The 56424-nt window shown below is 42.8% G+C and overlaps 1 protein-coding gene across 1 annotated transcript; it reads left to right on the forward strand.

The window, feature by feature from the left end:
- Nucleotides 1-1893: 1893 nt before the first annotated feature.
- Nucleotides 1894-42636, forward strand: LOC125751969 (immunoglobulin superfamily DCC subclass member 3-like). The gene is made up of 14 exons (XM_049031444.1): nucleotides 1894-2257; nucleotides 7010-7315; nucleotides 27820-27964; nucleotides 28865-28995; nucleotides 29104-29241; nucleotides 30914-31072; nucleotides 31959-32124; nucleotides 35936-36183; nucleotides 37679-37843; nucleotides 37994-38182; nucleotides 38357-38461; nucleotides 38808-38943; nucleotides 39189-39429; nucleotides 39755-42636. Exons 1-14 carry the CDS (start codon nucleotides 2200-2202, stop codon nucleotides 39872-39874), a joined length of 2307 nt encoding a protein of 768 aa, XP_048887401.1. The 5' UTR covers nucleotides 1894-2199; the 3' UTR covers nucleotides 39875-42636.
- Nucleotides 42637-56424: the final 13788 nt, after the last annotated feature.

A 56424-nucleotide genomic window follows, 5' to 3' on the forward strand; every position in this document is an offset into this window, starting at 1 on the left:
TGTGGCATATAACTAAGAAGAATTTAAAAAATCACTGTATAAGTAAATTAAATTGCGATATGGCTGGTGTTCACTTTTAAGTTGGTCGTGTTTCATTCAGCCATCCAACAAAGTAGTTTTCAATGTGACACTTACATAGTATCCTGTGCTTTTCAAAGTAAGGATCTCCACCTCCAACGACGCTGCTAGGCTGCGTGAAAAGGATGCAGAGCTTGCAGGTGGTGTTAGCAGGTAGACCCTTTTTTGAGATGTTTTCTTCTTGCAGTAGGCAGGTTGTCAGGCTGAGACCACCCCCCCCCACACACACACACACACACGCACACACCTACATGCAATCTATACAAACTGCTCTGATGTAAACATCTCAATAAAGAGCCTGAAGGTACCTTTACGTAATCTGTCCATAAGTGTTTTGAAATGTTTTTTTGCATCTACTCCCATTTCCTGTCTAGAGGTGCACACACACAAATAATTAGCAGACTAATGCTTTTCATACACTGAAGCCACCGAAATGGACAGTATATCCTTTGCCATTGACTAGAGATACCTGCACTATATGTTTTGAGGCTGATGGGACTGGCATAGAGTTCTGGTCTGCAGCAATATCTCTCCGGGGGTCTTGCTTTGTAACATAGTGCAGTTGTCATCTCTCACTATAAATTATTTAAGTATATGCAGTATCAAAGTTCCCCCTGAAATTTCAGCTGAGGGTATATTCTTTCTGTCTCTGCTGGGGCAATCAGCGCTGGGGAGACGCCTGGATCTCTGAAGGAGAGGCAGTGTGGAGTGTGCAGTTAAGTGGTCACACCAAGCTGTTTTTCAGCGCTGATGCTTTTATTGATATTGTTTTTATGCAGTATCAGTCTAAATATAAATGAATTAACCAACAGCTGACAGTGTTATAAGGGTTAGTACAATTTAATGTAAGTTTAATGAGACAATATGGTACGTGTCTTGCATTTTTGGCAAATCGTTCGATTGGGTATTTCATTCAATTAGTTGTACTAATCACAGATTCTTTGTAAATGTGCTTAGGAACTGATAGTATTACACAATTTCATCGTTAATATATCTGTCAGGCACGTTATCTTTTAAAGAAAGTTACCGATATTTATGTGTGAATTTATGTCTAATACGCACATATTCGTCTAGATAATAAATGTTGAATAAATCTGTGATACGGAAAACCAGCTGGAGCTTTACTGCTGATTGCGTTAGACAGATTTTTTTTTCTTGTTGTTCTTGTGCTTGTATGAGTTGATTGGATCTCAAGTTTCCAGTTTTTTATAATTGCGTATGACATATTGTTCAGTACCGGACATTGTCAGTAGAGGTCACTGCTTATTTTCTGCTTTTTTGTTTTCTGATTTTGGGTCTTGCGTATTTCTCCTTATTTTCTCATGCAGTATAATAAGACTATATTACCGCGTTTTATGTTTAAACTGAATATAGATGTTTACAACTTGCGAAAATAATAATGAAAGCTACAGCCCATATATGTTAATATTACTTCAAATGTCATCAAATCAACATACATTTCATTATTTTCTCTCCTCATTGACAATGCAAATAGAAAAGAAACGTCATATATTTTACTCCTTTATAAATGTGCTACATTGGAATTAATAAGTCCTTAATAGTAAAGTCGAAGTCATGGGTTACCAGCCAAATTAAATAATACATGACACTTAAAAACAGTTTGTTCAGTAATTGTAATTAATCTAAATTATAATTGAATTATAGTTTGTGGCACTAGGACCAAAACAATGCAATTGCAATTAAAATGGAAACACTGATACTGTAAAACAATTAATATTAAAAATCCCGCCTCTGTTTAGTAAGTGGTGAAGTCTTTTCCCAAGTGGTGCTTCCAGAAAGAAACCACGAATGAGGCAGGGGGAGGAGAGGAGGTGCAGGAAGGCGGTAGGAGGGAGAGCCCATGCGATTACTGGGAGGTCAGCGTTTTATTGCAGGCGTCGGGGTCTACTGATGGAAAGAAAAGAGGGAATGAACGGGAGAGATGCTGGCAATTTCTTTATAGATGTGCAAAATGGCGCAAGCAGATACTACTCCCACTAGTCCCGAGCTCAGAATATGAAGACCTAACCAGATGATTTCATCTATTCTGTCTTATTTTATTTTATTTATTTTTGCGAGTTTCGGTTTTTGACGGATCGTATTGTTTTTTAAAGACAGTAAATGGCTCCCAAGCTCAGCTTCCCATGCTTTCTTGGAGTACTCATAAGAGCTCTAGTGGGTAAGTGTGTTATTGACATCGCTGATATCGTTTTTGGTACTTGGGTGACACCTTTTTGGAACTGTGCCGTCTTTTGTCTTCATGTGGTGTAACCAGTGCCGTGAACATGGTTGGCCATTACGCTTGGCGCTGAACACTCCCACTGACCATGAACTTGGCTGTATCAGCACGAGTTCTTGACATTTTCAAAGTGTTTTTATTTGCATTGTTTTCGCTGCCTTTGGGATTACCGCCTTATATTAATGTGTATTGCGTATATTTTGCGATGAAGCTCAATTAAACACCAGTTTTAAATCGCATATGACAATTCATATTGCAGTCAACAGTAAATTTAACGCACTTAATTTCTGGTGGGTGGCATGATTTACAGAACCGCACGCGCCTGAAGAAAATAAACTAAAACAATAACAAAATGTTAGCATATTGTAAACGAAGTATTTTGAGTTTAGTGGTTTTTTCTCCTTTATCAGAGACTGATTCAGCTCTAACATCCAATTGTTTGCTGGTGTCACTCTCAGCATTTGTATTTGGTGAAACGATATGCTGCCCAAGCGCACAACAGCTAACAGTCTTAACAGCTGTGGTGCAAATAAAAAGCCGATTGTACTACTTTTGTCTCGAGACTTCGTGAAATACATAATGTACCATGAACGTGTTTCAGTGTGTCTTGCACATGTAGGCTAATCCATTCAGACAGAAAGGACAATGTATTTTGAATACGTGTTGTCATTCTATCCTTGGATGATTATAGCCCATCTATTTGGTAACTGTTTTGGTAACCTGATGCTCTGAATTATCGGCTGTAAAGCAGTAGGTAAACTTCGACAGTTATCAATCCATATTATGTATATGCCGAGTTTTTGAACAAGACTTTTTGTTTATTTAACCATTGCAATAGACCGCTTTCGGCATAACAAAGGCTGCTTGTATTCTCACTCTGAACCGGCAATTTGACCGCACGCAAGACCGTGTAGTATTTCTGCTGTATGACGTAATATTTGTGTTGTTTTGAATAGTTCGGGTTTTTTCCCCTCATTTAACTGAGCCTTTCAGGTGGGTTGGTTACTACAATTAGATGTGATTGCTCCTCTTTATTTCAGAAGAAACACCATCAATAGTAAAAAACCCAATAAAAAGGGCATGTGGAAGTAATATATAGGCTATGTGTATTACAGCCTATTGATATATATATATATATATATATATATATATATATATATATATATATATATATATATATATATATATATGTGTGTGTGTGTGTGTGTGTGTGTGTGTGTGTGTGTGTGTGTGTATAATGAAATCTATATAAAATGCATTATATTTGTTTTCCTTTTCATATTCCTTCCCCACTCCCCTCCGTCATGCATGTTTTTTAATTTCCCCATGACTTCACCTCTCACCGGGTGCAGAGGAAGCCCACTGGCATTTTTGTGAGGCAAACAATAACACGGTGCCTTGTGTCGGTTTATCAATTTCATTTTATTCAAAATTAATTATGTAAGACATCTATTGAAATATATGCTTGAAGGACTGATTCGATTTTGTTTTCTTTCTTTTTCAATCTTAGAATAGTAATTATATTTTGGACAGTATAAATTAACAATCAGTTGCAGCTCCAGTTTGTTTTCACAAACAATATTTCAGCAACATTAAAACGGGAAGCATTCGAAAAGGACAAGTGAAGTTTGTCACTGACTTCTTTCTAAGTGCATAACATAAAATCAGGATGGTTTTCTTAAATTACTTTCGTTGAGGCGATGAATCGTGTGTTTTCATGCAAATTGCGTCACATACGTGTGTTTGGAGAAGATGCGTCTGCGGTCACTGACCGACGTCACTCGCAGCCAATGAAAATGGGGGGACTCTGGGGCCGAGCAACGCCGGTGCGATCCTGCCCCGCCCCCCGGCTCTGCCGCTCCTTCCGTAGAAAGAGTGGAGAGGTGTTTTATTTAAAGACAAATATTATTATGTTCAATGTAAACATTTTCGTTTTTTAAATCAGATGTATAGTGACGTCGAATGATTCATTTTGTATATAAATTATTTTAATGCATTAAACAATATTATTGAACCTTCTTTCTCCTTTGCTCACACACATACAGAAAGGAAACCGATGTGTGTGTGTGTTTGGTATAATACTGTCTTATATTACCTAAATGTAACCGTACAGATGGCAAAAAGGCAGGACCTCTATTAAAAGCACTAATTTCCAATTCTTTGGCGTTTCGCGAAGCTATTAAATGAACTCTGCCTCGCTTTGCTTTGGACAGAGGAGTCTCATAAATGATTACATTTAAATGTGATGCGAGTGCTTGCAGCTGAAATACACATGCAATCTTCCCCTTCGTGTAAAAGGCTTGATTACTCCAGATTACTGTGGTGCCCTAAGGACCTGTAAGTCATATTGCGTTAAACCAAAGAGAACCCAATTGTTCTTGGACTAAAGAGAGCAGGTTTTTGTAACAAGCCCTCTTTGTGGTGATGATGCTCACTGATTACAACACTGTACTTATCAGGAGGGAAAGTGTGAACTGCCAGTTATAGAAGGTAGCATAATGGTCTGTATTTTCAAGTGTGATTTAATGAAGATTCTATATGTGCTAGAATTTGTAACTGGCAGCTGACATGAATTTCTATATACATTTACCTGACAAACCTTTAATAAATAACAGGATTAGATACAAAACTGGAAGTCCGTAAAACGTAAGAGTTGTGAGTCATGTCACAGAGAAAATAATGCCTTTGTTGACCTAGTTTTCGAATAGGCAAAGAAAATATGGCGATGCGAGAAATTACTTATTTTATTGTGTTATATTATTGTATTTTTTAAGTATTATAGTTTTGAATGTGTTAACTATGTTTATGTTTTCTCTTACATGACATATTAATTTCTAGTGCTAATTGTATTGGTGCTGTTCCAGACCAGCACAAAAAAATGGTGTGATGCATTGGAAAGTGAAACCTTCATTGCTCCTCTTCAGACGTGCCCCATTGTCCTTCTGCTCTCCATTTTGATTGGTGCTTCTTTTTCAGTGTTTAAGATTTTTTTTTTTTTAGATTTGGTAACAAATTACCAACAAATCAGAGGTCTGTGACAGGTTTAGTCCAATCCACCACTGCAATTCCACAACCTGCATACTGTCTCTGTAAGTGATTACCCATTCATCCATCCATGCATCATCCATCCATCCATCAAACTTTTAACTGTTTGTCACACGCTGGGTTAAGTAGGGGGGGGCTAGATCTTATCCCAGGTAGTATTGGATATAGGGTTGGGGTACCTCCTGGAGGACAAGATGCCATTCTAGTAAGTTATTATCTTACCCAAGTTAACACATGTGCTCCCAGTTAAGGGACAAATCAGGCTCTTTCTATTTCTATATTGCAAATTGGTGTGTGTGAGTGTATGGTGTGTGCGAGTCTATGGTGTGTGCGAGTGTATGGTGTGTGCGAGTGTATGGTGTGCGAGTGTATGGTGTGTGCGAGTGTATGGTGTGTGTGAGTGTATCATGTGAGTGTATGGTGTGTGAGTGTATGGTGTGCGAGTGTATCGTGTGTGAGTGTATCGTGTGAGTGTATGGTGTGTGTGTGTGTATGGTGTGCGAGTGTATGGTGTGTGAGTGTATCGTGTGAGTGTATCGTGTGTGTGAGTATCGTGTGAGTGTATGGTGTGTGTGAGTGTATGGTGTGCGAGTGTATGGTGTGTGAGTGTATCGTGTGTGAGTGTATCATGTGAGTGTATGCTGCGTGTGAGTGTATCGTGTGAGTGTATGGTGTGTGTGAGTGTATCGTATGTGAGTGTATGGTGTGTGTGAGTGTATCGTGTGTGAGTGTATCGTTTGAGTGTATGGTGTGAGTGTATGGTGTGTGTGAGTGTATAGTGTGTGTGAGTGTATGGTGTGAGTGTATGGTGTGTGTGAGTGTATAGTGTGTGTGAGTGTATCGTGTGAGTGTATCGTGTGAGTGTATGGTGTGTGTGAGTGTATGGTGTGTGAGTGTATAGTGTGTGTGAGTGTATCGTGTGAGTGTATGGTGTGTGTGAGTGTATGGTGTGTGTGAGTGTATCGTGTGAGTGTATGGTGTGTGTGAGTGTATGGTGTGTCAGTGTGCCTTGCGATGGGTTGGTATAATAGTAAGTTCAGCACTAAAGGGTAGGCGTCGTGTTGGCTGTGAGGTTCAACCCCCCTTCCTACTCCATGTGAAACCAGCTTATTGAAAATACGAATATCTATAAACTCAATTTATCTCAATTTAACCTTTTGAAAGAAAAATGTTCCTTTTTCTTTCTTTCTTTCTTTTACATTTCGATATTTATCATGGTGTCTGTGTTTCATCTTTAACCTCTGATCTAAGGCCTTCTGGTGAATAGAAGTATTTGCTTGAATCGATTTAATACATTTTATTTATCACAAGATGATTCATTCGGGATGTGGTTGAGGTTGCAGTAGAATCTTTAAATGGGTTTGCATGTTTGCACAAAATGACAATGTAAGGTGTTCCTGCAACTGGACCATAAGGTGCCCAGTACTCTGTCTATCTGTTGCCTAGTTTACTGTCTCAGTGAAAAAGGTGGCCGTTGTTTAACAAAAAGAACGCTAACTGTGAAAAAGACATTTGTGCTGTGTATGTGTACACATGTCCTTTGGGCTTTTGTCTTGGGGATTTATGGTTTTTCATGTTCTAATGTATGCAGTTAATTTTTGCTTGTAAGCTCCACCTAATCACTCATGTGTGTCTGCGTTTCTCCAGGTGTAACTTCTGGACCAGAGCTCTCCTTCACTCTGGAGCCAAGTGACATAATCGCCGTGCAAGAGCAGCCCCTCATGCTGCCATGCCAGGTGGACGGCATCCCGCCAATCACCACTCTGTGGAGGCGGAACGGCCGCTGGCTCACCGAGGACCAGAACTATGCCATGTTCGCCAACGGCTCTCTGCTGATTGGCCACTTTCAGAAGACTAGGTCTGATGGCTCGTCGGATGAGGGAGATTACGAATGCGTGGCCCAGAACTCCTATGGGCTGGTTGTGAGCCGCAAGGCACGAGTACAGGCTGCCAGTAAGTAACCACCTTCTGACCAGAACATGCTCTTAAAAGAATGGCAGTTTCTGAATCTCATTGGTTGCCATTTAATCAGGGGTTCTCTTCTGCCACATGGGGGTTTTTACGTCTCTGTTAAGAGGAATTGTTTAATAGGTGTTAATGTTTAAATCGGGTGCACTGCTTCAAGCCAATTATGATTCAAGTCTTATTCTCGATCTTAACCTTGATTGTGTACGTTTTTTTTCCCAGTCTGTTGGCCCCCGGTCTATTAGAACCTAATAGCTCAGGTTCATGTGAAGAAGGTTGCCAGGCTTTAGTAGATAAAGGGGATTTTTCTATAGCCAGCTAATAAATTGAGCATTGCATTGAGTCAGGAAGGTGCCGATTTCAGGGAATGATTTTGAGAAGAAGAAAGTAGGAGTTAGCAAGAGTAGCAGTTTGAAGAAGTCTATGCACCTTTTCTGTCAGTTTACTGTAAGATCTTGTATACCATTAATTATTATTTAATAATTCTTTAATGGTGCTACAAGCTTAAAACGTAGCTATCTACCTGTGTCTTGGTCTTCAGTATAATCACCTTTTTTTCTCTGGTCATTCATTGAAATCATTCGCTACTATCTCAGGAAGGGTAGGAAATGTTTATTAAACGTTTTTTTTTTCAATTGCTTCTTTCTGTCTCCTTTTCTCCCCTTCTTTCTGTTTTTGTAAAAACAATCTATCCATCTACTCACTTATCTCACATCGGCTAATTCTGTTTTGCTATTTATGTTGATACCTTTTGAAAAATGGGTGGAAAATGACTGCACTGTACTAAATACGCCAGCTCTTAGTTAATGGTGTGTTTATGCTGACATATGCCCCACTGGAGCAGTGTTGATCTCAAGCTGGTAGCAGCATGATGATCTGGGTGTGGAGAATGCCAGAGGGGATACTCATTATTCCACGAATATTCCCAGTTCTTCAGAGCATGCGGCACATGACACAATAAAAGTAAATGCTGACAGAAACACGTCGTCTTGTTCCCAGCTCTGGTGGAGTGTATCACAGTTTGTTAGGGGAAAAAAACATTAACTGGGGGATTTCTGATAGAGATTTGAGGTTGTTAAGGATATCTGCTCATCAGTGTCCCAGACAGACAATGTCGTAAATCAGGGTTGCCCAGTTCCGGTCCTGGAGGGCCAAAATCCAACACAGATTGCCGATCTCCCTGCTCAAACACATCTTAATCAGCTAATTACCAGATTTATTGGGTGTGTCTGAGCAGGGAAATCTGCAGAATGTGTCGCAAACTGGCCCTGCAGGACCGGAATTGGGCAACCCTGTCTTAAATAAATCAAAAGCAGAATGGATGATGTAGCTTAAAAGGTAGCCCATATGGTGCCCATTTCAGTGTCATTCCCAGGCTTCAGGCTGGGACGCTGCAGCATGCTGGGCCCAATATTTCGAACCTTGTCATAGGAAAAGCTAGTCGAGGTTTAGGCTATTGACCAATCAACACAAAACAGACACATGCAGAAAAAACTCACACCAAATGTTGTTGTCTAACATTATGCAGTGTAGGCAAGTTATTGCCCCTTTTAGATGCACAGCCATGTGTTTGGGGGTTGTCACTGTCGGCAGTATTGAGTCCTCATTTTCCCATAAACCCCCCCACCCCCCCAGAGGAGAACATTCAGAAAAGGTCAGATTTAAGTGGCATTTCTAACATTATGCTAATTTTACAATAGGGAAAATATGTAATCTGCCTCCTGCATGAATTAAAGGGTAAAAATCCACACTATCACAAAATAGTTGAGAAAAAAAATTACATTTAAAATGATAAACAACAATAAATTGGATTATTATATGATCAGAACTGTTTACATCATGTTTGTCAGTGATTTCACATTACCTGTGATTGCACCGGTGATTGCAACATTTATGCTCTCTATTATTTTAAATTGATTAATAATAATAATAATAATAATAATAATATTTGCCTCTGATTATATCCTATTATGATGATGTGGATTCTATTGCCGTCAAACCCTTGGATTACTTTACTACCCCAGCAACACCAATGACTTTCAGTGCTTAAACACTGCTGATAGGCAGAAGGGTCAGATTCTGTGACTCACTGCCATCTAACTCTTATGCTGATGGCTGCCATTTTGACCTGAAGTAATGAACGCTGTGCCGCTTTCCGGAATGACGTGCAGCGTATCTATAGCATCCATGAATTACTGGCCGGCGGCCATATATAATTATATATGTACATATTTAGGGGGCGGAGCGATGTATGTTTACTTAGCTTGGCAATTGACACCCAAGGTGCGGACGGGTCAGTGAGCTACATCTGCAGATCCTTTTATAAGAACAACTTCTCCCCTGAAGGCAGAGTGAAACGTGATTAAATGCGCATGGGGGTCACCCCTGTCAGCCTGCTCACCACTGCTCCTGGATTTGATCACTCATCGCACCAGTGAGAGTGAGAGACACATGTGGGGCTCTGTGACAGAACGCACATCCATGCATATGCACACATATCCGTAGGCCAATGCTGAAACAGGCACTCAAACTCCCTGGCTTAGAGATACACACACACACACACGCCTAATAAATATTTTTCTGTCTTTAACTAAAATAATTTTGCAAATCAGTTATTTTTGATTGTCTGCTTCCTGTAATCTGATATAGGCATAAATGTGTTTTTGCTCAGTAATTTTAATGTCTGGTTTCCCTGAAGCTTGCAGTTTATATGTGTTTTTACATCAGCGCGGATCTCAGCATTTTACCATGATTTATAATCCAGGGTGTATTTTAATGTAATCCAAGTTAAGTAATTCTCCTCGAGGAACAACAGCGGGACTTAAACCAACAACCTGTTGTCCTGCTGCTGAGTAGGCAGTTTGAGGTGCCATATTTCAGTGTTGAGTGGCTCCTGTCCAGCACGATGCAGGTGGTTCTCCCCCCGGGTAGCAGCCTAATTAATGCCCACGAGTCACAGCCCTTTAGAGCATAAGAACAATCTCAAGGCGCTTTCGTCCCGATGGAGAGAGCGGCATTTTGGAATAGTGGGTCTTTTTCTCCCTTAAATGGGGCTGAAATGTAGATTCCCTTTTAGCCTGCTGAAGATCAAAGACTCTTTTTAGGGGGCTTTCTCTGTGTAGTGTATTTGTCAGTGTCAGCGCTCATGCTCAATTTGTACTTTAACGTAATTTGCAGTATTACAGGCAGCCGGGCTGTCGTGCAAAGGATGTGTGTGATTAGTGAAGGCTCCTAACAGCCCCCCTTGGATAAAGAAATCCCCCCCCCCCATCCATAAATCGCTGTTCTTATTTGCTTGTCAGCCGTTTGTGTGAGCTCGCGGTCGGGAGCTGGTGTGGTGTGGGTCTCCTGTCAGCATGCTCAATCGCCGGGCCTTTCCAGGAAACACTTATTTTTGTAAATGTTATCTCTTTGAAGGTTTCTCTCTCCCCTTTCTCTACTGCTCATTAGCTTGAGCTCAGGAAGCTTTTTATCATGCCCGTCAATGGCAGGAGCGAGGCGATCGGACCCAGAGCGGCCCGCTTGTCCACGCCGCATCCTCTCTCTCTATACAGCCCCGTCCTCAAGCAACCGATCATCAAAAGCTTCCTTCACAAAATAGCTTTTACCATGAATCGAAAGAAGGCGCCTTTGTTCCGTCCTTAAGGATTCATTGGAAAGAGTTAAAGCTTTGTTAAGTTATAATTTATTTTTTTTCTCCACGGCCTATTCATGGGGCGAGACTGTAATTGACCTGGGAGCCCGAGTGTAGCTTTGCAGAAGTGGGATGAAGTGTTGTTCAGTGCAAATAGAAGAGGAATGGAAAAGCACTGGGTGAAATGAGGAGCTGTATCAATAAATAAAAATAAATGTGTGAATGTGCTTCAATGATACCTTACAGGTGACTGGACAATAAGCACGGTGATTCAGGGTAGTGTAAACATGCTACTTTCCTCTATTCTGTATTGAATTTCTCTATTCTGTATTATATGAATGTGAATTTCCTTCGCTGCATATTTTTCCTGCTTAATAGAAGATTCGTAAAGAGCTGGTGTCATGTCAGAAATCAATAGATATCCAGTATCTAGTGGTGCATGTAAAGAACATGATATATAAACAAGAAGCCTGGTGTTTGGGGCTTGCTGCCTGTTTGTAATGCCACAAAGAGGGTTTGGTGACACATAATCATCACTTTCAGTGCCAGTTTGCAGGCTGCTGTGAGAATCGGGAGAGGGTTTGGAAACTTTCTTTTGACTATCTGGGGGAGGGGTGATCTCTGTGGGCCCCCCTTACCCCCACTCCAGCCCACCTTTGCCCATCCATCTCTTTGTTGGCCCAGTTCAACCCCCCCTGAACCTCCCACCAGCCGTACTAGCTTATTGTGGGTCTTTAAAGCTGTGTTTGACACTTACCACTGTCAGTGAGCTGAATAACAGAACCTCGCAGATCAAGGGGCTGTCATAAGGGCAAGGAAAGGCACTGGGGTCACTGTAAGCCTCTATAATCTTAATATCGCAGGAGTGCAGAGAGCTACCCTTAGATCGGTACACAAGTGGATATTCGATGAATTCTAGTATTTGTGTAAAACTATGGTGTGTTTTGTTTTATTGACATTTATAAATGTTGCATCTTATACATGGGTATGTTTTGTAATATAATCCTACTCAATGGTTTGTGCTGAATTTGTATAAATATTAAAGGTGATTTCCAGATTATACTGATTCTGAGTTCTTAGCTCAATAACCGGAATTAAATCTGGAACGCAAACATCGTATTCCAGTGAAATTTGAAAACAAGCTTTGAATCGTTCTTCACTCCCATGTTTTTCATGGCCAGCTAACTTGGCTAGCCGTTAGCGTGATGTTTGTGTTTGTGCACGCAGCAGGTAATCGTTCTCATTAAACACACTGTCGATCCCAGTAGTGCTTTGGGCGACCGGAAATGTCCAAAGTTCATAGAGCACGTGAGGATTATTGTTGCTTGCAGCTCATCTCTAGGTCACATGCTTTGAGGGGAGACGGCCTAGAATGCTGGTTACCAGGGCTGGGAGACCTTTTTTGTTTTGTTTTGTTTTGTTCGCGGACAAACGGACGTTGTTTCTGCCACAATCCGCGCTAGCACCTTGAAATTAGGCTTGCCGCAATTTCAAGTCAACTGAATTCATGAAAACCGAGCAACAATGAACTGGCTTGCAAGATACGCTGCATGCATTCTGCCCTGTCAACCACTATATTATTATGCTTTACATATCAAAATGATCAGCTCCACCTACGTCATAAACTGTCTGCCACTATGGATATTATAACAACTGTATTAGAATTACCAGAAAAGGTTTATTATTAGTAGTAGTATAGGTAAAACAATAGCTGTGTATATTTTCAGTCATATTTGCCCTGTTGGGTTATGATTTAATGAATGTTACTTAATTCAGGTCAAGTTGGCTGTATTGTCATACCATCCATATGCATTGAAAGAATGGCATGAAATAATGTTCCCCCGGGACTGTGGTGTGACATAGAGACAGCAAGTTATGGGGGGAGGGGTGTCATAATAGTTTAATGGGGGCTGGACTCAAGGGTGTATATACTTAGTGCATTCACATACGTAAACAATGGTAATAAATAATGTAGCAGCATATTCAGTTGTGTAAGTATAATGTCGATTGACTAAAAATAGGGAGGGCAAGTGACCAGTGCCAGTGGAGGGGCATGGATATATTTAGGCTCGGGTTGGGGGTTAAGGGGGGCAGCAGGGTATTGAGAGAACTGCCTTGGGGATGAGGCTGTTAAAACTGGCTCAGATCCTCCGGTACCTTCTGCCAGGCGGGAGCAGGACAAAGGGACATGAGAAGGGAGGGAGGGCTCCTCCACTCTACTCGAAGTGTAATGGAGTCGAGAGAGAGTCCCGATGGTCATATCCCAGCACATCCACTGGTAGATAAGATCTCTGGTTCTCTGAGAATGTGGCGGAGGGGCCTGGCCCACTGTCACTTGTGATTAGCCATTGTGGTGCTACGCTGTCTCTGATCAATTTATATCCTGAGTGACATAATAACAAACATCACGCGACCGCGGTCATAGTTGCTGAAAGGAATGTATTCCTGGAATACTTCATGAATTTATGTGGCCATGAGTGCGGTGGATAAAGACGTAAAAGTGTTTTTGATGAGCAGTCAGACTCCGCGTGCAGCTTCACTTCCTCTCCAGTCGCATTCTGACAGGGCCGCTATTAGAAAGCTCAGCTATCAGCCCGGCGCATTAAAACAACCGGGGTGTGTAAATCTCAGCATCTTCTTAATGGATCTGAAGTGGTAGCAGCTGCAGCACGCAGGGCGAGATGGCTGCTTGTTGGCCTGGGATCTTGTCTCTTGCTTCTCTACGCTGTGGCTCCACAGGGGTATTGAGGACAGATGTTGGGTGTTGGATGAAAGCCAGCATCCTATACTGGTACATTATTAAAGTTGTTCATATTTAATCAGATGTAAGCTTCTGGATGGCTGGGTAGCTCAGTAGGCAGCAATCACACTTCCAGTCCTGCCTCCCCTGTATGTGTGAGGGTGTGTATCTGTGTGGAGTTGTTATACTCACCACTTGGGCTTCCACCCAAAGACAGGCGGTGCATGTCAACAATGGAGGGTAGAAAGGTCCATCGTAGGGTCTTGCAGACAAAGACGTTGTAGCTCTAAAACCGGAGTGATGCAGCTGGTCAGGACACTCTCCATGGTGTGAGAATGGTGTTGAAAGTGGCATGAATGGGGCAAGGTAAACTGTCCCTCCTTAGTCGCAGTAGGAAGTCGAGATGCCGCTGCATCTTCGTGACTAAGGAGAACTTTGTGATGTCTGTCAGTCTGGTAACTTTTGGATCAGGCAACTTGTAGCCAGTATTGGTGCATGCTGTGATCCTGGACTAGGTGGTAGAACTGGAAAGCTTTTTGGTTGGGCGCCAGTTTTTTCAATTATTTCTGCCTCAGTCGGGATGTCTGAGGACCACCCCAGCCTCCCTCAAAGCGACTAATGAAAAAGGATCCACTAAGACCTCCCTTCCAGGTTAAAAACCTCACCGGGGGACTCTCAGAATAATAGAGGTCAGAGGCCAGATGGGCAGGGCAGTTTTAGAGGGTAAAGGTCACTTGAGCCAGACAGTGTTTCATTCCCCTGTGTGTGGAGCGAGTCAGGGTCTGCGTGTTAGTTAATGAGCATTTGCGTGCATTTTCTCCTGTTTGACCTCAAACCTCCATGTGACGTGACGATGCCATTTTACAGTTTTCACCTAAATGTGCTATAATGAAAGGAGACCCCCCCTCCCCCTCAGCTTTTGGCTTTTTGTGCCACACGATTTCCTCCAACTGCCCTACCCAAGTCCCGCCTACCTCCATATCCTCTTTGTACTTGACTACCGTTAATGGCATCTTTTATAGTCCAAGACCACAGTTAAAAACTTTCACTGAGGCATCTTCATCCATCGCTAAATATATACACTCTTACATTCTCTGTCTTTTTTTAAGCTCAGGTCCTCAGTGAAGTTTACAACATGACAATATGCTGAAGAGTGTCTGTAAGCACAAGGTTTTAGACCATGTGCTGTAGTAAATATTCTCTTTTTCTTATGTTTTGTTTTGTATTTTGATGTCGGAGGGAGAAGTTTCCACCTTATAAAGGCATCTAGGATCTGCTGTCCCTACCTAGAAAATAGTGGTGCACTCCTCTGGAATAGAAATAAAGTACAAAGTCATGGCTAAGTGATGGGTAGACAGCCAGAATCAGACGTAAGTTACAATCAGTGGACTCCTTTGTGAGGAGTGCCATGCTGTGCTGATGTGACCATTGAACTGAATTGTGTGGGTCCCTCTTGAGTAGCTGGGAACAGAGCAGACCAGGCTACTGGCAGGCTGGTCTTTGTGAAGATGGTCAGGAAGCCATTCTCTCCTAACTGACTCACTGACCGCCTGACTTGGTGTTTGGGGCCCCTTTTTTGTTAATTTTAATTCTATGCTTCTCTGTTTAGTTTTTTTTTGTTCCCCATGCCCCTCACTCTCTCTCTCTCTCTCTCTCTGTATTGACTCAAAGATGCTGGGGTCAGAGGTCGGAAGGGGGGGGGGGGGGGCTGGGCAGGGCAAATGGTAACTTGTGTGAGTGCACTGAGGCAGAATGCCTTTCCCTCTCCAACTGCTCACTGACAATCCTCCCTTCGTACCCCGCCTACTGCCCATCCCCCAGTCCTGCAGGTCCTGGGGAGACGGCTGTGACCTTGGCTTTGGCCCTGAACAAAGTCACCCCAGCCGGCCTCTGCTGTGACCCTTTCCTCAAACAGGAGTACTGCAGCCCTCATTGCCACTTTGTAAGAGACCACAGCAAAGCAAACTGCGTCACGCACTCGCAAAGACGTCTGATCTGCCATGCTGTCAGCAGAGGTCCTTCTCACAGTGTTAATTCTTCCCCATGCTCACTGAATGCTTATTCCCCCTGAATAGTTTTTGTTATTTACACACCAGCTTGTTGGTAATTCGTATTTTGATACTTTTTTGAAGACATGAATAACTTCTTTCACACACACACACACACACACACACACACACACACACATATATATGTGTTACCTGCTTTACCTGCTTAGGGTAAACAAAGGTAACAATATGCTGTAATTTAATTTCAAATATTGACAAAATGTCAGTCTCATTTTCTCTTTTCGGAATGAGAACTAAGATTTGTTCCAGTCTTTCCTTGCAATTAGGAACTTGTTTTGTTGAAGAATAAGTGGACAAGGCAGTAATCCACCGCACAGCTGTCAAAAATTCAAGGCCAAAAGAAATTCATTGTCACTGAAGCAAACAGACCTAAAATCTTTCCTTTTCACTGGATTCGATCCTGCATCCTTGGGCCTCATGTGCTCGGTGTGTTACTCGGTGAGCTGGGCAGTTGATTGCCACCTATGTCCATGAGGGTGCTTGAGAATAATGGGCAATGAACGATCACAGTGGATTTGAATGGACGTTTTTAAGTGGTTTTTATAGACAGAATTCTGCAAGTAGTAATGCAATTTCAGTTAAAGAGCAAAAGTATATTTCATGATAACTGAACCAGGTTCCACAGGATATTCATGATGTTGCAGTAAATGTCGGCAATTTTTTCATCCACCAGTTAAATAACTGGCATTACTTGTCAAAAACTAGTATGTCTAAGTTCTGGAGTTCTGGGAAGGTCAGAACACCCAACTTTGTCAGCATTGTTGCTCGTGCAGACTTGTGTCAGAACCTTCTGCTGGATGCTAACGATGCCTAGCACTGGTAGTAAGATGGTTAGCACAACTTGTAGATATCTGGAACTTTAAAATTGATTTCTCTTTTAAAATAATAAAGTAAAAATGCCAAAAGTATCGTATCACTATGGTTAAGGTTAGGGCTGGGTAGGAGTTAAGGTTGTGATGTTGGGATTAGAGTTTTCACCACAGACATGAATTGAGAGTCCCCACAAATATATAATTACAAAACTGTGTGTGTGTGTGTGTGTGTGTGTGAGAGAGAGAGAGAGAGAGAGAGAGAGTATGTCAATATATTCTGTGTATTTTCATAAAAGTTTTGGAAAGACAGAGGAAGAACGAGTCACGCTGAACACAGTAAGAGGAGTGTGTTTGGTAGGTGTTAAGCAGACCGCATGCTGAATGTGGCATTACTGAGCTAAAACAGCTCAGGCCATTGATGCTTGTGAGGAAACTTGGCCTACAAGTATTCCCCCTGGAAGGGACAGCAGTCTGTGGAGGAACACAGGAACATTGTTTGGAGGAAGAGCGACTGGTAATCCTAATTAACCCAGGTAATCCGGGGTCCATGTGAGATACAAAGAGATTAAAGTGCCCCCCATTTAGGCAGCATGTTCTCACAAACTGAGTGACAGCTGTTTGTGAAATGGGGGGGCCTGCTGCTTTACTTCGGCGTTTTCCTTCCAGGGACGCCTGTGCTTGGCCCCCATGGTAATGAGTGCTCAGCAGTAACTAAAATATCAGTCCTGTTGCTTCATGCTGCTGCTGCTAAATTTAGTTATATAACTGCTTCAGTTTTAGGTAAATCGGACCTATTGTCTTGTGCAATAGTAACCTGAAAAGGCAATAGCTATGTGAAATTCTGAGTGTAAGAATTAAGTGCAGCACTGAGCAGAAGTCTTAGGCAGTTACAGAACGTTGTTTAAATGATCTTCATGTTGATGTAAAAGTATGATGTTACGACTGTCGAAGTGTGTCAGCTTGGCCCTTTCAAAACCTTCTCCTAAAGTCACCGCAGGGTTTGCAGAAACCATTCAATACGCACATGTAGTGTGTGACTTGGCCACTGGCAAACCTCGCATGCTTAATCAATGTCTTATTGACTGTTTAAAACTACTGATGAATTAAGTGAGCTGGTGGTGAAATTTAACAAATACTTGAAATGGCTGAGGTGCCCCTGAGGAGAGGTTTGGGATCCACAGCGGTGTTCATCTAGCCGTCCAGCAATATATCAGAAACTTTCTGGAGAACAGAAGGAATTCCAGTTTTTATAGTTTTTAAACATTTTCTATGACTGTTTAAGACCTTTGCATGGCACCGTATATAAAACTGTGTGAGTTAATGATTTTCTGTAAGGTATTTGTGTTTTGGGTATTACTGTGAAAACTAAATCCTCAAATGTCAAAACAAAAAGGTCGTTTTGTGCTGAATATCTTCTACTTTAAGCCAAAAGACGCTGGGACAAATGTGTGTGTGAAAGAGGGAACGATTGTGTTTGTGTGTATATATGAAAAAAGGAGAGGGCTGTGTGTGTATGTGATGGAGGAGGACGAGCGCACAATGGGTGGGTGGGGCAATCAGGAGGGTGGGGGCGTCTATTAGCATTAATTAGCATGGATTAGCCAGGTTAGGGGCCGTGGGGAAGGGAGGCTGTGAGAGGGCTGATTTCTCTGGAGGCCAGCATCAGGCAGGTACCCAGGTTCCAGCTGTCCCTCCTGCTCTGGTGCTGGTCTCTGGGTCCGGCCCACAAGCCTGCCTCTCTGCTTCCTCAGCTCTCATTCTGCTATAGCCTCCCAAGGGCCCCCCGCACCAGTGCTTTCCTGTGGCATGGACTCCTCCTGCCCTTTCACGCCCTCTTTTCAAAATGCCCTGTTGTTCTTGTCATGTTTTTGATTAAAAGTGCATGCTGCGCACGATCGATGTAATTGTGCTTCTCTTTAAGAAGAGGAGGTCACAGATGCATCAGCGTGGACATTTGTGTCATATCCTCGTCTGTGTGCTGCTCCGGCTCCCCACTACATCTGCTGCACTCTCTTTCCGCCTCTTGTGTTCTCACCAACACTGCAGCCTCTCCGTCCGCATCTTTCCTTACCGTAGGTTTGTTGTAGATTGTGATTAATGGCTGCAATTCAGCCTGAAAAATTCCCTTGAGTGGGCGCCAGTTGGCTTACACTGACAAGAAACCCATTACTACTGACAGGGTGATGTGTGTGTGTGTGTGTGTGTGAGAGAGAGAGAGAGAGAGAGAGAGAGAGAGAGTGGCAGAAAATGAGACAGTAGACTGAAAAAGGCAGTAAATGGCATGCCGCTAGGAAGACTGTAACTTGTCTGAGCTCTAAACAAGTGCCGAATTTGAAGACTAACATGTGACCCTAGTCTTTGATCTTTGCAACTGCTTTCTTCCTCGAGTCGTCATGGCTGTCATAACGTTTTTATAAAACTCTCGGAGCTATTTGGCATGAATATGCTTAAATGGGAATGAAAAGGAAGAAATCACATTAGTAAACCTCAGGCTGAGATACAGAGAGAGGCATAAGAAGCAGGCCTTACTCCGGGCTGATGTGTTGGAAGACCGGCTTCTGCAGACACCTGACTCATAAAGGAGCATATGAGGGCCCCCCATTTGGAGGTGTGTCTAACAGAAGGCCACCTCCCCAAGTATGGGAGGTCCAGCAGGGGTAGATGCTCCTGCAGGGCCACACAGCGGTGGTAAATGGCATGGGGGGGGCTTGTAAAAAAGGGATTGACTATTCTCCAAATCTCTTTACCTACCACGCTGGTGTACTTGTCCGCCAATAGCATTTTGAACTACCATCAAGAAGTAAATCTCACATCTTACCGCATGTTACAGTGTAGTTGGGAAATTAAATGTAGCTCTCCGCTGTGCAGGAACCTTGCAGGAATTGTGTGTCATCGTTTTTGTTGCGGTAAGGAGAGCTGCAGATGGCGTGGAGGGCTGTGAGAAGCAGAGCGCTGCTGGAGAGCAGCACCTAACATGGGTCCATCCAGAAGTGCTAGTGTGGGTGTCTAATGAAAATACGGCCAATTGTGTGTGTGTTGTGTGTGTGTGTGTGTGTGTGTGTGTGTGTGTGTGTGTGTGTGTGTGTGTGTGTGTGTGTGCGTTTGCATAGATTACATATGGGGACCAAAATGTCCCCAAAGTGCAGTAAAAACTGAAACTTCCCTAGTTTTTGGGGCCATTTTTCAGGTCCCCATTTGGATAACCTCAATTTTATAAAAATCTGTGAATGCAATAAAAAAAAGGAAAAAAACATTTTTGGTTACTTATGGTCAAGGTAAGGGCTGGATAGGGGTTAAGGTTGTCATGCTGTGATTAGAGTTTTCTCCATAGAAATGAATAGCGAGTCCCCACAAAGATATAATTACAAACCTGTGTGTGTGTGTGTGTGTGTGTGCATGTGGGTTGGGGGTGATTCAAAGAAGCACATCCAGGTTTGAAATGTATGTCGGTTCATTAAGTGCGCTGGAGCGTTCCCCGGCCTGCGCTCTGCCTATTGAGAGAAGAGCAGCGCTGGCAGATGCACGCTGTCCATCACTTCCCATTCAATGGCTGCTCTCCTGCCTTCTCTCTCTATTCTATCTCTCTTTCTCTGCAATTCTCCTTGTGTTACTCTCTCTCTCTCTCTCTCTCTCACTCTCTGAGTTGTAGCCAATTTCACTGGCATTTTCAGGGGTCAGTGCAAATTCTGTCGGAATGTAAATTTCAGCTGCGGGATGTTTTTGCATTTGATGGAGACAGTAGTGATGCGCTTCAGACGGCAAGTGTGGAATGTGCAGAAATGCACGAGAAGAGATTCCAACAGTGGCCTTCTCTTCCAGTTCAAACAAGGCCCGATTACTGCACACAGAATTGCTCCGTTTAATTTCATTGGTCAAAAAAAAAAAGAATTAAACAACAAAACAAGAAAAATGTAATTTGAATGGTTTTTCTCCATGGCGTTTTCAAACGCCAAAGCAAGAGGCTCTGTTTGTTTTTAAGTGACTCCTTTAATAAATCAAGCCTTTGAGTGTTCAGTGACAGATAATGGTTTTTACCATGGACATTACAAACAAAAAAGAAAAATGAAAGCACAAGATTATTTTAATTCTAAGGAATAGCTTACATTAGTCAGTGCTATAATTAGATATATGACCACGGGCAGTTTTATAATGGTAGCCTGTACGGTCTCTCCACGAATAATAAATTCAAATTATTTTACGCTTGTAATGTGAGAGAGGGCCTGGTGAGGAAATTGTAATTTTTTTTGCAGGTCTTTCGGTTATGCCAGCATATAACCATCTGAATAAAATGTTGCCTTCATGGGGGTAGATCATTGCAAAAACAAGAAAAATAATTTGCCGTTAATAGGCCTGGGATTCTTAGTGGTGGTCACTATTATTCAGGAGATGATTAAATTTTCTCTATTTTATATGTGCGCAGCCCAAGAGAACCCAGAAAGAAACCATTCGCATTTGTTTTTGTTTACATTGGTGATGAATGGTGTGTTCCATTTACGTTTTTACGAGTTTCTTGTCAGGGTACATAAGATAATAAGATAATAGCTATTAGTAGATCATCAATCGTAAAATAATATCGTTTTTAATTAAATAAATGATCCTCTCACCTGCAGCCTTTTATTTTCCAGCCTGACTTCGTTTCATGCTCTCAGGCTAATCGTTCCTCCTTGTCTTTGGGCTCTCTTGCTCCCTCTCATGGTGGGCGGGTGATACTGTAGCTCTCCAACTGCAGTTATTCAAGGGCCGGGTCATGATTCATCAGGCTGCTATAACCTTCTAGCAGCTCCGTTTTAAGCACCAGTTACAGGAAGGATCTGGAGAAGACCGTTAACCCCGTGGAGCCGGCACTCTGCAGCTGCGGTATTACCCAGAGAGGGAGAAAATGATTTAGAAATCACAAGGCAACAAGAGCGCCACCCGTCAAAGCCAGAGCGATGCTCCACCTCCGGAGCAAACGCCGTGCAAAGCCTTTAATGACGGCCTAATTTGGCCAGGGGGCTGTGCTGCAAGAGGACAGGTTAAAGAGAGATCAGGTTCTTTCAAGTGAGGAATTCTGAGGCCTTTGATGGAATTGGAGAGAATGGGTCGGTCTGAGAGGCCAGTGTTGCTATTATCGGCAGGCTGAGTGCCCCCCCCCCCCACCCCGCGTCTGAGTGCATCCTGCATTCTGGAAGGTTTCGAAAACCACAAGTTTTTTTCCATAGAAAAGTCTTTGTGGTTCCCTGCTTTCTCAACATTCAAAAACATCAACATCACAACAACAGTTTTTCTACACTTATGTCTATGTCTTTGGTGTGTAATGTTAGTGAAGAGAGTATATATATATATATTAATATTTAATTTAGGAAACTACCACCAGACCCCAAGGAGACCAAAACTGGGTGCTGTAGTTTCATTTTCACTGAAACCCGGACTGTGACATTAACACAAAGCAAATGGGATATTAATTAGGTGTAGACTGCAGACTGATTTCACATTGAGCCCTGGGACAGCGAGCGGATTCAGACCAGTGTCCTGGGAACCCCAGACTACAAGGGGGAGGTAGCAGCTTAGAATGGGGGTCCGGCTCTCTCAGATGCCGTTTACGATTCGTACGGAGTTTTCTAATTATTAAGACGGCTTTTTGAAGTGCTTTAATGAGCGCAAAGCTCTTTGGTCACCAATCGTTAAAACAAACAAAGGCCCCATTTTTATTCAAATGCACAGAGGCTTTGCCTTTGTTGCAAAGGTGCCTGCGTTCTCATAAACACTTACCACTGCTTAAAAAAAACCCGACAAAATATCAACAATGACAGCGGCAACAAAAAAAAAACCCCACTAATTTATTTCCAAAGGCCTGCAACCTCGCTCTCGTCCTTGCTCCCTTTATCTACGGCTGCTCCTTGGCCCTGTCCTGCCTTTCCTCATGCAGTCATTTAAATAATCTCTTCATTTTCAGCATCTGCCGTCTTTCACTGGCTCCTTTGTAATTAAACCCTACGTGCTACAATGTGGAAGGGACTCGCTGTCGAGTGAGAGAGAGCGAGGAAAATGCTTTTTTTTTCCAGTTTGCGGAGGACAAGGGTTGAGGAGTACAGGCGAGCCGCAAGTATTTTCCCTACAACACGACGATGGCTTAATGAGTGACAGCCCTTCTCCGCCAGATCCTCTTCGTCAGCAGCACTTTCATGTTTGCTCACTAATTACCTCACTGTCTTTTCTTAATGCCTCTTCATACATCAGGGCCTTCACCAGATTTACTGTTTACAATATGAATTGCATAAAGGCCCTCTCCTCATTACCTTTTTCTTTCAGCGAGAAAATGAACACACAACAATGCGATAATTAGCCACGGAGCCAAGCTCTGTCACTGCCAAGTAACAAGTTGCTGCAGTCTTGCTTTTCTTTTTGCTTTTGATATCCTGTGATATCACCCTTCCCCAGTGAAACGCCGAGGGCTGATTCCAAACAAGCACACAAGCTAGATTTTCCCATCCTATCCAGCACCCAAAACACCGCGAGAACAATGGCAGCATTCAGGCACCCAACCATCCACAGCGGTTGGTTCTTCATATCTTCATGCTCATCCTTTTCCTTGAAACTGACTAGTGTTGTCATTTGTCGAAAAAAAAAAAGCCAGTATTTCGAAAGTTTTTTTTACTCCTTCTCCCTGATTTCCACTATTATTTTCAGTGACCTGTGGTTTTGTGCTGGCTATGAGTTGTCTGCAGGTTTCTGGCCGTATCGAATAACTATGCTCATCCCTGTCATATTGTCGCGTTCTGCACCTCGTGCCACGCCCCTTCTGACAGTAGACTCCATCCTAGCCGTATCTAATCGGCGTGAGTGAGTCTCATTTTACCCCTTCACTGTTAACGGATTAAGAAGCAGTGCCCGAGGCAAAATCTGGCAGGCTGCCACCGAGATAAGCATATGATTTACATTGGGGGGGGAGGGGTGGGGGTCATATGCATCTGCATAAACAAGTGAAGGGTATTCTCAGTGAATAAACTGCAGACATTGAACGCCTGCTGAAATAGCATCATAAATGTATCATGTATTGGCCCTTGTCCTGTTATGCAAGCAGTGGGTCCAGGAGCATGACCCAGGTTATTTCCTGATTCCCGGGCGATGTCCGATAGGGCATGAAATCATGACAGGACAATGAGTGAGGGTCCCCCGTTTATGAATATGGAAAAGTGGACAAGCCTCGATAATGCTTTTGGCCTTGGTAATTCAGGTCACTGGAGTTCACGTTGTAAATATCCTCTCATGCTACATCATGTATGAATTGTGTTATTTTGATTTGATGCACAGCCATCACATGAATTCTATGCATACATGTGTGCTTCATGTGTTACAGTCCAGTAACCATCACTGGTGCCTGGTTGGGTTGCCATTTGTGACTTTTCTGGATAGTGGTAATTGGGTCAGATATTTTATGGGCAGCCTGTAATGTCAATCTAGGGATCTGGGAGTAGTTTTAGATTCCTAGTAACTGTTAAATGTCCTACTAGGAGAGTCCTGAAGAAATTTCTGTAAAGGCGATATATTTACAACCTTCTCTTCAGTTTCAGTAATTGCTTGAATGCTATGATTTCAGAACCAGATAATATGATGTGTTTTGTGTTGGGGATTACTGCTTAACAGATGTTTTCACATGGGTTTCAGTTAGCAACTCGTTTATTACAAGAGCATATAATAACTCTCCGCTGCCTCTTCATCTTCAGTGCTAGGTGTTTGTCAAACAGATACTTCTGTCTTTATTGCTTGATTTTCTAAGACCCTGTTCTTTCCCTGCCTTAACATCCACATACAGCCCCATGCCCTCAGAAAATATTGGAAAACACTAAGAGGTGAAACCTAGCAATATACCTGAGTACGGAAGATCACTAACATGGAGACAAGGAGGTGAAAGATCATCTAGACTCTTGTTGCAGTCCTGAAAAAAGGAACAATGAAATAGGCCCGCAGTTCTTTTGGGTGGGGTTTACCGGCCACAGAAGCAGGCGAGAACGTCCTCAGTCCCTGTCCCGCATTAAAGATCTAGCAGCGGGAAAAGTGCCGTCCATTTCAACCCTTCAGCGTATTAATTTTGCAGGAAGACCAGTATCACAGAGTGGCATCTCTCCCTCCTGCGTGGTCTGGTTTCATTTGCACAGTAGAGCCACATTTGGGGTGGTCAGCTTCTGTGATGTTAAGTGCTGTGTGATTTTAGCTGAGGAGACACAGACATGTCACCCCAGGAGGTTTGCCAACGGACAGCCAGATGCACCGACACACAAACAGGCATGTTACTGTGTGGAGATGCGTGAGGGATTTGCAGCTTCCTCCTTGGGCGTTTTGCTGCATTTTCTGTGACCTGCTGCTTGCCGTTGCCCACTATGCGTGTGTGTGTTTGTGTATGGGGAGGGGGGGCTGTTGTGGGTTGGAGCTCAGAGAGTGTGCACGGGGAAATGACAGGGTGTGGGGGTGGACTTTGAGCTTATCCATGTTTAATGCATGAGGCTTAATAGCGGGAGCCCATCTGCGGAACCGAAGGATGGGGGGGGGAGGGGGGGGCAGTGAGTGATGGTGGTGGAAGAGACACAAGATTACCACCGTGGCAGATACATGCCTGCTGTTTGAAAGCAGCGTGAACAGCACTTAGGTGGTGGCCGTCCAAATCTGCACTCTGGGTCTCCTCTCTCTCCTGGGGCCCTTTGATGGAGCATCAGGGAGTATCTTGTGAACTATGGGATTGATATGATTTGGTCAACTCTAGCACTTGCACCCGCACCCCGACTCGTGTTAAGTTTCTCACACACTTATATAAGTAGGCAGGGATTGTTATCTTGAGAAAGTGGTTGTTGCATCCTGACCATGTTCCCACCTTCATCTCCCAGTTTCGCGCCATTTCGTGTTTCTGGGATGCCAGGCAGAAAGCTGCTTTGAATATCCCCAATCCTCATGCCCGAGGGGACTGATTGGGCTCTGCTTTCATATAAAGCTTTATCTTTTTCTACAGCGCCCCCCTTAAATTTGCAGCCATTACTCTGCAGAAGCCCTCCCCAGCACAAAACCATCCTCTGTCTACTAACCTGTTCCCACACCCCTTCAAGCAGTGGTTCTTGACCCTGGTCCTGGGGGAATATGCTGGTTTTTGTCCCTACTTTGCTATTAATTCATAATGCTTGATTGAGCTGTTACTAATTAAAGGTCTAAATGTTGCATGTACAAAAAAACCAAGTTATAGACCCCAAGAGAAGGTTTTAATGTATGTCTTTCTATCAATAAAAATGTAATGTTTTCATGTTACATAACAGTGATTCTTTAGAAACCAAGCATATCATTCATGTACATCAGTGAAAAAAAAAGTTTTTTGACATAATTCTTTTTTAAAAGACCTACATTCAGTTTTTCTTTGTTTTTGGAGAGATTTATTTCTGCATGCCAGTATGGAAGTATCTGTTTTTGTACTAATTCGTGGGACTTAAATATTTACCCATTTCTGGTTTTGTTTATTATTGTATGTCATTTATTTTGCTTGTTTGTTTGGTTGTTCATTTGTTTGTCTGATTGATTGATTTTGACTTTCACATGAGCCAGTAAAAATGGCTCTTTTGCCACTGTCTGTTGTAAACGCTTACAGTGTCCTGGTCTTGGAGGTGGTCATACCAGCACAGGGCACAAGGCTTGGAAATACTCTTTCAAAAATATATGGAAAAATAAAGACAAGTTACGGAATTGGCAGGTCAATCACGCTTAATTAATCCATCCATCCATCCATCCATCCATCTGTTTTCTGTACGTATTTGTTTTACTCAGGGTCATAGGGAGTCCTGAGTCTATCCCGGAAGCTACAGGTGCAAGGCAGGGAACAGCCCAGGGACGGGACAGCAACCCATTGCAGTCTTGAGTTGAAACAAAGTCTTGAGTTGAAACAAAGCTTAGCATAAGGAGGTGTCTTCCAGCAGCCACTCTGAGAACCAGCTTCTGTTCTTCTATTCACTGGGTTTTTTCTACATTATGTGTCAGACATTCTTGTGTTCCAGTGTCTATTTTTGTGTCTTCAAATTTTAATTTCTCCCAACACAAAACTTATGAACAATTTTAAGTGACTGAAAGCAAACTGGAAGGCACTGGCTCAGTGCTATGTCTGTGTCGCATGGGGGATGCAGACAGACGAATCGGTGCGTGGAAAAACAAAAGCAGTCCAGTGAAGGGCCAAGTGACCCGGCTTCAATAAACACGTCAGTCACCAAAGAATGACGACTAAGTATTTTTACCCTCTTGTTATGCAAACGGAATTTGTACGAGTCCTGCTCTGTGCAAGTTAATTATGCTTAACGTTTAAAGGAGTGTACTTGTTTCAAAGATGGCGGGTGAGCTGTGCAAAAGGCAGGCACCTCTCTAATTTGTTTTTTTGTTGGAAGGGCCCCTTGTGCAAGTCTAAGCCCCCGGTCAGCTGTGTCTTAGCCATGGCTGATACGTCTGATAGGCAGCCCGCTGAATGAACACACTTTGCATGCTTATAAATCACATTGTTCTAACCGGTTGGTCTCTGTTGATCCATCTGCTGAGATCATGTCTAAATTTAATTTTGCACGCAGCCAAATTTGTTGCCTACAACAGTCTCACTCGCAGCTTTTTTTTTTTCCAGACTCTTGTAATGGGTGATCGCGGCCAACAATATTGGAAAAATAAGCCTTTTTGTTTCGTTCTCAGCATACGAAAAAGGGTGCTTTGAAGGCTTGATATGAAAGGCTAAATGTAAAGATTAACAGATGGGCAAGTACAGGAGAGGAGGGCCAGCAGAAGTTATATACCACTTTCAACACAGTTACAACTGAAGGAATGCTGGCTAATTATTTGTTCTCATACACAGTCCTAGTCATTACAAGTATCCGCATGTTTTTTTTGTTGTTTGTTTGTTTGTTTGTTTTGCTTAGAAGAGAAAAATGCTTTGTTAAATACATTATATAAAATAGATAGTTTCACTTCTTGACTTGGTGGAAATTATTCAGGAAATTACTATCTTCTCTCATGAAGTCAATGACTTTTAGTTCTCGAGCTTTGCTTCTCAACCCGGTTCTTGTGGACCCACAGAACTCTCAGTTGAACGGAGCAAAAACATAGATTGTCTGCAGGTCCCCAAGGACTGGATTGTGAAACACTGTTCTAGAGATTATACACTCAAGCATGTAGGGTGTTTTATTATAACAAGCAACAATAATGACAGTTAATTATGTTAACGAGAAAGCCGCCCCCCATTCTCCCAGCAATGGCTGAGTTCCATGTGCAGCCCCAGTCGGTGCATGCAGAGGAGGCGGGGGTGGCCCGATTCCAGTGCCAGATCCACGGGCTTCCGGAACCTGTTATCAGCTGGGAGAAGGACAACCAGCCTGTGGACACTGACAATGAGAGGTATGTGAGCCTTCAGTTAGCACTGGTGACCTTTTCCTCACCCGATTTTAATGCAGTGCTAATTAATCCCACCTAGTCCACACTCCATCACAATGTAGTGCTAATTAATCCCATCTAGCTCACACCTCGTCACAGTCTAGTTAATTAATCCTATCCTGTCCACATGCTATTACAATACAAAGCTAATCACTCCAATTCAATTCACGTTCTGTCATAATGCAGTGCTAATTAATCCAACCTAGTCAATATCCAGTGCATAATGCAGTGCTAATTATTTCGACACAATGCACATCCCAGTGTATGATGCAATACTGATTAATCCTAACTCATCAGCAATGCAGTTAATACAATCTAGCCTTTACCTTAAGCTATTGTCATTTTATCTTGAATCTGCTCTTACAGCCTGAGGCCGCACTCTCCCATGCCGAATTTCTCATCATTTAAGGCTAAATTATCTTCTGGGTTGGTGTGTGGCTCTGTGATCATGATTGGAAGGTCGGCGGTTCAAATCTTGTGGTGGGCAGAATGATTGCACTGTTGAGCCTTTGAGCGAGACCTTTAACCCTAGTTGCTCCAGTGATTCACTGGCGCTGCTCTCTCAGTTTTATGTTGCTTTGGATAAAAGACTCTGCTAAATACATAAACGGGAATTTATATGGGGATATTGCAGAAAAATACCGTTATAAACACTTATATAGTAAACTGTCCAGCTGAACTTTACAAATGCATCCGATATAAATACACAGTGTATATAAACATACAGCTTTCAAGGAGTCAATTGGGCATAACTGCAGCCAGGCTGAGCTTTAGCTAAACAGTGCATTTCAAACATATCAAGATGGAGACTAAGAGCATTCTGGGAACGTAAGAGTAAACTGTGCTTTGTGTCACCCCCCCCAGGTATACTCTGCTGCCTACAGGAGTCTTGCAGATCACTGGGCTGCGCCCTGAGGACAGTGGCCTCTTCTGCTGCGTGGCCCACAACAGTGCCGGCGTCAAACGTAGCACGATGGCCAGCCTCACCGTCTCCGGTAACCCCCCTACTTCCCGTCCCGGCTTGGCCTCACCGAAGCCACATATGGGCTCTCAGTCTAGCACAGACGTCTGCTTATCTATTTTATTTCATCTCTCTCTTTCAGGCTCCCAATCTTCCGTTTACAAAGAGCCCACGATCCTGGTGGGCCCTGAAAATCTTACCCTCACCGTTCACCAGACGGCCATTTTGGAATGCGTTGCCACTGGATACCCACGGCCAATAGTCTCCTGGAGCAGACTGGGTATGCGGTTTCTAAATCAGGGTGGCGACAAAGCGCAGTTACAGCTTTGACTTTAATGAGTGATCCTTTTATGCGAGGCCAAGAGTCAAGAATGACAACCAGTTCAAAGCCGACCTGAATACATATCCAAGCCTTCATAAATACAAAACATCATCAGATTTAACGAATCGTTCGGGTTCTGCTTTGGAGAAACCCCAACCTTTGGTGCATGAGCCATTATTGAATGTTTTGATTTTTTTTCCCCCTGAAAATAAAGCTTGCAATCCCCATAATCAGGTTACTGCTCCCTGGGTGTCTTTCAGCTCCCAATAAAGAATGCAATAATTTACAGTGTCTGTTTTTGAATTATAGGTTTAATCTGATTATTGTGTTCAGAAAATAAATTGCTGCCTGTACTCTGCACCCCTACTTGGCTGTAATCAGATTCTGGATATTGCTTTGCTGGAATTAAATGCTAACATGATTGGATCTCAGAGGATTATATTACAGAGATAAGGCTTGGGGTGAGCACCGTAATGAACTTAATAGATTTACATCAGTCAGTCTGTAATGCAACAGTAGTCTTGGTGGTTTCTTATCTTTAAAATTGTCCATTTCCCATGGCATGCTTTCCATATTCCTGTTTGAAATCTCATTAGCGTCAGTCATATCTGGATCATTTGGAATGGCTGTGAGCTTGGTGTGCTGGGAGTTTCAGCCATGGGCTGCGGTGGAATGCATTGAGAGCCCAAATCTGGCAGTGCATTCTGCCTGAGAGAGACAGCAGCTCTTCATAATAAAGAACATTCTGGTCATCTCTGGCTATTAGGCAATGATTCCATATGCTTGCAATAGCTTTCTTACATCTTTTTGCAAAAAAAAAATCCCCAGTAATCCCCAGTTGATGCTTTAATGCAGAAAATTAGAGAAGCTCACGGGGTAAAGCAGAAATGCACCAAATCACCGTAGTGGAGAGCCTTCACTCACATGACACATGTGCAGGGACATTCGTAATCTCACCCCTCAGCCCCCTGAACTGATGCCGAGGGACATCTTGTTACCATGGTGACAGGAACCATGCACATGACCGTTCAGGGTTATGCTTTGGTTTTGCCTGATCTGTCAACATTACTGCTTTGTAGTCATCGCCGCTACATATCTTGTCCAGTCTCAAGATGCTTCTAGATGCTGCACTGGTATATCCCCAGTAGGCTAGTATGAGGTGTATTTTATAGTTATCCATTACACATTAATTTTAACATTTGTTTTCCTGTCAGGAGTGGCTTTGTGGTTAGCACTGTCACCTCACCTCTCTGGGATCAGCGTTCGAGTCTTTGCCATGGCTCCGTGTGTGAGGAGTTTGCATGTTCTCCCCCGTGTTCTCGCGGGGTTTCGTCTGGGCGCTCTGGTCCCACCCCCCCATAGTCAAAAAATATGCGAGGTTAATTGGAGTTGCCAAATTGCCCGTAGGTGTGCTTGTGTGAGTGACTGGTGTGTGAGTGTGCCCTGCGATGGGCTGGCCCCCCATTCTGGGTTGTCCCCTGCCTTGTGCCCATAGGCTGCCCTTTAACCCTGGATAGGAAAAGCAGTTTCAGAAAATGGATAGATGTATTTCCTTCGTGCCCACATGAGTTAACTTCTGTTTTTTATTACTGGGTACCTGACGTTTTTATCCTGTGCTTCTTTGGAACAGATGGGCGTCCAATTGGAGTGGAGGGCATCCAGGTGCTGGGAACAGGGAACCTGATGATCTCTGACGTCAGGGTGCAGCACTCCGGCGTCTACGTCTGCGCAGCTAACAAGCCAGGGACGCGCGTGCGCAGAACTGCGCAGGGGCGGCTCGTGGTGCAAGGTGAGGATGACTGGCACAGGGGCGACGGGAAAATAATACGATACGTTCAGGAAAGGTTTGCCATGCTGCTGATATTCTCTATTGTTTGTCATTTATTGTAATTTAGTGTCGGTTCAGTATTACTTCATTTAATGCTGTGGGTTTGTTTAAGGTCACACCTGTGCTGAAGCATCAAATGAAACTTTGTACAAAACTGAACTGTGAATACAGAACCAGTAGTGAGGCTGATTCAACAATTAAAGATTATCTATTTAATAGAAATAGATAAGAAGATGGTCACAGTTCAGCTGCCAAACCAGCTGTACTCTGCTGGGTCGGTAATCAAGTCTAGCCACCAAAATCACATGTTAGATTTAGTTCCTGATCACTTAATACTGTGCGAGAGAGCTTTAATCACTGATGGTTCAAAGGACTGCTAGAGGACAGGGGGCAGGTCACCTCCCCCAGGAAGGAGACAGACAAACGGACAAGACTGGGCCTCCCTCTCAGCTTCATTTATCAGCCTCACGATGTTCATGCCAAATGATGAAAGGCTACTCTGCTGGTCTTCCCTCTGTCCTCTAAGCCTGTTTTTCACACCTATTATTGATATAATCTGCATCCTAGATGGGTTTCGCTTTGCCGCAGCTCTTCAGATGTCCTGCACACAATACAGTGACAGGCCCAGATTAAATGCTGTGTGTTTAGCCTGTCTTCCCTTGTTCCACACCTCTTAATGGAGGGTGTTTGGATATCCTCATTGTGTCCTTTCTGTATGGTGTCTGTCTTCAAAGAACACAGGAGCCAGGTTTGGTTTTGGTTGTTCTTTGGAACCTAAACGTGTCCCGCACTGCACACGGACGGCATGATCCAATTTTGTGTCGCTTCTTTGTTCCTGTCTGCTCAGCCCCAGCTGAGTTCATCCAGCCCCCGCAGTCCATCGCACGCCCGGTGGGCACCACGGCCATCTTCTCCTGCCTGGCTCAGGGCGAACCTCTGCCGCAGCTCACCTGGCTGAAGAACGGCCAGGTGCTGGAGCCAGGAGGACATGTTAAACTCAGGAACAACAACAGGTGAGGCCAGGCCACTGGTTCTGCCGCGTGTAAGTCATGCTCACTGGTCCACGTAATAAGGAAGCACTTCTCACTGGTGACTCGTGTCTTACACATTTATACAGATGTTCCTCAACTTACATTCCAAAGACCCTGTCCTAAGTTGAAAATATCATTGAGCCCAATATGAATATGATACGATAAATCACACAGGAAGAAAAACACCATATTTTGAGTTGTTAAACACTATATGAAATGTTTACGTTCCCAGTCATCACAGAGACTGGAAGCGTGCTGGATGGATGCTGCCATCACACGGTATTAGTAGAAAATATCGTACGGCATATGGCTAAGCCTGGGAACAGATTAAAAATTGCCGACTACTGAGTGCGCATTGCTGCCACACCATTGTTAAGTCAAAATATCGTAATGCAAGGAGCATCTGAGTATTTGTGTGTATGCAGTATCACTCAAAAGTGTGGACATACCTACCCATAGAAAGGGTTATGTGTACTATTCTCTACATTTTAGAGACATCAAAATGATAAAATATCATGGAATTATGCACTGACCACCAAAAACGTTTTGGAGGGTGGGGGCAGTTCTGTGGGTTGGGACTCGGAATACTGCCAGTTCGGCAGGGTGATCCCACCACTGGGCCCTTGAATGCGGCCCTTAACCCCAGTCACTCCAGGGACTGGCTGACCCTGCTGTCCCCTCTACATCAGCTTCATGATGTGGCCTCCTGGGCTGCTTCTCCAGCTGCCGTGAAGGAGGCCCCACACAGGTCAGGTGGGCAGGTCATGTAATGCAACACTTTATCACTCTCCTTTATAGGTGATTTCATGTGTCCAAACTTTTGATTGGTATAAACAGATGAAGAACCTGTTGGAAAACTAAATGTAGAAAGCAGAAATTTCCAGCATCTTTATTTGATTTTATTCCCTGTTTTCTTGTCATGATTTGCGTCACCATATGGATAGACGTAACTGTTAATCATAGCCAGCATTGTCTGGGTGATTGCTGACTGTACTTTGTCGTATTTTTCTGTTGCTCAGTAAGATTGCCAGCTGCAGTCTCTATCGGAAACGTATCTTTTGTTGCCTTGGGTCAAGCTGGTGCTCCCTCTTTCCTAATGGGCGTATTGACCCAAGTTTGGCTGACAGAAGCGTATTTCCCCAGTTAACGACCGAGCTGCACGATGCCTTATTTGCTGGCCAAGATGGTGACAGCGCTTACAACATGCGCTTTGAGTTGCAGGCTCTGGCCAATATGCATCATGCGGAGTTATAATGTGGTCTGTGTGTGAGGCTTCGAGTGCGACAGTTACTGTTGGCAGGGGTCCAGCGTTCTCCCTAATGACACGACTCTGGGGTGCTGTTCCTTCAGGCAGCTGCTGTCCCTCAACCGTGGAGAATAGGGCAGTGTTTGCCAAGGCTGGTTTGCTGGTGCTGACCGTGGAACAAAAGAAAATAGTTCCCATTAAATCGGAACTGTCGAAACAGGAGAATCTCAGTGTTTGGGGGATTTTTTTTTCTGTTTTCAGTAGACGCTGTTGTTTACTGCAATATTCAGGCTATTATGCTAATTATGTGATATAAATCACTTTTGTCATCCCGAACACTTTGAATGCCATTTCTGCAGTTCTGGTAGCATAATAAAACATTTCATTCCGCAGTAGTAGCTGTCGTTAAGAATATGCTAATCTGTTTTTTTTTTTTTTGATTACAATCAGAACCTCACATTTTTTTCGCAGCAGAATCGCGTAGTTCTTACGCCTTCAGTCACATTCATTTCCATGGCCTCACTGTACTCTGATTAGTAAGACTGCATTTCAGAAATTTTACTTCTCATTTTTTTATTTATACGCATATAATTAAGGGTATCACTTATTTTCAGCGATTTTATTTGCGATATCTAATATTAATCTGGATGTCTAAATGGATGACAAGGGCCATCAGTCGCTGCGAGTCTTGCATCATTACATGTCTTTCAACAAAAATGAGCATTTTAAAGATGCTGGATTTCTCTAATATTTTGTTGTTGTTTTTTTTTAATTTGTTTTGACCTGTCTGTCATATGGGGAGAATGAACACCCTGATCAGATAGAAGGGTTTTTTGGACACATGACAGCAAATAATTACAGGCTGATGTTGAGGTCAGCATTAAGAGTCAGTCCTCTCCATCCTGATATTTCACCTAAACTAACAGTAAGTCAACCTCGAGTCATTTCCTTTTATTGACTATTAAAGTATTAATGACCTGTTCGCAGAGATGCAGATTTCAGGTTCAGAGAATACAAATCCAGACCAGCATTTTGTTTCAGTTAGCTAATTGCGTACACCTTGACTGTGACTCTTTAAACTCAAGTGGTTGGTTGAAACAAAATCTTGGTGTGGATTTGTACTCTCTGGACCTGAAATCTCCACCTCTGCCTGTTCGAGACATTAGACAGCAGGTGGGCAGCACTTAGAATAATGTTGCCCTGCACTCTGCATCATTTGTGGAGATGGTCGTTATGTTTATAGATCTTTGGAAGAAGCAGACAACACAAATAGAACGAGAAAAAACTGTCCAGGCACAAATGGATATCCGTGTCATTGTCAGTGAGTTAATGGATTCCAGCCATCTGGGGTTAAAATTAGGAGTGATTTACATATTATTCTCTGTGGTCACTTTCTCATGGCCCACAGATGATGGCGACTAAAGTGTCTGATTAAGTATTCGGCTTTAATAATACCCTCCCCTAACCACTGTGGCAATAAGCTGCATTAGGAGAGTCAGTGAAATACAGAAAGCGAGAGAGTGTCACGGCATGTGGGACAAAGGGCTCGAAGGGGTTTTATTAACTGAACGAGAGAAGGGAAACAAAAGAGACCGTGAGGGATCAGAACAAGAAGACGAGTACGGGGAAGGATTATGGGCAGACAGGAGACGAACTGGATGACCGGACTGGGGCAGGAGAGACAAACAGGTACTTAAATATAAAGACTAACAAGGGGTAACAAGCAACAGACGTGGCTCATCAGGGTCACATCAGGGAGGAGACTGGAGGGTCAGGTGGACGGGATGGGCAGGACGTAACAGTGAGCCAGAGAGGTTTGCGTAGATGGATATTTGAACTTCACTGTTTGAAACCAAGATACTGACGGAGGGGGCCGTTTGTTGACTATGCTTGCAGGCACCACATACAATGTATTATACTAAATCTGCATATTATCCCTGTATGCATAAGGTTTAGTGCTTCAGCTGGTCACGTTGTTGCCTTACATGTCCGGGATCTCGTGTTTGAATCCTGCTACCGCTGTGTGTGTCTGTAGACTTCGCTTGTTTCCCCCGTGTCCTGTTGTTATCCGTCCATGGCTCCATGCAGTTAGGCTAGCCTGCGTCTCTGAGTTACCCATACCTTGTGCGTGTGCCCAGTGGTGGATTGGCATCACATCCAGGGTGCATCTTAGCCTCCAACCCTCCAACCCCCCACACAAGACTGACCAGGATAAATGACCAGAAGGTGGATCAACAATAAGATTTTGGTGTCACATACAGTAGAGATAAACTTTGGTGGAAGTGCTGACTTCCTTTGTAAGACTTTAACACACTGCAGTTGTGCCCATACAGTGTTGCAGTGACACTTTAAATGATGTTAACCATTTGCCTCATTAAGGTAATTGCCAGCATCCTGTACCTAATAAAATTACTCTGACCATTCTCATTGTCACCATAATTACACTCGTAGGGCTTTTCTGTCCCAGTTTAAAATGAGGTCTCTCTCCCCTTTACTTCGTTCATCTCACCATCTTTGCTCACTCATGGTTCTGTGTCCAACCCTCAGCACACTCATCATCTACGGGATCAGCCAGGAAGACGAGGCCATCTACCAGTGCATCGCGGAGAACAATGCTGGCTCCACCCAAGCCAGTGCGCGGCTGACCGTGCTGTGGGCGGGCGGCCTGCCCGGGGCGCCTCGCTCTCTCCGTGCCGATGCCGTCTCCCCCACCGCCATCCAGGTGTCGTGGCAGAGCCCCCAGCAGAACACTCAGGACATCATCGGATACGTGCTGCACATCCGCAAGACGGCAGGTCTGCTCACGACTGAAAGAGTCAAAAAGTTGCCACGTAAATGTGGGAATAAAATCTACCGCCGTGGAGGCAGAGGCACAAGAAAGGGGGAACGTTTGGACAAAGGACCCTAAAAATTTGGTTTGGTTGGGCCCCCCAATATGGTATGCTGTCATAGGGCCCGAAGTCTCTAACGATGCCCCTGCTTGGAGGTCTAAGGCCGTCCAATTTAAGAACCATAAAATTAAAAGTGAACTGATCTCTTAAGTGAACTGTCCCCCTTCTGCTTCATTATTTCACACTAAAACAAGGAAGTGTCTCACTATATAAAAGTTTAGCTATTAGAATAGACTATTTGAATATGAATTAGCCCTGTCACATTATATTCATACATCTTCAAACTGCTTGATCATTGTAGGATCACGTGAGGTTCTAAAGCCAATTCCGTCGAAGGCCACAGAGTCGCTTACGATCTATGGGCAATTAAGCGAAGCCAATTAGTCACTGGACTGCAGGAGGAATCCCTCATGGCACAGGGTGGGCATGTAAGCGCCACACACACAGAGTGTAAGTCCCCACCCTTGGGCATAACCATGGCTACTTAGAGCCAGTTTAAGAAGAGGTTCAAAACAAAACTGGAAGCATGCAGCCAGGCCGGCGGGGAACTGGCCCAGTGAGCAGTGGCGTCTGCATGCCGCTGTAGTGAATCTGCTCTGGGACCCATGACAGCTTGCTTCCAGTGCAAAACACCTGTTTATAATGCCTTATAAATCAGATGGCTCTACAGTGACACCCATGTCTTCAGTGTGGAAGAAATAAAGCCGCCCGCACTTGATAATGGAATTGGAATTAATTTTATGGCAGAATATTTCCTGCCATTTATTTCCTTTTCATGCGAAGGAGGTTTGGGAGGAGCTGGTTATTTACAGCAGTGCTTATTAGCAGGGTCCAGCTGCTCCCCCGTGCACTGCAGTGCCGTTAGATGGGTAATTATAGACCCTAGGGGCTATTCAAAAGAAAACGCATTAATTAGCAGCCAAAGACAGCAAATCCACATAGGAGAAGGCAGGAGAGCTGTGACGGGTGTTCACCTGAAGTAAGGGGTGTTTATTAGTACCAAGAACGCAAAGAACATACTTGTGTTCTTGGCAAGAGCGGTCCCGCTAACTTACCCCTCAAGAACATACGTGGGACGCAGTGAATCGTGGGATTGTTCTTGTTTAGCAAGGATGCAATCGATGCATCCATCATATTTGATATTTTACCATCTGTACTTCTGTTCTTGAGTATTAGAATTGTACTTTGCATAATGGAAGATGAGGTAAAAAGGGTACACAAGAACACAAGAACGGTCAAGCGTGAATTTTTTATTTTTTTTGGTGGGCAATAGGTTCTGTTTTTGATAAGCACTCTCCTATTCAGCTGATCATGTACCCTCACTTGTTTGTTTCATTTATTATTCTTTTTGATTTTATTTTCAATCACACACCTCCCCCCCATCCCCAACCATATGCAGACCCAGTGGAGATGGAGTATCAGGAAGCCGTGGGCAAGAGTACTCTGCAGCAAGTGGTGAGCGACTTGGAGCCCTCCACCAGCTACACCTTCTACGTGAAGGCCTACACCTCACGCGGGGCCAGCAAGCCGTCAGAGCCGGCTGTGGAGAGCACGCTGGGGGAGGGTGAGTGCAGCCCGGGCCGCGGTGGAGATGGAGTAGCGGTGTGACCAAAGTCGACGTAATCGAGTCGATTACCGGAATGAAACTCGGGGGACTGAGAGGAGCCCCAGCGCAGGGCGATTAATTAACAGAGAGCCACTGCTCCTTTTACAGCACCAGCAGCTCCGTCTCTCCTCACCAGGCTGCTGAATGCCACTACAGTGCAGGCTTCCTGGGAGCCCACCGGCAAGCTAGGCCAGCATGAAGGCTACAAGCTCTTTTACCGCAAGGTGCACTCTGCCACCTTCTCCGGACCACTCACCTTCGCCCGCAACGTCACCGAGTACAACATCACACAGCTGGGTGAGCTAACGTCTCCAGTTGTACGGGATCCGAGGGGCGGCCGGGGAGCGAGATGGGATCGTGTCGGGAACCGCTTCTATCCTTCCCGCGCTGACTGAAGGAGCTGATTATGAAATGAAACATGCCCATGGACCCCGTGTGTTGACCTTTGGTGCCCCCCCCCGCCCCCCCCAGACCCAGCACTGGTTTACGAGGTGAAGGTGCTGGCGTTCAACCAGCATGGCGACAGCAACGCTACCGTGCGCTTCGTCTCCCTGAAGGAGGCTGCTGAGAGATCAGGTGACTCCCACACTCCGTTACACACACATAGTGCCGGTCATCGGTGGACAGGTGCCAGCAGGCTTAGCAGTAGCCCCAAGACAGAAAAGAATTTCAGGGCAATGTTATATTTTACCCCCTGGTTGTGTGCCTGGTGTGGAGCAAAAAAATTAATTTTCTTTTGTGTCTGAAACATAGATGCAGATTCCCAAGCATCTCCGAGCACTCTGTCATAGCTGTGTTTAAGATGCTTGTCCATTTGTTGATTGCCCTTCATTGCTTGTGAATTTTGGCTTTGCGGAGAATGGCGTTGCCTTCCCGCGTCCTTCTCCTCTCCACTCCTGAGTCATGGGTTTTCCATCTGCAGTGCTGGGAACCCCATGTAACTGTCTGAAGGACGACCAAAGCAAAAGCTCCTCCACTGCAGTCATCATCGGGATTCACTTCGGGGTCACCTGCATCATCTTCTGCGTGCTGTTCCTCATGTTTGGCTACAGGGGCAGGTGGGAGGGCAGCCCTGACCGCTCGCGTGTTTCATATATCACACAAAACGCTTTTGCCGCACACTCCCTTTATCATGCCTAAAAAGAAAGACATAATATGAAAAAAAAGATATATTAAAATAAAATAACACCATTTAAAAGCAATAATATAAATGTCTGCATTTACAAGACAGTGAAGACTGTGAATTATTAAAAAGGCGAACCGGACCGTGCTCTCGTTATCTACTGACCTCCGTTCCATGCAGGCTAATGACGTGCAAGTCTCTGCGGGACCGACTGTCCGCCGCACAGGCCGGACACCACGTGCCTGGACATCCATCTCCCGCCTCCTCCCAGTCCCAGAGTACCCTAACTATCAATGGGATCACGCACGCCAGAGGGGAGAGAAATGGAGATGCCATGGGGAACAGACAAGGAGACAGCAGTGACTTAGAGAGGATCTTCCCGATGCCTTGTCATGAAGGCGACCTGAGCTGGACACATTTGGTAAGAATTTGGTCTCGTATGATAGCAATGGATTGAAAAACCTTTAGTAATAACCCCCCTTACAGGTTTAATATTCCCTCAGAAATTAAACATCACATTTTATTACAGCACTGATATATAAGCAGTCATGAGGCAATGGAATTAAAGTGAAGGATCCACACAAAAAATGTTCTTAAGGGGGGTGGGTACCGTGAAGGGGGCTTCAGTATTGAGAGTATAGATGGATATGAATTGGAGGTAAAAATAACATAGACATGAAAATGTTAGCCTACCCCAGCTTCTTTTATAACACACTGGAAGTTTGCCTTGTGTGTTTGCTTTGCAGACTGAGGGTTCGGTCACATCCTGTCCACTGGATGAGACTCAGATGTCCAGAGTGTCCTTGGAGGTCTTCAGGCTGGTTTCAGAGGGACAGACAGAGGGCAGGGCGTCCAACCAGATGTAGGGAGGAGAAGAGTTGCCAAGTGATCGATGCTCTCACAGTCTGTGAGCTGTACTGCTTTGATTCTTATTCTCAGGTCATCCTGTTTTCTCTTTCACTTCTTTTCTGTGCAAAGATTAACTAAATTAAACCACTTCTAGAAAAGTCACTGCAAGAAGGACCCGTAGCCTGGGTTTCCTTGAGTGACTACTATCGGGTACTCTTTCATTCCTCTCAATCTTTCTTCAGTCCATTTTAATCAGCTGCCAGCAGCAAGTACAATAAGGGTCCAGAGTATTTTTGTAGTATTTTTAGCTCACACTTTTATTACAGACTTTCATGAAACAGTATATTGCAGTGTTCTTTTGCAGTTTGTCTTAACTCTTCAGTTCAAACAGACTCCTGGCCTGCGTCAGCCTGCTGGTGATTCCATAAAGCCAGCCATGAGCGACGTGCCGAGCTTTTTCCAGGGATTCTTATATCTCAGGTTTTTTCAGTCATATCAAAGGTTTTGTTTAATTCTTCGGCCTACATTGAGGTTGACGACGAACCCCAGGATGTGCAAAATAAACCTACCTCAGTCAGAATGTATTTTGGGTGGGAAACATTGTGGACTTGTCTTCCCTTTTAAACCGTTCATTTAGAGGTAGAGCAGTCTGTCAGAAAAAGAGGCTTTGTACTGTCTTGGCCGTTAGAAGTATTCACACAAGTAAGAATAAAATAGAAATCCAACGAAAAGCACTTCAAAACCATGAAGTCAATGTTCTACCTCAAGATAATGATGTTGTTGTTGTCATTATTGTTATTCTTTTCATAATGAAACATTTACTTCTGTTGTGAGATTCTGGCCTTCCTCCACTGTTAGTGCAGGATTTGGTAGTACCTCATGCAAATGTACCATATGGCATTGTTTATAAATTGTTTATAAATTGTGAAGTATTTTTATAGTGTTGCATTCTTAGATGTGTTCCTGTTTTTGCATAGATATTTTACCTCAATAGAATATCGTTTTATTTTTAGTTGTGGTAGTTGAGTAAAAAGACTGTTAGAGATGCACTGTACTGCCACTAATATCTTCAGGATATTTTTTACAGATATTGTTGTGCCAGAAGTTTGAGGGGGAGGAGGGAAACATTTAAAATTTATCATGTCAAAACCATGCGGAAATCGTGTATGTTACAATTGCTGTAATATGTATGATGTCTTTAGAGCTATAAGCACAGATTCATCACCACATCAGATTGAGGATTGACAAAGCTGAATGTTGTTCATTTAAAAAAAAAAACTGCTCCTCAATTCTGAAGCCTCACCGCAAGCTGCACAGAATAAAAAAATATAGATGTCATTGCAAGATGAAAATCACGGCTGGTACTGCGGACTCACTGAAAGGACTAGGGGAGTTATCCAATCAGCACGGCCCAATTTCATGCGCCTCCAACATTTACTGTTTCTTACCTCTGACAAATTCAAGTGATCTTGGTGTAAGAGCTCCGGAGTACACGCAAAGCTACGAGTACAGCAGAACAGACAGCTGGCTTTAAGCACACAAAAGAGTGTGAATCCATCAAGTGGTCAAAGGATCAGATAAACCGGATCCAGCAGTCTATGGCAAGAGCGAATGGAAATTTCTGTTTTTCTGCTATGATTTACTGAAGTGAAATTAACACTCTGTTCTGGCCTCCCTGACCTGTGTCCATTCATGATGGAATTGAAGTTGCACCTGTAACATCAATAGACTGAAAGAGTACACATACTCCAGTCCCAGTTTGCCAGGAAGACTGGGCTTGTGTCCAGGAGACCTTGGTGCTGTTCGGCCATACGGTTTTGCTGTTCCCGCTGTTCAATAGCCTGACGAACGTGTCCCTGAAGCTTGCGCTTGGTCACCTACCTCAGCTCTTCAAACCCTTACATTCAGGTGATACTTCCTCAGTCTCACAGGAGGAGATGCAGAAAGATGTTTGTCAAGACACACAGGAAACCTTCGCTTCCCAGCTACTTCATGAATGAAAGTACAGTAATAGCAAACAAATGATGTTTTCCCTGTGCATATTATTCCAATTAAAATCTATTACTGTTATCACATTACACTGGTTTTAACATTAAACCATTTGTTTGTTTTGTCACACAGATGTGTTGACTAGAGACCTTCGTTTTATTCGACTATTGCATTGTACACGGTTTAAAAGTTCTTAATGTGAGAGACACTTCTTTATTCTCCTCTCACTCAGTTTTGATTATTTTTTAAGTACAGTAACTGAATTTTATACATAAGCGTCAACAATCGGTGTTTGTAAATAGCAATTAAATGGTATGTCATTTTTTTTTTTTTTACAGTTCTTCTTGTTCTGAAAGCAATTTTTACAAATAAATATAGAAAACAAAGATGCAAAAGAACAATCTGTGCATAATATTTATTTATAAGATGATCCTGAATACCGTGACACAGAATTTGGGTTTTTAAATAGAAAGCAGTGTGTATTGCAACTTGCAGTGCAGTGTTTCCAGTGGTATTTCTCGGTATTTCGTGAGCAATTTGGGATTAAGTATGAGCCTTCTGTTGCCGTACGTTTGATTATGTAAATACTTTGTATTGACAGTTGTACTTGTTTCTGCTGACCTGAAGCCCTGTGAAAGAAAGTCTGACATCTTGAATCTAATTGACGGTGCACATTGGATTTATATATAATATACTTTTTGCCTTTCCTTCACTATTGTGTGTTTGAAATTACAGGATTTTAGACAGTAGTCATAGTTAAAATTGTCACTAACAAGTAAAAGCAATAAAACATAATCATGCAATGTGACTGACTCCCCTGTGTACATGTAGATAAACTACTACCAATCAAATCATTCTGTTTCTATGCTTTCTAACCAGTGATCTGCTTGAAAAGCATGCATGGGATCATTTTAATGCAGCTTTACTGTACATTACACTTAATAGGGAGCACAAATAATGCTTTAAGAGCCCTAATCAGGATACACCCACTACAAGACAGGCAACGATATTTTGTTTGAATTTTGTCGATGTTTCCGTCTCCTGAGCTGGGATGGATAGCCAGAGTTCAGTCAATTTCTCTGCTGTTCCTGCTAAATTGGCTCATAGTGACTGATAAGCAATATTAGAGAATATTAATCAGTATCCTCTCTTGTCAATGTTAAGGTGGGACAGAGGGCCATTTTCCGTTTATGCCGTTTGAACCAAATGTATGATAATCATCATAATCCACAGAAAACAATGTGGCTTCAGTTGAATCCAATGTAGAGATTTCATTTGCATTAGATTTTTTTTTATAACTGTGCTATTCTATTTTCTCCTTCTTTCTGGACGTTTTTTTTCTTTCCACCTCTTTCATCTAAATCTCTGTGGAGAAAGGCCTGTCAGTTAGAATTACCACCCCTCCTGGCTCAGATTCCCCTCAAGAGAATTAGAGACAAAACATTAACATGTTGCTAGCCTAAGCTACTGCCAGTGCTATGGCAACAGCAGGCTATTTAATACATAGAAAGAAGATCACACCGTGGATCTGTAAAACAAACATCTTTTTCTATGACAACAGTGTTACTGCTTTGGTTTATTAAATCCCTCCACAATAGGGATTAAAATGCTACAATTTTACCCCCCCCCCCCTCCAAATCACACCCTAACCCCCCCATTGCAAACTAAATGAAAGGTCTGAATGTGTGGTGTTAAACATTTTTATTGTGGCAATATTTAGCTGCTTGTGGAACAAAGGTCTCCCTCTGTTTAATTTAGGCAGTACCTCAGCACTGTCCCATAACATTCTCCCACACTCCTTGCACTTGCACACCACATCCTAGCCTTTTGATGTGTCTTTATGCTCCTCGGGCTCCTACTGGCCTTTTGATGCCCACTTTTGGGTCGCTGGAGAACTACCAGTTAGTGCCTGTAATGTCTCCGCGCCATGAATCCAGCTTTTCAACAGGGGTCATTCGAATCTTGTTCCTTAGTGGTTTTATATTCATTGTAGTATGACTGGTTAGAAGATAGTGACTGCAGATAATGAATCTGGTCCCGCTCCGCTGTGCTGAATTGGAGCAATATATCATCCGGCCCTGATACCTTATTGGTATCACTTTCAAACTAGTGCATGCTTCCCTGCTTAGCCAATCACAAAGCGTCAGTATGTGAAAGCAGCTCAAAGCAAGCTCGGCGCTCACTCCACAGCATTTGTAGCTCTAAATGCCTTGTTTTTCTAAGCCGTTGTCAGATCTGCAGGCTGTCATGCAGCTCTTCTTTTCAAGCTGACTGAGACATGTGCTTTTCACATCTACCTTGGCACACGGAATGCTGCGGGAATCTGCCGTTAAAGCTGAGCGCCAAGTACACGTGGTACCTGAGAGGAATGTTTAACGGCACATCGGAAAAAAACAAAAAACAAAACATGTTTCAGTCTCATTGCACAAATATGGATCCACCTCCTGAGAGCATTCCCCTGGGTAAAAGAAAAGCAGACTAAGAACGTCGGTGGACAGAGGGGATGTGGGGGAGGTCGGAGTAGGTGGGGACTGATGATGAAATACTGGGTAAAACTGCCGAAATCCCAATGTGATGCTGTTTTACTTTGCAGAGAAGGATGCATTTGGAGATCAGACTATCTTCTTTGTTTTGCTCATTCCTGGTGAAAAATCACATTCTCTCGAACAAAAGCTCGTGCTTAAAAACTGTTTTGTTAAATATGGTGCTAAGCACCTTTTGCCCTATTTCCTGAACAGAAATTACCCTTATTTTTTACTTATATTTGCCTTGCAACTATTCTATTCAGAAATAGTTTTTTTTCTACATCTATAACAATTTTTGTGTTATTGCAGTATTTGCAACCTCTCTATAAAACGCTAACACATATGAGCCGGTAATAACCGGCATAACTGCCTCATTTAACGCTAATACCGAATGCTACAGATCAAGTAAATTCTTTATATAAAAAAACTGGTAAATGCCTCAAACATATGAATCAATTCTGATATTGGTTTGAACTTAATGAACGTTGACATTAGTTTCATATAAGCGTAGGCTGATGTGGTTTATCATCATAAGATTTGTACAAATCACTCAGTAGCATGAACATAATGGATGTATATCCGTAAAATATCTAATTCAATCATCTAGAGCTTTTCATAATCGACACTTTTTCGCTGTTCAGATACGCTGGTGAGTCAGAAGTTCCATTTTGAGGTGATGCAAATGGATGAATCCGTTCCTTGTTCTCTGACCTTTAGAACAATATGCAGTCTTTTATAATGAATTTCTCTTAAGTCATCTTTTTGAAAATATGAAAACATATTTTTTAGTATTTTAGTACTCTTTCAATACTCTGCCCATTTACTGCTAAAATATTAATCTGTGAAAATGGTTCAGCATACTGCACACCCCCTGCTAAATGAATATCCGCTGCACGCCCAGCCCAGAGAACCCTGCTGTTACCATAAGCATAGCACCATACTTCCTGTTCCATGTGTTCAATCCAATATGTTTAGTTGTTATTCTTCTATTGTTACCGATATGTTTATTTGTGAGCACGGTTTGCCATTTCCACGGCTGGCGGAGAATATTGGAATAATTGAATAATTGACAAGCGGGATGTTTATACACACACTACGCCTTATTGTTCATGGCACATGCGTCTAGAGTGGCCAGTTAAAGGAATGGATAATGGATCTTGCCTTCACAGCAAGGTGAATGGGTGATGACTCTGCAACACAACCACAATCTTAGACCAAGCCTATTTCAGCACAATTCCCCAGTTCACATTTCCATCAGGTGTTCTGCCCTCAGTAGAAAAATCCGGAGAATCACTTGTTGAAAGTACCCTGGTAATTGGCGATGGTAATCCCACCGGCTTCTTCCTCCTGGTTATGCTGCAATACCCAGCTCTGCCAGAGGGTGGGTGGACAATTTCAAGCCCAGAGTGGTGGGTTTTATTAAAGAATATGAGCCAATGCAACATTGCATTGGCTCATATTCAGCAACATTGCAATGCTCAGGATGGTTGGTGGCCATCGCTAGTCCTCTTTCTCTTTGTCAGCACCTTCTGGGTCAGGGAAACCGAGGAGATATGGGGGAGATGATGACGTTGATTATTAGCTGATGTAGGGCAGAAGGAAAAAGGTTTCAGGCAGTAACATCCTACTCGACTCCCCCACAGCACGTCCAAGAGTGTCCTGTCAAAGGGGGACCTGTTTCTAGACCGGCAGCAGCAGCTGTGCTAATTTAATGAGCCTCCAGCCCTGCATGGTCACCAGCTGCCTACAGCCATGGTCCGAATTCCCCACAGCTGTCTGCTGTCCAGGGTGTTTCCATGAGTCTGTGCTCACCTGTCCATTGACTCTACCAGCCAACATCTGGGAGTGGCAGGGACATCTCTGTGACAGAGCCCTTCCTGCCCACCAGTGGGGCATGAAGACGTGAAGCCATCAGCAACGGTGTGGCCTTGACCCGGTAAATACAGCGCCTAGGAAGAATAGTGCTGGAGATACAGGTGACCATTCATATGTCTGTGAAGTAATATTTGCGTTCTGAAATTAGAGAGAACAGGCTCCCAGGTGAGGGCTGTGTTCAGTACTTAGAATAGTTTCCATTTCTGCCATCTAGACCACTTTTTTTTTGGTCTCACCCTTCTTCCTGAGGTCTGACATGGGAAAGCCAGGCACAGAAAAAGTGGAAGAATCACCTGTAATGCCCTACCAACTCCAGGCACATACCTGGCTGTTTGTTGTTGGTTGAGATGCATTCTTCATAGTGACCAACATCTCCCCCAAGGGCTTCGGGAGGCCGTTTCTAATGTGGAGACCCAGCCATTGAGTTTTCGGTAACACATTGATTAAACCTGTCATCTCCAATGCATTATAGATATGTTCATAATGCGTTTTAATGTTGCTATATGTATTAAAAAAGAATTACATCTTCTTTTAACAGTCATATGGCATTATAGTGTTGATTATAATACTTCATAAGCTCAAATGAAGCTCTCATCTATAATGCACTATAGATGCCTTTATAATGCATTATAAGAGGTCAGTATAAGAATTAAGGATGATTTGTACTAGCCCAGTTCCTTAGTTTGTTACTTAGTGGTTTTCTCCAAGTTTGCCTTGGAGCCATTACTGAATCCTCAGCCTTTCTTCTTTCTCCCACCTGCGTAACAAAGTTCTGTCCAGCTTTCTGAATGCACCACAGCATCGTCGATGCACTGTCCATCATTTCCTGTGCAGCTTTAGCAGGTTAGCAGCCCATTCCGCATGTGACTTCATCAGCACCCCTACTGTCATCAAAAGCTCATGATTGACATCCTGGGCTTTTCCAGTAAGAAAGAGCAAAAGGACACTGATTCACTGGTCCCATTCCTCTCTTTCAATCATGATTCAGACATGTGGAGATATACCTTTATCCTGTATTTATAAGTATCTGTGATTTTTTTTTTGAAGGTTACATGTGCCCTGCTGCAGGATTCTGCTGCCCTGTCACTATTTCCATGAAGGTGGCCATTAGAGGCCAAGTCATATTGAGTAGAACACACCAGCTGTGGTAGTTGCTGTAGGATTGTTGGCTTGTTGTTCTGTTTGTGTCTGACCACCCCTGCTAGCAGTCATCCCACAATCACTGGAGCTTGTATTGGCGCCGTTGGCAATAGCAGTGTGTTCTTGGCATGGTTGTCAGTCTGAAAAACTGGCCAACTGTTTTGTTGGGCCTGTTTGCCATCACAGCAGTCCTAACAAGCTATTCATCCTAAAAAAAACAGTCTAATGTATGTGGCTTGTCTGGGGTTAGTGGTCAATGCTTAGTCATTGCCGGAATAACAATGAATGCAAAGTCAATTAAAGACAATGAAAACTTAAAGCACAATTCCAATGAAATATATTTTCAAATGCAATGTTCTTTTATTTCAGTTGCTCGAAAACCTGTTTCCATCCCGACAGCAGGGGGGGGGGGGGACCCATTGCACTTTGTATAACATATAACAAGCCCTCAGGTGTTGTTTTAACAATTATAAAAAGCAGGGGGCCATATCCATAGCTAAGCTGAGAATCTCCGGTGGGGTACTAACCCTCAGTGGGCGCCCTCTCACTCCCCGGGAGCCCACATAGGAGTGGGCCACAGCTGTCTTTCCGCTTTAGGCTTTAAATGCTCTAAGGCCTGGGGGGTGGAAGGGGCAACTGGGCCAATGTTTATACCTCCCTTCTTCTGAACTTTTTTTTTTTTTTTTACTGCTTCCAGATTTCTTCACCAAACTTCCCAACACACTACAACTGAGGATCCCTAATTCCTTGCACATTAGGAATAATCTAAAACACCTAACTAAATCCTGATCGGGTGCTTGGTGGCAAGTAGGGTTGGACTGGGATTAAAGATCAACCTTGCCCCCACATACATACCCTCAATAAATTAACCTATCGGGGGTTTCCCCTGCAACAGATTTTGCCAATCAGGAGGGTCAGTGGGTGATGCCCCATTATAAATTTTGCCGACTGTGGGGATGAGAAGCCAGATGACGCAGTTCAGACCAGCTTCATTTGCACTTCCTGAGTTCCTTTGTCTCATCTGTTGATCATAACTCTATTGACTATAAAAATTTAACTGTATAATTTAAAATAAAAAAAGACATTAAACATGGCTTTAGAATATCTATATTAAAATCATTTCATATAATCATTTTCTATAAATGTCTGATGTTTTGGAGAAATGCAGCAACTCTTCAATAATCTTTTTACCAAGCAAAAATATAGATCTGAGCAAAATTTTATTCAATTTGTATTAATAATTACTGTTGCTGTTTTATTTAGCCCATGGTGGGATCATTAAAGCACAGTCACGTCTCGCTGTGTCTAACATCTCCCTCCCCTTGCATTTTGTAGAAAATTCTTTGACTTTGGGTCAGACTCATCTATTGCTATTTTGACTTACACCCCTGGCCCCTTTACGATGCACAAAGCATTTTACATGATCCTCTGCAGCTAGGATCTGATCACTGTTCGAACCCGGAGGCTAATATGAAGGAAAACGACAAGTGTTCTAGATAATGGAAAATCAGACATGCAGAGACTTAAGGGAATGTTATGACCCAGACTAGGGCCAGACACAGGAACAGAACCATAACTTTCTTTGTCTCTTTATTGCTTTTTTATAGAGTAGGAGAAGAACAGCCTCAAAAGCCAACCAGACTAAAATAATAAACCAAAACGCCACTAACTAGAGAGAGGTGATCTTCTTGACCTCATCAAATGAAAAGTGAAATAAAAGTACAGAAAACTTTCCTAACCAGTCATAAACAGGGAGAAAAAGAATTAAAAACATATGAAATCGCATTCCTTACTCTGACAACTCTGCACGGTATTTTACAATATTTACAAATTATTTACTGAAGTATCTAGCAACCGAATCCAATTGCCAGAACAAGCGAAATATTAAGCACATTTGCAGCTGTCACGGATTGGATCCTGACAATATTGTTATGTTACCGCATGTTACTGTATGTTAATATTAATTGGCCAACATTCTATAAAATTAAGTATAGTGATGGTGATGATGCGGATATCTTGTGTCGTTTAGGTATTTCCCTTCCACTATGGATTCGGACCAAGATTGTGCATGGATTGTAACATTGCAATTGTGTGATTTGGGAGGGGAAGGGTGTTCACAATTTGTTGGGTAAAACCAAGTGGGGAGGAGGGGGGAGAATTTTTACATATTACAATATAACTGATATTGTAGTCCTTGTTGGTATTATGAATAAATCCGAATAAAATTGTGGTTTTGAATGGTATATTTTAGAACTGTGTATGTGGGATGTATTGTATTGAGGAGGATAATTGTTAGATTAATTGTCCCAAGGGGAGGGGTTGGAAGCTATATAAACCCCGCAGAAGGTGCTAAAGGGAGGAGTTGTTATGGATCCAGAGGCTGCCGGGATATAGCCTGTTTTGGGTGATTTTTTTTTGTTATTGTTGTAATACTTTGTATTGGTGCCCTCTTGTGTGAGAGGATAACACATTTTTGCACCTTTTGGAACTACATGGCCTTCTCTGGTTCCTGAAGCCTCTGGCCTCTCAGCCATTCCTAACAGCAGCCCATCAAAAATGCGAGAAAATTATAAAATGATGGTGCCGTAGTTCAGTGTTAGGCAAAGACTTCAAGGAAGTGTCAACCGGAAATCGCTTAAACGGAAAGGAGCGGTATTCCTATTTAATGGTGGGTGGAATCTGGAACACAAGACACACTCATAGACACAATCACCTTGAAAGCCAGACCTACAAAGTAATTACGCCTGAGTCATAACACCCCCGTTCTCAAAAGAAATGCAATGCGTGGGTAATTTAATTTCAAGGTGACACTGTATCAGTGAATTGGTAACAATGATTTTAGAACCTTTTTGTGTATAATTATGATCAAATTTAAAGTTTTACAGGTCAACCATGCTAATCAATAATAATAGCAATAACCAGTGACTAATACAAAGCTTGTGATAGTATTTGACAAGCAGAAAGACAGGTTACATCACCCTAGGTTATGGTCATTCCAAAATGTCCACGCCAATAATTTGCAGGCTGTTTTTTTTTCATTCTGTTCAGTTTCTGAAATCAGGAAAATGGCAGGTAAACAATAAATTTAAATATTAAATCTCAAAAAAAAAAAATGATTCTACATTTATTAATTAGTTCATCATTGTATGGTGAGTTAGCCTGGTTGTGTAATACCAGCTTTTCCCTTGTCACATATCCAGGTAGCACGTTTTGGTTGCCAGCCCAAAGCTATTCCCTGCAGCGTCTCACACACCATATGTCATTGATACGGCCTCCTCTGCGCACTATCCGGTGTTTTTTAGATTCTCACAGAGTGTGGGGGGTCCCTCAATATATAGTCAAATGGGGCCAATACAGGAAAGAAAAGCATTGCTATTTCCAGTCTAGGGACAGTCTAGACCACTCCCTGGGATTCACGAGGACCACCCTGATCTTCCTGCCTGTTGTCCTATTGGTACAGCCCCCTGGCTTTCTGTTTTGTCTTGGGAAGCTGTGCCCAGAGAGGGGGCATCGTCACACCTGCTTCCAGACAGCAGGGGGTGTTCATTTAACAAGCCTCTCACAGCAGTGCTGGTCGCCTGTTACCTCAGACAGAGCCCAGACTATAGCTATAGTCTATAAACTATTTCACATTTCTAACTAAATACTGTAGGAGGTAACGGTACAGTACCTACTGTATCATCTGTATTAGACCAAACAGTCCTGATTACCTAATGATTCCTTGAACAACTGCTTTGTAACTACAATTTTAATGCATTGTTTTGGACAACATTACATTACATGATTTATTTAGCTCTCTCAAGCAACATTCAAGTGATAATTCTTGAAGATCTGAACTATAATGTCCGAAGATCTTGACTTTTGCTTTTCTGGCTGCAGCTGTTTCACCCCCCCGAATAACTTCCCGAAAAGTCTCAAAGACTCACAAAACTCACATGTTACTCTGCTGCTGATTTAGTCTGAGGCTTAATCCATGGGAAATGAACAATCATTACAGAAATCTAGATATTCTAATAATAATTCTGATTCTGATACAGTAACATTTGCTAAAAGTTTTTAATTATGCAAGTATGACATTTTAAAATTTTACATATGAACATTTCCAGACTTTTCTACTTCCTGTTTTAATATAGGTGTGTCACTTAAAGCACACAAAGAAAAACACACAAAAATATATTTATATTTCAGTGTCCCTTAATAAATCCTAAATAAACTGATTAATTCTCAGTGAATTCTACTGATAAAAGCATCAGTCATCATTGTCATGATGGATATGCCTGTGGAACCTAGATTCGAAAGCATTTCAGCACCATAACCCTGCCTATTGCCTGCAGAAATGGAGCTGCCAAACAGATCCACCTGTCAGTCTCATTATCCCTCTTACTGTTACTGGTGAGCAAGATCAAAAAGTACTTGAAGTGGCTCACTAAGGGTAGATCTTCCTCATGTGAAAGAGCAATCCATTTAAATGCACTTGAGAGAGCACCATGCCCTCACATTTGGAGGTGCTAACATTCATCCGTGCCACTTCAAAGTCTGCAATAAACCTCTCAAGTGTGTGCGAGGTGGCCCTGTTCAGATGACGCCAACAGAATGACATCATCTACAAACAGCAGGGATGTCACCTCTAGTCCCTCAGGCTGGATGCTCATGAGAATTTTACTTACACAAAATTGTTCTGAGGGCAGAACAAAAAAATTATTATATGACCAATCAGACTGTAGAGGAAGTGGGTCCAAGCAACTATAGGAGGTAGGACCAAGACATGTGATTGGTTGGGCCCGCCTTCTTTATTTTCGAGGACCCATCTCTTCTACAATATGATTGGTTATCTCTCTGAAACAATCATTTCTTTGTTCTGCCCTCAGGACAAGTTTGTGTGAGTCAAACTCCCACTAGCGTACTGGATCCCCTACAAACAGTCTACGCCTACACAGCTGTGGCTTGAATTCATTCAGCCAAAATTGGCATTCAGAAAAATTACAAACAGTAATAACAAATGGGCACATCCTTGCCACCTCGTACTCTAAATAACTCTAAGTTCATTTATACAGGGACCAGCTAGAGTAGCAGGCCGACATTCCTGCAGCATCCTGCAGTCCTGAGACATGCACTTACATGTCTTCTTTAAATTCACAAAGAACATGTAAGTTAGTATTAACCCATGAAACCTCGCAAAGCTGATTACCAGTCAATCATTGTCATCTGATACCTATTCTGATCACGTCCCATTGGACTGAACCAGGATGAACCAGAACCTGCTGGATGGTTGGAAAGAGATGTGTGGTTGGTTTTCATAATAATAATAACAATAATAATAATAATAATAACAATAATTATCATTATTATTATTATTATTATTGTTATTATTATAAAATGTTATAATAATTTATTGTAAGTGAATATGCCCCCCTATCCATCAGCAGGAAGTTGCAACTTTTTAAAGCATATTTCATATGCATAATATAGTCTCGGATCATATCAGTTTAAATAATTTTGGATCTGTCAACTAAGGATTGCTAGATGAACTCAAAGATGCATCCATGGAATCCTCTGTGCACAGGGAGTATAAACCTGGACGCACAGAGAATTTGTGCAAATTCCCTTTTCGTGAATTAGGCAGGCCCCCTGCGTAGCTGAGAAACGCTGAGAAAATCTTTGTGTTTGAGGTAGAAATGGCTTGGATGCCAAACAAAAGGGAACGTGAAGATTAAGGAGTCGCTTCTGCCAATAAAACAAAACAACAAAAAAACAAAACGAAAAGAAAACATTCAGATCCAGAGAGGGACGTTCAGGAACCGGAACATCGCTGCCTTGCTGCGGGGCTGAAAACAATGGCCCACATAAATATCCAGAAATGAGATGGAACCAATCGACGTAAAAACCCGAGACTCACTTTTTTGATGAGCCTCCATTTTCCTTCAAATGCAGAATGGGAGACGCGGTTAGTGTGTGTTTGAGGGGCCTTCTATGTTTCTATGTTTCTACGTTTCTACGTTTCTATGTTTCTATGTTTCTACGTTTCTCTGTTTCTATGTTTCTCCGGTCTCAAATTCTCCATGTGAAGGTGATGACATTGTTGGGAGAAATCTGGTGACAAGTGAAATGCTCCTGCCTATTTAATATAGACATATAACTCAGTGCCTCTGCGAGCTGCCAACCGTGGCTTCACATCGAGGGCTCTGTAAATCTTACGCTAACACTGGCTGCAGGTGTGTCCCCTTCCACTGCATGAAGAGAGAGCATTGTGATGAAAATGAGTCATTCCCCCACACCCTGGGGAGAGCCACACCATGTGTTCCCACCCTGCTGCATACTCCTCTGCTTAAACAGAGGCATGAAAAACAAATGTTGTCTCAAAAAGGGGGGAGTCCCTCCCCCTCAGCTAGCGGTACTAAAGCCCCCTCCCTATATCCGACTATCTTAGTCACTTCAGTGGAGTCTCCTACGCTCACATATTTAAATTCTTTTGGCCTTTTGCCGTTCGCGTTTCAGCCACTGTTTGCCGTTGCTCTTAAATGTTCCGAGATTGTTCGGGTCCCAGAAAGCCATCTGAATATGTGATGTGGGTGGGCAACAGCACCAGTTGCTAGGCTGGTGAGGTAAAGATAGATTGTTTTAGTGATAGTTTGGAAGGACCATAATATGAGAGGCTGTTTGCCCAGCTGCAAATGGTACAGGCGGGTGAACTGGGTCTTTGCTGCACTAATCCCCCAATATTAACACCTCAATCCTCTCTACATTACAAATACAAACAAGAGCCAGATAAGCATCAATGCTGCTATAGTGATCACGATGTAAAAATTTTCCACATATCCTTTTCTCTCTTCTAATCTGCCCGAAAGCATCTGCATGGCTACACGCTCGTACGATTCCTTTAGCATTTGTCATACACCTCCTAGAATCTGGGCACAGCTATTTTACTTCTCAAACATCTTTTTTTTCATGTTGGTCTATTAGTGAGGTGCATGTTGATAATGTTGAGCGAGTGTAGAAATGAGGACAGTTTTGTACCGATGAACTTGCCCAAAATGGCCAAACCTGGATGTCTGGATTATTTTTTGTTACTCCACATCTCTCACATTCCCACCATATCTAAGCCTGTATTTAATGTGTCTCATGCACAGAGGGACAGAGTTTCCTGCTGATTGCATCACATAACAGACTGTGCGTATTTTGCGATTTGGCTAAAAACAGGGGGCCGGGATATTTTTCGAGTCTAGTGGCTTAGTGATTTTAATAAGATATGAAATTAAACTTGACTTTGAACTAGAAGCCGACGATAAGTGAAAATTTGAGTTCAAGATTTACAGTTAGGCTTATATACATGAACCTCATTGTCGAATGAACATCTCCAGTAGATGATCTGATAAAGTAAGAGTTACAGGTTCCAAAATGGCGCCCAGGTATTACTGTGCCTAATTGTCTTTTTCATTCACCTTTCTTCTGACCGAGAGGTGAAATGAAGTGTCATCACAGTTTAAAAATGGAAAAAAAACAGCGACCCTCTTTAAATTTCACAAATTTTCATATTTCATAAAAAACGTACTGCTTTTACTCTCTGTCAGGCTAAAAGTAATCCACAACGTCACCATTTCAGCGAGGACTCTGCTGGTCAGAGCCCTGAAGCTTGGTCCACTTTTCTTTGAAACAGAAATCACTGCAAAAAAAAGTGATGTTAAATTTCACAAAGCAGCCACTAGAGGGTACGCTGTCCTTAAACAATCTGTATACAGTGCAAATATAAGAGTATTGGAATTTTGGTTTTCCTGAAAGCACTATTCAATGAAGATTCATATTCTAGTCTATATTTACATTTCAAGGAATAACTAAAACCTTTAAGGTGCTTAAATATTCCACTCAGTTTATTATCAAATGAGCGATTGTCAACTGCACCCTTGGGGACTCCTAGGCAGTCCAAAGAGTCAGAACACAGCTGCGCCAAGGAATCAGTGTTCCTGATCATTTGGTTAAAGACTTGACTCAGACTCAGTTTGTTATGATATGATCTTGACTTTGATTTGACAAAATGTCTCTTGAACATAACACTTCCTTACCCAGGAAGAACAGAGCATAGACCAGAGGGATAACAGAGTTCCAACACCAGGCACACACACACACACACACACACACACACAGGTCTTTGTGGGGACTCTCCATTAATTTCTACTGGGAAAACTCTAATCCCTACATGACAACCATAACCCCTAACCAGCCCTAACCTTAACCATAAGTTAACTAAACAAAATATGAGACTTTTGGCATTTTTAGTTTCTTGTTTGCATTCACCGATCTTTGTGGGGACCTGAAAAACAGTCCCAACATCAAAATTCCAAGTTTTTATTACATTGTGGGGGACATTTGGTCGCCACAATGTAGTATAAACCTAATCCACGAACGCACACACACACACACACACAAACACACACACATTTTTAACGATCAAGTATTCCTGTTTGTGGACTTCAGAATTTTATAAAACAATATGGGAAATTCTCTTTGGAAAACTTATCCAGCAGAACATTGGCCCCCATGTTTGGCTGTGGATCTTAGACTTCTTGACAAATAATATAATATATATTATATAATATATATAATATATATATGCAAGGGCCCTCACCAGTGCAATTCTCACAGCGTAAGCACTGGGGAACCACAGAGATGTGTCCCATTTGGTATCTCGGTGTACTGAAAAGCATATTACATGGAAAACAACGTTTTCCAAAATCATTTTGGATCTGAAAATTTGTCTGATTTTCACTTATAAACAGTAAACTAGTCGGAAAAAAATAATCACAGGGAGTTAAGGGTCTTTGACCACCAAAGGGACCATAGCTTCCAACACTGCTTAATTTATCATGATAAATAATAGGCTTTAGGGATTGAAATCAAGTGAAGAAGAAGTGTTTTTTTACGACCTTTGTACCCTTTTACTTAATTTTTTTTATGAAGTCAGCAGGTTTGGGAATGTTAAAACAAAAAAAAATCCCACAGTTAATATACAGACAGCTGCTCAAAGCAGTAACTTCCTACTGATA

This window comes from Brienomyrus brachyistius, chromosome 11, assembly GCF_023856365.1.
Source record: "Brienomyrus brachyistius isolate T26 chromosome 11, BBRACH_0.4, whole genome shotgun sequence".
NCBI classification, from domain to species: domain Eukaryota; kingdom Metazoa; phylum Chordata; class Actinopteri; order Osteoglossiformes; family Mormyridae; genus Brienomyrus; species Brienomyrus brachyistius.

Coding starts and splice junctions, on each gene's coding strand:
- LOC125751969 (XM_049031444.1), top strand. CDS start 2,200: ATGGCTCCCAAGCTCAGCTTCCCATGCTTTCTTGGAGTACTCATAAGA. Junction 38,183..38,356: donor GTACAACATCACACAGCTGG/GTGAGCTAACGT, acceptor CGCCCCCCCCAG/ACCCAGCACTGGTTTACGAG. Junction 38,462..38,807: donor GGAGGCTGCTGAGAGATCAG/GTGACTCCCACA, acceptor TTCCATCTGCAG/TGCTGGGAACCCCATGTAAC.